Source organism: Apaloderma vittatum, unplaced genomic scaffold (assembly GCF_000703405.1).
Source record: "Apaloderma vittatum isolate BGI_N311 unplaced genomic scaffold, ASM70340v1 scaffold2865, whole genome shotgun sequence".
Classification (NCBI taxonomy): domain Eukaryota; kingdom Metazoa; phylum Chordata; class Aves; order Trogoniformes; family Trogonidae; genus Apaloderma; species Apaloderma vittatum.
The window spans coordinates 1-69174 of NW_009717473.1; the positions used below are offsets into that span (position 1 = coordinate 1).

Sequence of the window (69174 nt, forward strand, 5' to 3'; positions counted from 1 at the left end):
TGTCCCTCTCTCCTGAGTGGGACGTGACAAAAACACGGGGCTTTCATCAACTGCTTTGGTAATAACTTCAGCAGAAACAAGATCAGAACTTTTAAGATTGTTACACATTGTTAGGCCTTACATTGCTTTGGTTTGTTTTACAAAGATACTACAGAAAAAGCATGCAAAAAAATACCTGTTGTATGTGAAAATCTCCCTAGTTCATTGATAAAGCCAAGACTTCTCACAGGGCCACAGCACTAAACAGTTCTGTCCTTAACCCTAGGCTTAACTCAGTGGCATTTTACAGGTCTTCTATGACACTGTTAACTAGCTTAATTCAGAAGCTGAAAGTAATCACTTAACACATCAACAATGGAATGATATATCAATGAAAGATGTACTATAATTTTCTTGTGTATTTGGTGCACAAGGGAACGGGAAAAACTGCACCTGTCTCTGCATACCATTTTTTTCACAAAAGCCTGCAAATGGGTTTGTAGCAGGTCTGTCCTCTTGCATGCCTGATAGCTTATAGACTTAGCTGCCTGACCAAGGAATTTGGATCCAGATCCTTCAGTGCAGAAAATACCAGATTTACAATGTTTCTGACAACTTTTACTTCTGAAGTTTCAATTTGGCTGCTAGACTTGAATTACCACAACATCCATGTAGCATTACTATAAATTCTGATTATCTATTTCTTTAGGTTTGTTTGGCTGTGTTTTTCCCCCCTCTCCCTATAAATATACATGGGTCAGGATCCTGCAAGAGCTCAGAGGACTTAATGTCCAGCTGTTCTTCCATATGTTCTCTAGACCAACACCTGCTGCAGAGATACTACCAAGACCCCATGGTTGGCAAGCTGCTCTAATTCTACTCAGCTTGTAGGTTGAAAGGTCATTCCTTTAATGTAGTCAGTTTGTGGCTCCCACATTAAAGAGAGGGAGTTGCTATCACAGCTGGAGCTCTATTTTATCAAATCCAGTGACAGTAAAGCTAGATGCCCTCCACTTTCATAATTGCTTTAACTGTCTAGTACATCTTAGAAAAATAACTTCTAGGGCCTGATGAGAGGACGAGCCAACCTCTACACGAACAAGAGAACCTTCTAACTCAAAGCTCTGACATTACTCGAGGACCCTAAAGAACTGGCTGAAGTCATGGTCTGAGGACAAGATTAATTTCCTCTTCTTTTCATTTCAGAGATACTATGAAAAGAGAATTGAAGATAAAGAGGCTTTTTTTTTTTTTACTCTCTAACTCCCACTATAGAGGAGCCCGTAAGATCAAAACAAGATGAAGAACAGGCAGAAAAGGCTGTTGTAAGGGACTGCTAAACAGGTGTCTGAAACAGTGTGGGCCTTTTTTGAACCTAAATGGGCCAGAGCCACCTGCCTGGCACCAGTCCGTGTTGGTGCGGGGCTGACTCAGCACTTTCCTGAGCCCGCTGTGGGGGTGGGCAGGCTCAGGGCTGTGGCTGCATGAACGAAGAAGTCGAGCTGGGAGAGGGAGAGGTGACCCCCCTCAGAAGCCCCCACCAACCCGCAGACCCATTCCCGGTAATTTTCCACAAGGGGTAAACAAGGCGGTGGCGGGGGCACTTGGCAGGTCAGAAGGCGATCACCGCGGGCAGTTTGGGCGCTCGCCGCCCGCCACAAGCAGATGGCTGCGTGTGCCCTGAGCATCGCGGGGTCCAAGGGTGCTGAGCTTGCTTTTCCTATCGCTTTCCTCTTTCTAGCTCCAACAAAAGCAAGGCTGTTTCCTTTGTTTCCACTAATGGTTCTTTACTGTGAGAGGCATTAATAAGTGGGCAACTGAAATACATCGGTGTTAGTTCTTTACTGCCTGGTAAATAAAAACAGAGTTAGGAGCCTCGGTGTTGATTCACCTTAATCCTGGCCTGGGAATCAGGGAACCTGAGTCATCGTCCCGAAAGCTCGGGACGTAACAGCTGTATGTGAAGAAAGCAAGTGCTATGAAAAGAATCCAACAGGATCTTAAACAAAACTTATTATAAACATTGATGACTCTAACTAACTAAATACAATGTCACTACTACACTGCAGCCCTTCAGCACTAAATTCCACACACAAATCAGGGTGTGAAAATTGCTTCAAGGGACACAGCAGTACATCATCCAATTTTACTAAAAATTGGCACATCTTATTAAAAACCTTACCAGGTTATACTTTCTTGACATGATGGGGAAACAAGTCTTTGTTTCTGGCTGGAGTTTGTACACACTTAAGTAATCAGTGAGGAATCCCAGAAGGAAAAATATTTTAGATGCCTACTGAATTAGACAAAACAAAAGAGAAACTGGGTAAGGCATACACAATTAATAGGTGTAGATTTATGGAACAGCATAGACCAGAACTGCCAAATACTCCTCACGGCAGAGAAGTGTTCTACACTCACTGACTGGGCATAAGACGAGAAAATGGGAAAGCAAGCTCTATGTTTCTATTGTCCCATCTTACCTATTTCCAAAACTAGAGAAAAGGCAGTCTTCTCCAACATGGGAGTCATGACACTCCAGCCTGTCTGAACCCAGCTGCAGTTTCATGGAGGTCAGTCTGCACCTTCATTAACTCTACATGATTTGAACTCTGTGGCAGCTCTGAATAGATCCAAGAGTCCTGACACTGGATTGACACATGCAGAGGTACCACAGAAAGAATAAGGTCACTTGATAAACCAAGGGCAATCTAGAAGACTACCCAGCAACTACACAACTCACCTACTAGGGCACAAAAAAACCCTCCATCTACAAGTCATTCACTTTCAAACACATAGTTTATTTAGGGAGAAGAGAATTAGACCTTTGTTCATAAATGCATTTACAGCACATTTTACAAACTTTAATTACACTATCTTTTAGTGACAGTACCAGCAAATTAATTTTCCTGATTTCAATGTTAAAATTGCAACAATAACTTTTTCCTTTTATAATAATTCTAAGGGAGAATCCTCTCTGTTCATATGCGCAGTTTGAACAGCTGTATATGATGTAAAATTAAAACATTTAGGGGAAGTTCCAGCACCTTAAGTTTAACCCTCATTTCTGTCTCAATGACAGATACAAGACTACGTTGATTTTATGAACCAGTTAAATGATTTGTATTCAGAGCAACATTAAAAATCCCCATGACAAAGGATACTTGAACAAAAATACCCTGCTTGTGACACATCCTTTACAAGTAATGTGTTTTCATTTTTCACATGTTGCATCTCATTTATTTTATTCAGGCACACATAGTTAAACCTACAAGATAAGGTAAGCTTCCAATACCTTTGAAATAATAAATCATTTCTTACAGATGTTTTCACCCACTGCAAGGCTGCTGCTCGTTAATCAAACATTATCAGTATGTATCACTGCCCAGTGCTAAACAGGAAAGGCACCTCATTTTGAGTTTTGACCTTTATTCACTGGTTAGTCCCTGACCTTTATGCTACCACATGCTTATTAGAAATATGAAAACCCCTACTGCATGGCAGATCACACTACAAGGAGTTTTAGAAGGAGAGTTATACAATAAGAGACATATTTTTCTTCAAGAACTGAAGGAAACAAAGTCAAGCTGCTCTTCAAATTGGCAACACAAATGCAATCATGTTGTCTTCAAAGCTCTTTTTCAACATGTAAGTAAAATGTAACCATGTAAGCAAACTATTTCTAGTCTAGATCTTTTCCTATCTGAGATGTTCAAATGAATATATATTAGGCACTATGCAAGATATGCTTCATTTTTGATAAATTATTAAAATTTCATTTCAGAAAACAGTACATAGGATACAATACATCTTCAACTGCATAATCCTATGGGGGAAAATTTAAAGAAAATGGTACAATGTGAGTAAGAATTTATTTGATAAAAAAATTCAGCTTCATTGTGATCACTGAGAAATTGCTGGATTCATGCCAATAATGCAGAATACAATTTGTGTTATTTAATTTGCGATTTTGGTCATCACACATCTTTTTCAAAATACTAGAATAGAAATGAAATTTGGGGAAGCAGCACAAAAATTGCAAGTGGTTAGGAATGAAGATTCCTCTAGCTCCAAGAAACAGTCTGAATGCTTGCCAGCAAGACCAGTCTAGCTTCTCCACAGCATTGTTACTGTAGTGGGCACTTCGATAGCGCTTCTAGTGCTAAGCTTCACTATTCCCATGTGACAGCACAGAAGAATGAAGTTAGACAGGAGGCCAGTAGCCATAGCCCAAGTCTCAGTCTCAGCAGGGTATCACACCATGCTGCTTCCCTCCAGTGATCTGCTGTTGTGTGTGATTTATATTTTTGTTATTAATCAAGTGAAAAATTAAAGGCAATAAACGTGGCTTCCAGTTAAAAACACGTATCATCTCCTGCCACAGCTGCAATTCACTCAACTCTCCTCTAACTAAACATTTTGTTTGCATATTCTATGGCTTTCTGAATGAACGCTGAATGCCACACTTGTATCTATGATTATTCACTCTGCAAGGCTGATGAAACACATTCCATTCTTGCAAGCATGGCAGGTCTACAGAAGTGACTGAGCTACAATGTGCATTTTCTCTGCTTCAATACAATAAAGGGCACATTCAGCACATGCAGAGGACCGTATTTGCATTTGAAAAATAAAGAACAAACTTGCCAATGTCATACGTGTATTAAGACTCTTATGTCCCCACGATTCGAAAAGTACTAAGATTTCAAAACTTTCTTTACTGAATTTTATTGGGTTTTCCAGAAAAAAAGCTGTGCACAAAGAAGGCATGAATTGTAACAATTCCGGGTGATTTCTTTCGATTCTATCTACTGAGGGAAGGAAATCACATTTTTTAATGCAAATTAACTCCAAGTTTTATTATCAAGCAGCTACTAAAGCAAACAAAACAGGTAAGAACTTTATCCCAGTGATTAGTACAGAGACCACAAACAAGCACCTTTACACTTGCTACATAGAGTGGCCACTGTGACCATCTCCCCCAACTCGGCAAATTTCTTTCTGCTAGGAACAGGTCAGAACTCAAACTTGGAACGTAAGCAGACAAACCAGCAACTTTTAAAGCCCATAATCTGTGACAACTTCAGGATCTCTGGCAGTCTGGAACTGCAGCTAACCTCACTATCCCCTGACATAGCATGACATGTCCTGAGCCCCTGTGCTGGAGCTGCAGAGGGGGCTGCAGTTACCCCTTGGGCTCCAGCACAGAAGAGCTCTGCCAGCCCACCGCAGCCTTCCTGACCTTTGCATGGAGCACGTGAGGGACCTCACCCAGGGGAGGATAAAATATTTAAAGCTACCTAAAATCTATTCAGAATAGGCATCGCCACGATGCTTCACATTTTGGGCTTCCCCTTTTTCCTTAGCCACCAAGAACTTTTCTTCTACAGCACAGTTGCAGAATATCAAACTTGGGAGCTACAGGCAACATAAAAATGTAAACAGCCACTGTTTGGTCACCCAAGTATGTAAAAACTTCTCGAGAGCATTTTTTTGTTGTTTTGAAGCAACCCTTGTGTAACATTAAAGGCTAAGAAATATCCCAGATAAAAATGTAGCCATTGTTTTTCAACTATGAAAGATTTGTATTGGACCATACTAGCAGCATCAAGCCTGTGTTCCCCAGTGAACTGAAAAGCAACCACGTCTACGTCACTTGTACACTGAAATAACAAACTGTGGTATTTAAAATCTCTACCTGCGAAGCAATGTACTACCTTTAAAATTAGAGTAACTGTTTCTTTAAGAAGATGTTTCATTTTCATTTTAAAAATCCAGTGTATTGGAGAAAAAGCTATAAATACTGTACCACTGAAAAATGATCTTTGATAATGGCTAGTGATATCATCTGAATTTAATAACAACTAGGTACTGAAATTTCCCTATCTACTAAACTGGTAGAATCTATTTAAAAATACACATCACATTCAAATAAGCAACCATCTATTATCATTAGTCACAAACCAACAATACAGTATTTCTGACAAAAAAAAATGAAAGCTGCAGTGCCTTATACCATTTACCATTACATCAATTAATAACAAACAATACCTTGACAATTCTTAGAGACATAGTAATACACCACAAGTTTCTAATTGGTAAATAACTAGTAATTTCAATGCAATGGCAGTATTAACATTAAAGATGAACTAGCTGAAACATGTTGATATTTAAATGCTCATTATTCTTTTGTTTTTCTTCCGATAAAACTAATCACTAAAGATCATTAGAGGGAATGTCAAACCATCAAACTAGCTGCTGAATGCATTTTCACTTTCTCTAACAGTTCATGTTCAGCTTACTACATTTTTAGCTCAAATGAATGAACAATAGCCAAAGGATCTCCTGTGAAAAAAAACACTGTCAAGGACAATGTTTGGAAAATATTTTCCTTTGTTATGTAAACGTGTAATTTGTATTAGCATTATCTGAAAACTGCATACTTAGTATGCTTATTTCGATCTTTTAATCTTGTAAACATTGTTTTATAAAGACAATTTATAGTAAATTTAGCATTAATACACTGAAATCAGTAACAGTAGAAACAGTGAATCTTAATTACTCTATATACTCCACATCTTGTGACATCAACGAGAAAACACCAAATTTTGAATATGGTTCAGTACCACAAAATGCATACAGAAGACCATCTATGTGATTTTATGCACAAAGAATGTCAAATTTGATTTCAAGTCTATAGGACACACCAATATGCAGGGCAGTGGATGTGTCTTCCCTGGAAACTATCGTATGAGGTAAAAAAAGGACAAATACTACTGGAATAGGAAAGCTTTTCTTTTAAGATTTTGAGCCCGAAGAAAGGGGTGAGGGATTCTCTTTGGCACAGATCACAAGCAAAGAAATCTCAGCTCTCAGAAGGCACTTGGACTGTGACTCCCACCCAGACAAACAGAATCACTAGTGGTCTTGGCCCAAGTTATACAAAGGACCAAATCTGGCCTCAAGTACACCCAAGTGTCAGGATTTTCCCCTGAAATGAGGTAACTGCCCTTCATTTTACTAAACTGTTCCTAGATCAACAAAGGCCTGACTGCAGAGCAGTGACAGAAAAGGGAAGCAGATGACTGAGAAGCACGAGATGACCATGGGGTCAGATGGGAAGCCTTGAGCCCTGCCCACGCCCAGCAGTGGCTTCCTAGGGACCGCCCTCCTGAAGCAGAAAGTGGCAGAGCAAGAATGTTTCCTAAAGCAATCTCTAGAAGTTCTCCAACAAGTATTACAAATCCACCACACAAATGCAGGTTTTGCCTTAACTTGTCAATTCAATAAGCAGATATACCCCTTGCCAAGTGGGAATACAAATTAAAAAGTTATGTGTAGGAGCCATAAATGTGTACTGGAAGACTGCTTAAAATGTTATTCATTAACACAGAAATGTGCTCACCAATAATTGGCAGTAACCGAGTGAGATTTTTCGAAACTTGCTAATTCTGCATGCTCTTTAAAAATAAAAATAAAAAATAAATGCAACAAGCTTAGGTTTTGAATCAGTCTTTTATCCTTCATAACCAAGACAAAGGAAAGTAAGGAATTTCTAAGCCCATTGTTTAAATGTTGTATTATATCAGTCCTATAGTATTAGGTAGAACAACATTTCAAAAAGTGTCTGATGGCATTAGATAGATATTGGACCACATAGACTCTCCTTACAAGAAAAGAAAGCTCAAGTAAAGTAAATGGATATGCACCAAATTACCAGCTGTATTTTAGATGGTTGTTCATTTTGTGTCTGGATATTAATGTAGAAGTAAAAAGATGGCAGCATAATTAATGCTGGTACATCTAAAAGACAAAAGTAACTGACTCAGAGAGAACTTTCAGAAACAACAGGTAAGCAAGCAATGCTTTTGTTGAAGTGTAAAGCACTGAAGTGTATAACATCAGAACACAAAAATGCAATCTAACATCACCATTTTGTTCAATATTTTCTTATGTACTTTTCAAACAAAGTGCTTACAAATTAATAAACTCCTCAAAAGCGCTAAATACTGTTAGATTAATTAATCTGCCAAGTTTTCAAAAAATTACCTAGTCTTAAAACAACATGAATCAAATTGATTTTGCCATTATATTTAGATGAGCATTTCTTCAGGAAAACTGTCCAGCATCGTGGAAAGAGATAGGAGAGTGTTTTGTAAAACGTGCGGTAGAGATTGTTATGCTAAGTAGTTTTTTGGTAAGAAAGATAAGTAAATAAGAGCATGAAAATCTGTGTAATTTGCAAGTGAATAACTTAAGGATGCCCAAGGGCAGATTATTAGTATTTTTTGAAAGTGTCCTAAGACTATTAATAATAAATAAGCTGTTTCATGCATCTGAGGCCTGAAAGCTTTCAGCTGCCTGCTGCTTCTGATATGTACTAGGAATGTTCCACCAATATCCAGAGCAGTACTGAGGACTACAGAACTGGAAGAACAGCTTACTACAAATGTCAATAGTAGAAAAAGATGTCTTAAGCATGAAAATTCTTGGATGTATGCACATTGTTAGTCTCCAGAAAAGATGCTGCACTGGGAATAAAAGCAAGTTCAAACATCTGCTATAAGCATGTCAGAACAGGTTCTTTCACAGATTTCCTTTTCTAATATAACTATATTCCTTTTGAGTTTTAATAACAAAATAATTTTAGATTAAAGAGTAGTAGAAGATTAAAATAACACGAATACTGAGGATTAATGAGTTTTGTATCAGAATCTACTTATGATAAAATTTCTTTGTAATACTCTTCACTTAAGACACAAAAAAACCTAAGAAATGTGGTGTTATACAAGAGGACATTTATTCTCCAAGCTTTGAGCCATGAACCAAGGCTCTCCAGGAGGCAGCCTATAAAAGAGTCCTATATTTGACTGCACAGACTTGTGTAGACCTTTTTGCTCAGGACTTCATGTGAAGCAACTGCTGTTCAATGTGCGGTTATGATTCTGTTCTGTATTAAAATGCAGATCCATCTATCACTGACCTTCTCATAGGTCTTTATTAAAACATATATTTATATTTTAATTGAATTTTAAAATTATTCAGGTTACTGTAAGGCAATTGTGAAATATTTCAAATTGGCTTCATCCGAATCCTGCCACTGCTCTTCCTCATTGTTGCTCAGACTGTTCAAAGTACATTCTCTGACTTCATGACTCATCTTGATGACTTTACTCTCATTCTATCTAATAGCAAAGTCCCACAGTTCTTTACAGCTAAGCTGGTTCGAATATTTCGGCTTGTCACATTAAAATGTAATTCAAAGCGTTTTACCTGGCTCTCCAGCCTGTTTTAAATTTTACTGCATGAGGACACTGAAATCTGAAAGGCCACTGTTGCCACCACTTAAAATCGTGGATGAAAAGCACCATCTTTGCAGGATTCTGAGACAGTGTCAACCCTTGTCTGCAATGTTAATAAAACCAATGCAGAAACTAAGCTAGGCACACATTTATTTAGAGTATCTAGCTGATGATGTTCCCAACATCATTCTTTCCTGCACTACCTTCCAACACATTATTTTTCTCCCCTGCTTGCTGTGTTTTATCTGGTGTTTAGGCTCCAGCTTCCTTGCAGCAAAACCTGTATCATCTATAAAGTGTCAAAATACTTATGAAATTTCAAAATAATAGAAAACAACAACAGAAAACCTCCAAAAATAAAGCCAATGATTCTGAGAGCCTAAGGCTGCACAATGCTTGTACCACAGTTCCATCCTTAACCCAGATGCATTACATTTTACATGACTTGCTACATGACCGCTGAGCCAAAGAGGTCTTCGCAAAGAGGCCTGAAAGCATAATTTTAGGGAGTATCTTAAATGTCAAGAAAGAGAAAACAATTCTGAAAAACAACCAACCAACAGATAAATCCTGGATATGTTTTCCAGTGACTCTGCCTATAAACTTTTCCCTCTGGAGGTGATAAGTGAAACAGCAAGAAATAAAACTCAGAAATATGAGGCAAAACAAAACCAGAGAAGAAAACAAATAAAAATCTGTTCACAACCTGAAATGAGAATTATTTTGAATATGAAATATTTCCTCCATAAATTTATGTGCTGGCCATGGGCCTACGGGCCCCATATGCAGATTTCATGTCCTCCAAATTTAGTTTATGAATCAGGAGTACGAGGCACAATTTTTTCGTATAGCACAAGCAAAATGAACATCTGTTCACTTTTGCCACGTAGGTTTATATCTGGGTGGGTGGGTGTGAACAGAGCTCTTGATGTGTAATATTCTTCCCATCTGCACACCAGGTGGCACTGCATAGTTAATCAGAAGATAATAACAGGCATGAGGAGATTACTTACTTTTTGGGGAAGAGACAGTAAATCAATCTCAGAGGGCTTTTTAAGAAACAAGGTACATCAATGCTTGGACTTTTAATTTCTTTTTTTTTTTTTGGTGTGTAATTTCATTCCAATCAATGGAATCATCTGATTATATTATTGTTTGAATGCTATGTTAATTAACTATGAATGACTGCAATTATCACAAAGGTTCTTTCCCCAAGGGATTTCCTTTTTTTTTTTAATGTACAGTTTTAACACTTGCAAGCAGGATATACTATTTAGGATACAACAGTCTGCTTAGATTTCCTCTGCATGCTCATCTAACCAACTGTTTTGCAGTATTTAACAGAACCTCTGAATACCTTAATACAATAAAACTGACTTTACAGCAGTTCAACATCACAAGATGGAGGAAGAAACAAAAAGGTTCATTAGTAGCTGCGCGTGCCCTGTAATGAAGAGTGGACTGAAAAGCTAGTTAGTGCTGCAAGTTTAAGCCTACTCAGGTTGAAGTATCAAAACAATTTCTGAGAATGAGGGCTTAAGATTTTAAAAAATATTTTACCAAGTAAAACAAGCTTTGATTATATACTTTTACCTGATCTTTATATAAAGAGAACATAACTGTTATACAAAATCTCTACGTTTCAATAAAATGTTATAAAATAAGGACAGAGGTTTGTGTAAAAGTCTGCAGAAAATACATTTATGGTGATAGCTTTTCTATATATTTGTCTGAATGTCACACAAAACATGTCCCTGAATACTTTAAAGGTTTAGGTCATTCATTTTCATTCAATTAAATAGTTGTTGTTCTGTATTTTCCCTTTCAAAAAGCATATACAATGCTTTAAGTCTTAAAAGACTGAACCACAGGGTCCTGTTTGCCAAAGAGTGTAGCTGAACTTCAAGAAGGATGAGTAATAAAAGCCCAGTGTTTCTGCATTTGTCGATAGTCAAGCAAGACATACACAGACAATTTTTGTAAAAATTATAAATATTCTACTCTGAAAATCAGCCAAGAGACACAGTAACACAAAGCGTTCAGACTTCTCTGTTCTCCATAAGATACCCTTTGCTGTCTCTGAGGACCATGTGCTCTCTCCTCTAGCCCCTCACCCCACCATTGATTTCTCCTTTTGCTCTCAGCATGCCAATTCTCTATTGCCCAGGAGTCTCTATGGTGTTTACAGAAGGTAGCAACTGAGGCAAGATCTTTATTTTTTTTTTTAACAGCAATATTTTCAAATGGATTTTTCACCTCAATCACAAACTCTTCATGAACTTTTCTTACGAAAAAGCAGAACTGATTCTAGGTCAGGTTCATTGAGTGTAATCTATCAAATTTGGAAAAGTATTTTTTTCCTATGCACAGTTTGGGAGGTTAGTTTTCAAACTTTGAAGGTTTAATTGGGAGATCTAATTCCTATTCATTAGTGTTTGTGCATAACAAAATAAAAACAAAAGATTTGTAATCGGAAGATAGATTCTTAAAATTATAATTTTAAGAACTATAATTATACACCTCTAATTCTTAATTAGCATTATAACTGTCCATTGAAATGAGACTCTATATGCTTAGAAATTGCACCAAACTAAATTACAATGAAAAAATTAAAAACTATAGTAGAGACTCCCAGAATGTATTTAATAGGTTTTTCCTTTTTGGCTGCTGCCTTTTAGTCCTGTGAAAAAAATTTCATGTGTGCTATTGTCTATCATTTCTTTTGAGGTAAGAAACTGAGATTCATGGTCTACCTCTTAATATCTATGTTAGCTGCAATATGAAATCAGGACGACTGGAGAAAAACAAAAGTTTTTCTCTTGTCGATATCATACACTGGTCTCAAGTCTACCTCTTGGGTCCCTGTAAGCAAAACACAAGGTAGGTCTGCTGCCAGATGTTGCAAAACATACATCTTGGTAGAGAGGAAACCGAGAGGACATGAGAGTAAATGATAGATAAGGAAGAGGTACTTCACATGCTGATCCTAGAAATTAACAGAAGTACAGCATGAAGAACTAGCTGGATGAAACACAGCTGAGATAAGGCAAAAAAATAGGAGACTGAAGGAAATAACTGACTAAGGGAGAAAAGGTAACAACAGGCAATCCTGTGACTGAAACTCACCTGCCACTACGGTGATGTTCTGCTATCAGAGATGCTATCAAGTAAGACAGTGCAAATTAAATAGTATGGAAGTAAGGTGTGACTCAAATTGAGATTCCAGAAGTTGCCAAAAATTGGGACACATTCTGGCCATCTCTTTGTCTACGGGTTTAATATGAGGTGTTTTTCTGAGCCTTAGGCAGTGACTTAAATGCACCAGACCTACTGGCTAGAGAGAGTCTTTCTTCTTAAGATAAATCATCAGAGTTTCAATGCCTCAGTTATCAAAGACTTAAAGTAAAGCATTTTTTAAATTTATTTTAGAATAAGGCTGTTAATCTGTATCCCTTTGTGAACTTCTTTGAAATTCTTTACCCTTCAGTGCTGAAACAAAGCAAATACATTGACTAGAGCCCACTTCAAATACCTTTCCAAACTACTCTCACAAATAGCCTTTGCAATTAATTTTTCTTCAATACCATGGCTTCCTAGAAGTGAACAAACCTCACTCCCCTATGCTTTACCTTCCATAGACCCAGTGTAGGAGTGTACTAACACGACATTCCCACAGAGCAATAGATTTTTCCTGGTGTGAATCACACATGCACTCTTGTACAATCCTGATGGATAAACTCTTGAGTTCCATTTCATTTGCAAAACTAAAGGTGTGCTCTTCAAAAATGACATTGTTAAGAAAAGATCCTCTCATAAGTGTATTCCCTCATCTCATCAGGCATTACATTTTATTTTACAAACCCATTCATCTTTCCTTTTTTTCCACTAATAGGAAAAACTGAAAACTACCATGCAAAACATAACCGCAAAAAATAAGTCTTCTACTTCATTGAAGTGGTGTTCTCTAATTATTTTTACTACCATGATTTGGGGTAATGTTCAAATGTGATGTTTGATTGAATGTGTTTGTTCAGTAGGCAAAGAACACAAGAAGAAATACAGTACAGACTCATTATGGAAAAACAGCTGTTGTAGAGAGTTTGTAAATGTTCTATCACATTAACAGAGCTAACCCTAGAAATCTGTAACCCCTTGGTTTGTCCACCATCTTCTCACTACCAGTGTGCAAGGCCGCATTACCATCCAGTGTCCTACACAGTACTGTAAAAGAGATGACAGGCAGACATGAGATTAGAGAGGGACCAATTTCATCACGAATGCAAGGTAGCTTCCAGTAACAAAATTTGCAGGAACACATAATCCTTCATTAGCATTTATACCCTCTGCTTCCTAATACAATCAGTGAACACATGGTTTACAGGAGAATTATGCTTCAAATACCTTGTTTATTAAAATTCTGTCTGTGTCCCTTTGCCTAGCATCTGTATTGCATAATGCTGCCTATTTATATTTCTAACCAAAAATACTTTGTATTAGGATAACTTTATTAGGGTCAGAAAATAAACTCACATACATAAAACAAACATTCCAATCCTACTTGTAAAGCTCAGTGGTCATTTTTTAATAACTTTTAACTGAACTGTTATTTTAAATTTCTAAGTCAGAAATGCAAAGGAATCATGCTGATATTCCAAAAATGACTGATTATCTTTTCCTAAATGCTAGACTTCCAGAAAGCAAATGTTAATTTATGAATTGATCTCTCACTAGTGAGATTTCACAAAGTAGACGTAGATGAAAACAATAAAGATGAGGAGTTGGACCATTGCCTACATCAAAACATGACATATCAGAATTCCTATACGTGGGAATTCCTGTTCCTATAACGATGTGAGGTTTTAGGATTATATAAAACACAATGTCCTGTATTACAATCACATGACAGAGTAGACCTGCAAAGCTTATTATACTGCATAACCAGATGGTAAACAACAGTTGTTGCTGCACCAAGAATTACATCTCTGTAATCAATAATAGGAAGGAAGAACAGTTGGACAACTTGTTTCCTATTATGTTCACTTAGGCAACGTCTAGATCAATAAAGAGCATTAAGCCTCATACCAACTGCAGACGATGCCTGCTCAACATGCCTATCATATGGTAGCGATAGGTCCAGCTGTACTTCAAAATACTTGTAAATGGATAACAATTCTAATTTAACATTAAAAAGAAGCAATGATTCAAATAGCAGGCAGGTGCAGGACTTCTTTAGCATATGAAAGAAGACAGACCTATGATGCCAGTTTTAGTATAAGTCAAAGTCAGCTTATTTTGTTAACCCATCCCATAATTACATTTCACTACAGCCCATCTGAAGGATGTTACATGTTTTATATGGAGGAAAGGAAAAAAGCAACCAAGCATGGTATCGCTGGCTTACATGTAGATGTGGTAATTATGTGGGTATAGTAAGCTGTCTGCAAAAACTGAGAACTGAACTTGTGTTATCGCTCTAAGCCAATATGGCAATTAATTACGAGGAAGTTTTTAGTTCATCCATTTTTTAACTATTTAAACAAACAATAAACCAACACATGCAGCTGCACTCTCATCTTATTTAAAAATCTATCATATAAATGTGAAAATTTTAACACTTAACTGTCTTAAGACAGCTGGTTTTAGCATTTTCCTCCCATTCCATACTTTCATAATGCATCCAGCTGAAGCTGTCTCACATCATGCTATTAACACAGATGTAAATCTCAGTTTATTTTTTAGACAGTCATTCAGTTTCAAGATGACAAAACACAGGACAGTGAACTTTTCTTACCTATTCCAATAAAGATGACTTTGTAGCCATCTTCTTTCAAGGTACGGAGCGTCATTCCATCCATTGCAAGGCCTTTATTAAAAATTATCTGAAAGAATTAGAGATTATTTGCTTTTAATGTGATAATGTGAAAATAATTTCTATTGTGTTCTGAATAGAGACATCTCACAGGATCTTTTAGTGAACAAAGCAAATATCGTTTCCCCCCACATCAGACTTAAAAGGCCAGACTGGCTCTGATTGAAGCAAGTGGTCCAAACTAGATAAGGGTAAAAAGCACCTGCAGATCATCCTTATATGTGGGCCACCACACTCAAGCTTGGTTTTTGCTGCAAGATAAAAGAGTTAAGGCAAGCTAAACAGACAAAAAAAAGCCTGTCTGTGGAACACAACACTGAAGTAAAGCTGAAAATAACAGTTTTCCACTGTGAGTAAATTGCTGTATTCAGTGCTGACTATAAAAGGTTGTATTCCCATGTGAAAAACAGAATGTAAGAAACATGATGTGGAAGCAAGAACCTCCTTTAGGGAGTATGTGCTAAAAAGATCACCCAGTACACCAACCAAAAAACAAGCAGTTTAGGCTATTGCAGAAACATTAGTGAAAGTATGAGCCTCTTACAGAGCAATAAAAAAATGACATGACACTATTCTCTATGAACAGGGGTTCTGAACAGGTAACCAAGCAATGCTTTCCCACACAGTATCAGGCACTTGGTAGGCCTCCAAGTGTGCAGAATGCAACGCCAGTCCCGAAGGAAGGGTGGTGTTGCCTTGTGTCGCACTCTCAAAGCTCACGGCCTGAAGCCTGCGCTGAGGCCGCTGGCTAGAACACCTTTACGCCAAAATCCCTCAGTGAAGCCAATGGTGTTTTTGTGGATTCAGAAGCTCTGCCTGTAAAGACTGTGCCAGAAATGGCAATAAGTCTGAAGAGCGTTCTGTGTAAATTACACCATGCCCAACTAACTTGCAGTGAAGCAGGGCGTTCTGTGTTGTAAGCTAACAAAGGTTTTCAAACTTATGAATTGGATCAGTTTTGATGTAATTAATTCTAATTTAGACAAGTTACAATGCCCACAGTGAAGCAACTGGCATTCATTTATTGAAATAAGTCACAGTAATAAAAATGCATCTATAATCTATACTTGTTTCAGTTCAACTCCTATTCCAGAAGCAAAAGCTGAAAAAATTTTATAGACTAACGTTCCACCAGCATCCTGCTTTGAGCTGCCACTCTACAGGTTGAGCAACAATAGCTGTTACAAAAGTGAGACAGGGAAGAGTATTTGCTGCGTGTTCAGCAAACCAACTATAGCAGTCTCCTGTGTTAGAGGTCATACAACTGAAGATACACACACCTTTTACTCATCTCTCCTGACCCCAAGGCTTTTGAGCACATAAAGCGTGAGTGATTCTTCTTCTGATATTTTGTATTTCTTGACATGGGTATGTGTGTTTTTATCTCAGTACTTTAGACGCTCTGAACTTGAAAGTTTTCCCTGGTTTTTTTATATCACTTGTGTATTCACTTTACAAAATGCCATGCTCTGTTGTGTAACCACTAGGCTTTGTGATCTTAACTGTCTAGTCTTTGTTACTGTATATCTTGTTTCTTATTTAATCTACCTATATTCCATCACATATACTCTTCCTAGTGGTAAAAAAGAAAGCATATGTAAAATACAGTGTACAATACTTATAACTTTTTTTGTCTTTAGAGATTCAGTATGAATTTTATCACAGGTAGAAGAGCCATGTACTGTTGTAATCCTTTCTAGAATACATACTACATCCTCACAGGCAACAAAATACATTCCATAAATTGTCATTACATTTTTTTATCCTATTGTGTACATATGTTATGAAAATCTAATGAAGGAATTTAAATGGCAATATTATTTTATGTGGGGATCATAATACTCCTAGGGCCTAGCTCTGTAATCCTTATTCAGCTGACTAATTCTTACTAATTTCAGTAGAATTACTTGAATAAACAAGACTACTGAGCATTTACACAATACAGCACCTTCCACCACAGATTTGAAATGCTTTAAGTAAACACCAGGAAATATTTCCAGCTTATAGAGGTATAAAGCTAAGGTGCTTAGTTAACCAGCTTGCCAAAGGGTCAATTGCAAACCAACAGCAGAGCTTGGAAGCAAATTTACATTGAGATTCTCTGCTGCACTTCAAAACAGCTGAGAACTTACAGGTCAGGATGACATGGTGGCTCTATCAGGCCATCCTGGAGACTTTGCCATAACAGGGAGCTCCAGGGAGCTGAGTTTTGCAGATGGTTCCAAGGAGCTTATGCCCAGCAATTTTGTCTAAAATGTTCAAATGCTCTGTTTTCAGTGCCTTTCCCAACTTTTCAAGGGTTGCAAATGGATCTTTAAAGTAGAAACATAGACTCGTAGCATTTAAAGCCTTATCTTACATCTTAGCAGCGTTTTCATAAAACCTGGGCACGGTGAGGTTCTCATTTGGGACTCATGACAACAGTTTACTGCTTTTATGATATGAACCAAGATGAAAGATTCCAAGAAGAATTTCTTGCTTCACTGAATGCTTTACTACCATGTTAAGAGTATATTATCCCTTCTGGTACACAAAAATTTGACGCAGTGATGCATTCTATGTTTGTAACTTGTATTAAAATGTGCAGCCTTTGTAAATACTATCTAAATCTTCAGCTCAAGCCCTAAATTAACAATAAAGCAATGTTCCCATTATCTATAAACAATACACATCTGTTTAACAGAATAATGCTAAACTACTACTTTCCAAGAAGTTGAATTACTGTTATTTTTTATAACGGATGATCATGTTATAAAATTAATCTGGATGCAAGACTGTATGATAAACCCTTAAGAAAAAAACTCAGGGAGAGGGAACAAAAGGAGAAGTATCAAACATGAATGCTTTAAGTAGCGCCAAACTTGCATGAAAAAAACCTCGATTTAAAAAAATCAAATCATTCCAATAGCTACACTGAACCCCTAAAGCAATTTAGGAATTTGTTTCTTACAGACAATTAATCACATGCAGGCATGCCAGATGAGAACTATTGATTGCCCTTTTCCAAACTAGTGGCATTCAGACAGGAGACAGACAAATGCTCTGAGCAAGAGGAAGCATCTTCCTGCCTCTGTCTAGCATAGCTTTTAATCGTTCTTTACTAATGTGCATGACATTTTGCTGTTAATCTTTGGCAGAGTTCTTTTTCTCTTTTCTTCGAGCTATACATAGGCAGGATATATTTTTCATTACCTTCACTCCAAGATCCTTCATAAGCTCAGCTTCAAAATTCACTACATCATACGGCAATCGGAACTGAGGGATTTCAGACGTACTAAAATAAATAAAAACTGTTGTGAAATATTTCCAGCTATAAGGAATAAATTGTTATTTTTATTTGTTAAAAACTCAATACTCATAACACACTTAATTTTGACAAATGTGAATGGAAGTATGATGAAGCTTGACTGCTGGCTTTTTTAAATCGTTAGAGTAATGAAAAAGCATTATGCAACCAATGCTAAAAATATGTGCCAGGAAGGCAGCACCTTGAGGCCATTCCTGACCATGTTTGTAGGTAGCCATTAGACATAGGTTAAGCTTGAGTCCAAAAAGAGCTTCTGTTCCAGTTTTTTTCTTCTCCAGAATATGCAACACTAAACAAACTTAAGACAGCCATTTAAGAGAAGATCTAACCATTCATTAAGATAGCCAATAAGAAAGAATCAAATATCTCACAATTATTTTTAAGTATTGCATTTGCTATTTTGACTAATAGTATTTAAATTTGTACCTTCCTCCAATTCTACTTCATAATTTTTTTATGATCTTTCAGGATGGACAAAGTTAGCAATTTTCTATCAGCTCTTGGTCTCAAGTCTCCTTTTCGACTTAATGTTTATCAGCTGGCAATCTTCCTCCGGGGGAAGATTAGGAATGACATCTTCAAGTTCCCAGAATCACAGATCTCCTATACGTGAAAAATCCAGCAACAGCATTGAATCTCAGTTTATAGCTACTGGTGTAGGTCTTTATCACCAATGAAATGACATTTACTTATGCCAGTTCAAAGTGTCTGTTGTAAAACACCTTACAGGTAAACACACTGAAGTTCTATTTTAGGTACTTTTATTCAATGAAGATGAAAAAAACCACCCTGAATATGCTGAAAAGTGAGACTCTCCACAGATATTTCTAAGCTTCAACAGCCAAATCTGTTTTCAAATTAATGGATCTATAATTTCCATAACTAAGCACTGGCACAAGAGACTCACTGTGGCTTTATTTTATGTATTGTTAGTGATCACACCATCTTTAACATCTACCTATTTATTTATTTTAGGTTGCATCAACTTTATATTGATAAGAAACCGCTGTTCCTCCTTATTTCTAATACTGCCCTTTTTTCACCTTTCCTGACCAGTGTGCAATGAAAAGGGTTCTAAAAATCAGATATGATGAACATGTCACGATACTAGAACTTTTCACAGGTCATGCTAAGCAAGAAAGTGTCTGAGGCAGAGACTAATGTTTCAATATAATTCTACAACAGAGATTCAATAAAGAAATCTAATAAAAAAAGAGAAAGCTCAATTTTCCAAGCTACCTACATATTTGCTGAAGGACTGTCATTTCCATAACATGCTCCCAGAGCAGCATTGGCCACATTATGTCACTGTCAGAATTTGAAACAATTTTTGCTCTTATTAAACCTTTTATTTACAGCTTTGTGGTATGCAGTATACCCACATATACATTTATGTGCAAATACACACAGTTCTGTTGGCAAACTTGCATCCACATTCACCATGAAAATAAGCATTTTATGAAAGTCAACTGGCACCTCAATAATCCTGATACAATTTTTTTCAGCCATGAAGAGACAGAGGGGGAGAAAGAAATGGGCAGAAGTGCAGGAGGTTTGCAGTGGAAGGGAAAGGTGTTCCACAAGCTCAGCACTTCCTCAAACCTGATCTAAGTTAGAGGTGCTTTGACAAGTGCTTGATGTTTCTCAGTGACCTCAAATTACTATTGCTCAAGGGACACCCTTTGGCCTAGTGACAGAAATAATTTACTATGTTGTAAACCAGTGGCATAGCTAGGAGCCCAGGCAGTGAAGCTTGTTCACAGTCTCTAAGCAAGAGCATGATCTGCTCACGACTACTCTACTATTAAGCATAAATTTTACACAACTGTGAAATGCAGGAAAACCTGCCTGTGAATGTGAAGAATTCAGACATACTGAGACAACCACAGGCTTATGCTATGCTTATATATCACACCACAGAAATCACACTCACTAGACACCTTTCTATTGTCACAATTTTACTAAAGTTAGCTATGATGTAGCATGTGTGTGAATGAATATCCTAGCTAAAAACATTATAAAAAAGGCAGAGCAAACTAAAAAAGGGCACAAGGATTGCCATTCCAAAGAGCTGATTCCAAACACAAAATTAATTTGGTCTTGTTAGCCATTTGCAACAGTTTTTGAAGCCTTGAAAACACACCCATCGATAACCTAAACTTGTTAAAAGATGTACTGCAAAGACTTAGAAATGCAATAATGGATGATTGCTGCCACAGGCCAGCCTCCCTTGTGTTACAAGATTAAAATAAGGACAAAAGGAATTGATGCCTTTAAAACAACTGCGAAACTTTTTACAATGAATGTAAGGAAAATTTGACCTTTGTTGCTCTGTGTTCTTTAAGACTCAAACAAAAGAAATAGATTTTAAAATGCACTGCTCGACCATTAAGGATACTAACAGAACAGGCAAAACCTAGTGTAATGCTTTTTTGCATTAGAACAAACAACAGACTAAGCTTTATTTTAAATTCAACTTAGAACATGAAGAACAGATGCAACTTCAGATCACATTGCTTCAAACATACCTGCACACAGTGAGCAGCATTATACTGTAACACTGCAAGTACCTGCAGAAAGTACTCCTATTATACTGCTGAGTCCAACCTGAGTCTAAGCCACCACTAAGTAAAACTGCATTGTTAGAAACATCTAGTTACTTCTTCCTACTTTACAGCAACAAAACCTATCTTAAATCTGGTATTTATGAAACCATGTGCTACTCAACAGGCAAACAGGTATTTCATATGCCAAATTTCCAATCCTCTGTGGCAACCAGTTCAAGTAAAACAGCTCCACAGATAAACGCCTAGGTATTAACACCTTGATAATTACGTAGAATACTTCTGAACTTCACTGGAAGAAAAATGCAAGTAATCATTTCAACTTCTCCAGCATTGATTCTCTATCTTCCAGAGCACTGAATAACTATTTGACATTATGACACTATGGATCAAATTTATTAGCAGTGTCAACTCTATTGATTTCAGTGATGCTGCAATAAGAAATGCAAGCACACAACCCTTCTTTCTCTGTTTCCTTCCATTTTTTTTAATAAATATTTTAGTGTGAGTACATATTCAAGATGAAAAATTTAATTTTGATTTTGAATGGGTTGGTATCCATGAGTCAGTTTCTGAAGTATTTTATCTTTTATATATTAGGGATTCCACAAAATTAAAGACAGCCATTGTTACAGTGGTAACAATCTTCTACTGCAGAGGACAGGACAACATGCAAACATCAGCCAAGTGTTTAGCATACAGGAAAACTGCAAAGACACCTTCCTATGTGTATCTGCAATTTGTTAAACATTAAGAATTGTAGCATTTCACTGTTATGGTATGGTTTACTAAAGCTGCAAGTCCAGCAGTGACAGATTTATTCACTGTCATCTTTATTTGTATAAGGTAGTTCATAAAACCATTATAAATTTAAAATCGGCCATGAAATTATTATCTAAGACATTTTAAACATCTACTAATTCCTTCGCTATGTAGGGCTACAAGTATTTCATCTTGTTCTAAAAGTTTTGGCTAAGGAAAAATGGTTCCTGACAGTTTTCTGATGTGTTAATTTGATAACAATTGCACTCTGGAATTTTAGAAATCATACAAAGAGAATATAGCAGACAGCCACCAGATTTTCAGTTAAAGCTTGCCTGGAACTGTAACTATTTTAATTTGAATGATGAATTACTTAAATAAAGTTTTTCAGATCTAGTATTTTCTACTCTCTTCTTTTGGTAAAGGTTTGTGTAAAAACTATGCGTGCACAATACTTTTTGCTATGCTTTCTACAATCATTGGAAACAGTGCTTTGTTGTTACTGTTTTTTACCTTAAGCCACCAACGTACTCCTGCTTTTCAAATATGGTGATATTTGAATAGCCCAATCGAGCCAAAAAGGAAGCACAACTTAAACTTGCAGGTCCTGCACCAAGAAGAGCTATTTTCACCTGGTAGGCTTCAGGCATATCTTCTGGGGGAGGTAACGAAGGGTTTCTGATCTGAGGAATACTCATAGCTTTGAACACCTGAAAAGCAATACATTCAACAGGTTACATACTTTACATTCCTTCCTTGATTTTTATTATGAGCAATGTGATAGAATATCATAGCATTGGTGCATTATTGCAGACCACTTCGTAACATTATAGGGATTCCCAAATGACCTGATGTGTGCATATGTGAAGGATGTTGTAGTTGCAAGAGGGTTTGGTCCTTCTATGGTTCGTTTTATCTTAAATATGTCTGAAGTCAGATCTTTCACTACTTTAAATTTTACAGAGAAGATGGAACCAGACTACCAGTGACAGACTAGTAATACAAAGTCAGTTAGACAGCAAAGAATCTCTGTAACACCAAAAATTTCCTCCAAAAAATTTTTAGCTTATTCTTACTTCTAGAAAAGTATTTTTGCAAATAACACAAAGGATTGTAATGCAAGTGAAGAGGCTTTGCTTCTTCAAAAGACTTCTTGTGTGATCCTGGAAAACAGACTTAAGGCTTGAGTTTTTAGAGGTGGTAGGCAACCAACCTCAGGTGATTTTGAAACTTTTTTAAAGGAACTGTCCTTAGTCTTCAGCACTATATTTTCAAAGGTAACCCATGCTTTAGATGCCTTCTCTTAGATAATTCTAATAGGTCTTATTTCATGTAAATTGCTCATCTATTTCACGTTTCTCTATTTTTAAATCACGTGTCCAAAACCTGTAGGTGTACCTAAAAAACTGTTCTCCTTATACCTCAGTCCTTCACTTGCAAAACGGTGATGATCTGATCCCTTTCGTCTTGACGATTAGAAATACTTTGGGACAGTCTCTGACCACTATTATATATTTATACAGAACCCAGCATAACAGGCTCCTGATCTAGTTGCAATGTCTCACAAATTATTTCAGATTTTTATTAAATCAGTTCTTTGCTCAGGCAAACAGGTAAGAGACTAAGGCACAAATATTCTACATTCACTGAGCTAGACTTCAGAGTTCTCTGCAGTTACATACATTGCAAGGGAAGGAATGGAGTCTCTTTTGTATAACCTACAAAAGCAAAAAGAATAGACTCTTAGCACTTGCAGACTACTACAGATTAGGAACAGGGAAGATCATAGTTACATTTTATTTTAGGCATTAGGGAAAAATATTTAACACAATGAGTCTAACTCTTTGACAGCAGAAGCGCATTATTATACCAAAAGGTTACAAGAGTGCATTGCATTTGGATTCTCAGTCATATCAAAAAAACTTCAAGGCTGCACTTCAAAAACTACCAGAAGACAACATTATTCCCCACCTATTTCAAAGCAGAACTGCATTCCATAAGTACTAAATGGTCCTCTAAAAAACCATACATTCTCATTTGCCTTAATATAATTTTTAAGATATTTAACAAGTTTACCAACAGTTTTACTCTCCTTAGAACACAAGAAACAAAGGTTTTTCAAGTTAAACTTTGGCAATTCCACTCATGAATAGAATTTTTTCATTTATATTTTGAATCAATGTTCATTTTCTTCATGTGCACTTGAGCATTCATGCTAGGTAAACTAATGATTAGTTCCTTCCTCCACTAAAATTTCTGTGTCAAATTCCCCCGGTCTTTGTACATTGACATAGCATTCTAACCAACTGCAAGGAGCAAGAGACAGATAATTGTTTTAGAAAAGAGAATCATTTAGACCTGACAATTCATCCAATATGGGAAGGTTTAATGTAGTTATTAATGGATTTCACAGGCTGAAAAGCTTACATTGTACTGTGAAACTAGACTGTGAAAACCAAAATGCAATAGGATATTTCTGAAATGTCTGTTTTGTTACATTCATACAGAAATGGCTTAAATTATACCAAATTTCCATGTTTTAGAAGTCTATTCAGTAATACGAATTATAACTTGAATATTTAATGTGTATATTGAACACTATGCATATGCTTAATGAATTTATCACTAAATTCACTTTATTGTTAACATAATTTTATATTTATTATTGAATAGTCATACCCATCAACTAAAGGTTGTACTGAAGTGCTGCACCACAGAAGTGCAGTAAAAAGCTTCAGAAACTAAGCACTCATGCAGGAAATCCTAGTAGTTCAGGCTGAATGGTCAACTTTAATTCTGCCTATTTCCAAATAGGGTGAAACTGTCTTTATGCAGCACAGCCAGCTTGTGTGGCAATATCTTGCCATCTGGAATTCAGCGGCAGTTTTGCATATTAAGGCTGGCAGGGTAACTGTGTGAAAATAGCAAAATGCTTCAATGCATTTCAAAAGATTCTCACTCACCTCACAGTGAAGTTTCCCTACACTGTAATTCACCTAATTAAATATCACTGAATTCCTCCGTACAAATTCTTTAGTGTGCAGAGATGACTACCCTACAAGTGTTCAATGCCACATTACACACAACTGTCCTCTCTCTGCTGTTAATCTGCTCAAACTGTGGTCAGGATGCAAGTCAAGTTTAATACTATTGCCTTTCTTATAAATCTTCCTTTTAGAAAGATTATTTCATTTGTGTTTGGATGGAGTTTTTCTTTTGTTTTGCAGTGCTTTTTAACCAAGTCTCATTCAGAAAATTGAGACCAAATAATGAATATTAAAGCTGAATGTCTCAGTGGAAAGACTCAGCCATCATCCCCATATCTGCCTTTCCTTCTGGCTCTCTCATACACAAACAAAAGAGATTGGATAGATTATTAATAGACATTAATAAAGCTGGCCACTTATTCTTTTTATCAAATACTATGCAATCATCATTACTTCAACACATACAGTCTACTCAAATGAAACCCACACAGATTCTGCCCACTTCTTATGCCTCAAGGCTGGTTACCTCAGTCAGCTGAGCATGGCGCTAATAATGCCAGGGTTGTGGGCTCGATTTCCATTTGGTTCCCATGTGTTGCCTGATCTAGTCGAGAGGTGGCGTCCCTGGCGGCAGGGAGGCTGGATTAAATGGATCTCTAAGGTCCCTTCCAGCCTAGGCCATTCTACGATTCTATGTCACAGTTAAGTCTATTAGGGTGAAGTTTACACAAAAAGATTACGAAGACTTCCCCTCAAGTGAGATACAATTTCATCAACACAAAACAGCCAACCTGTTCTACCAGAGCTCCACCAACTGAAAATAAAATAAATAAAATAAAATAAAATAAAAATCTTAATTCAGACATTTATAACCTATTACAGTTTCCCTACGTGCATTACTTCAACACGTAAAGGTGCGAGTGCACTTGCTCAATGATCTCTCCAGTATGAAATCTGGGGGTTTGTTCTCCTCTCCCTTGTAAATCAAACATCCTTCCACTGCAGCAGGGTTGGTTTCTGTTCCAGAACATTCAGTATACTCAGCAAAGACTATAATTCCAGGCACTGTATGCAAACACAAGTTTGTATCAAGGTTTCACAATATTTTCCACTTAAGCAAACTACAGTGATTTTGATTACTGAGTATCTGATTCAAGTTTAATTTTCCTGGAAAGTTTTAGCCAAATCATTTTAGCTGTTTTTCAGAATGCAGACAGGGAAAAGCTTATCGTTCTCCTCATGTAATAAAATTCTTGTTCTTTTCTTCACTTTGTGACTCTAGTATTAGCCTGTTTCGATAAAAAGATGTGACATTTGACAGAGAGTGGCAGGTGACTTAGAGAAATGCATTTTGTTAAGCTGATGAAAATCATTTTATGGCATAGTAAGCATGATTTAAATGAGTCTAAAACATTTAAAACCATTAGAGTTGGTTAGAAATGTTACTCAAAATTGTTATCTCAATTTTTATACAAATTAGAATAAAGTAGCTCCAGTCACTTTTGAGTTTTCTGATCAGAATTTTTCTAAGAGGCAAATACTGTAGATACCCTTCTCCATCTACCTGAAGAAGTCAAATATGGTCAGACAGTTTAATTCACCTTTTTAAAAAATTATCTTTTGACTACAACAAAGAGTGTCTTAAATAAAACAGGAAATAGATTGAGTGTTTAACATCAATGTTAAAATGTTAAAAACCCTTTGCCTAATCTTATGAAACAAGATAGGCTGCTAAAAAGTATATTTAGTAGTCTCCAAGACATACACAGAAGCTCACATTTCTTAGGTAAAAGGTGTACCTCTTTAATCTATCATCTCCATCGCAAAACCTTCATCAACAGAATGCTGAAAATCAAAAAATGGGGAAAAAGGAAGGAGTGGGAAAATTCAACCTTTAGTAACATGTTTTGACTGCATAACTAAATCCTTTATATCCTTGAGGCATAATGCTTGCCTCCATATTTAAAAGGCTATAGAAATAAGTTTATCAGGTTTGCCATTAAACATCCTTCACTAAGATGACAAGATACTAAACAGCTACTGACACAGACATTAGCATATAGCTGCTATTTATTTTGCTGTGAAACGTATCAGTACATTCTGAATTGTTTAGATTTTGCTAGTGCACAGAAAGAAAAAAACAGGCAATAAAATCAGTAACATTTAGGAATTGATTGTATTAGTTTCACACTTTCCCACTGGTTTCCATGGATATTTATCTGTAGGCTGGTTTACATTAATATGTGATAGTTGAATATTTAAAGAAGAAAATTCTGCATAGATTTTAATAAAAATGAAGCACATTGCATACTCAGTAACCTTCTTGAAATTGTCAAATTACATGATCACGCAATTAATTTCATTTAATTGCAGTGGATAGCACAGGATGTACAGGAAGCGTTTTTTCCACAAATGTGAGATAGTTATGAAACTTGTGAAGGGAGAATCAACAAGTTAACAGCTGAAGTTGTAACACTGCAAACTTTTATACAAGTAGGTGAGCATTGACAAAACTAGCATCTAAAGCATCTCATTAAAGACTTTTAAAACTTGTCTAACAACTATCTGTTAGTATTAGCTCAGTCCCAAGAAACCCCACGGACTTAGGACATGGCAGAGTCCATGCCTCAACATTTTATGAATCCTACCACTAAAAAGGACATAACATTAATGTAAATGCCTTAAAAAAACAAAGGATGATATAGCATGTAAAACATGCTATAGAGAAGTTTAGATAACTTGCCCAAATATCAGAAAGTCTTTCAGCTTGGCCTGAGAAATCAGAAATCCTCAAATTCTTTCCCTGAACTACTGCAGAAGACTGCACCACCCCCTTCAAACTCCCTAAAACTTGTAACTGATTATTATAGATTTCAACACGACTTAAAAGAGAAAATATCATAAAGGTACATTAAAATTAGTACTGACAAATATGAGTTTTTCTTTCTGTTTGTCCTGTTGTCTTAGTGCCCCAGGACAATCCTCCTCTGCTGTTGCAGGACACGCATCCATGCTGGTGACAGCAAGGGGCTCCAGCAGCCATCCCAAGGCTGTCCAACTGCAAGAGCTGCAGCTCCATGAGAACCACCTGTTCCCTCCACCTATGTTAAGACTGATCAGAGCTGTCAATATGCAACTAAAAGAGAGACCCTGAGCTTGAGGATGCAGCTCAGTCCTCCGTGGCAATCCCTCTGGGCAGCCATGGTGGGCTTCCTTGCCTGTGGTGGGTCAGGGGAGAAGAGAGGACCCTCAGAGAGGCCACCTGCCACACCATGCGCTCTGCTGAGACACCCTTTGGTTAGCAGCAGGTAAGCTCATACAGGGCATCCTTCAGGAAAAAAACATACCACGTTTCCTTTTCCAATTTCTTTCTGCTGCAACAGCAGCCAGAATCTATCTCCAGAGAGGAACAAATCACCAGAACTGAAGCTGGCACAAGAGTCACAGCACTAAATGATCTGGTATTTAAATCTAGTATGCAGTGATTAAAATAATACATATTCTATTTAGCTTGTGCTGCTCCATTCGGAATGGGTAACTAGAAACACAAGAGAATCTTTAGGTTCAGTAATGTCTATCCAGAAATGCAAGGTTTTGAGGGCTTCTTCCTAATACTAAAACCAATAACAAAACAGAGCACGTTTCCTTTTTTTATGGAAGCTTACAAACTTGTACTTGTGTAACCAGTAATTTCAGTGTATTTTGTGGGACTGACAGTCATATAGCTTATGCATGTATGTATTGTCGCTGCAATCTCAGTGCATTTTCTCTCAACTTGTGTCCCAAAACCAGAGAGGTTTCCTGATTCTAAAGCACTTGGGCAAAGGAGACAGATAAAGACATTAATATAATTTTGACCTGTGCAGTAGCAGGTGTAACCTGCACTTGACACTCATCATTTATAATAGTGAGCTTGTACTCCATGTTATTCTCTAGATGCAACAGTTACCGTGGTAACTGCATCCCAGTATACACATCTCAAATACAAATGGACATTTCCTTTTTTTTCCAATATTTAATTGTCAAAAATCACACTTTTTAAGACTGCATTACAATATACTTGGTGAATGAGCTGAACAGTTACAAAACTATACGAAAGAGGAGAAGGAAAATGCAGGAGGCATGAGGTGCCATGTTTTTCTTCCACTGTATGCAAGACAAATATTTCACAATTAGGGAGTTTTATCTGCAGTCTGAACAGATGATCAGTCATTGTTCAGAAGCACAAAGGGGCATACGTCATACTCCTATATTTTCCATTTTAAACCCACAAAAAAAATACTGCAATTTTATCTTTTATCTCGGCTAGCAGTTGTGCCTTTTTATTACTGTTCGCTCTCGTAATATATCAAGTGTATGATCCTCAGACTACTTTCAAGGAAAAAAAAAAGTCTAAAACTGGCTTTATGCTCAATAGAGTTTTCAGTAAATAAGCCCCTGTGGGACAAACTATTACATTGTGCATGAGAATTACCATGCAGCTCTCATTAAGAGTAACACATGTTGCACGTCTAAATTAGACAATTTGCTAAGTTACTTGTATAGGTAAAGCTGTGAAGACACTTCGCTTGCAGTATTTGAGCCAATTTTTGTATGAGCAGTAGTATCTTATGATTTTATTCAGTATTTTAATCTATATTTTTATGATTGTTACTTAGAAGCACTCATACCATTATTTTTTTCAACTTTAAATACTATCACAGTAAAATTTAACTAAATGAAAGCTAAAAGTATTAATTACAAAAGTGACTGCCTATTAGTAATAATTACGAATACTACAATACATACAAATTCTTCGTTAAACAGCAGTAAATCAAAAGGTATTAACAATTAATTTTAACATTTTGAGATCCTATAAAAATATTAAGGATAATAAAATGTACTGAAATATTATCCCATTTGCATAATAAATAGAACTGTATAACAATTTTAGTTTGTTGGAACTCTTGACACTAATGCCACTTTAAATAAACTTGAAACATTAGGAGCAAAGCCATCAGAGCTACTCATCCTCTCTGCAGGTTTTGTATCAATCACTGTGCTAGCACTGAGCTTTTTTAATAGATTTCTAAATATTTTTGAAGAAAAATTGCAGATATTTAGCATTATCTATCAAGCCATAATTCCTCTCTATTAATCATAGCATTAGGGCTAAAAGGAGACATAAGCTGAGCTATAACAGCTACTACCTGCATTTTGTTCCTAAGCAGCAATATTTTACCATTGTATTTATCATCTATTTCACAACTGTTTATTTAACTTTTTCTTTTTTTTTTGTCTGCTTTGAAACTTTGAAACGTTTTTACATACAAAGATTAAAGACCATTAGGACAAAAAGCTAATAAAATTGCCTCTTGACTGATAAAATCCAACTACTGAATACACATGTAGAACAAATATACTCTCTAGTCTCATTTTGTAAATAAGAACTTTGGTCCAAACTGTATTAATTCTTATGTTTGTGTGTTCAAATCTCAAGAAAATCGAAGTGGATCGCTACTTAAATGACAAGTAAGAGAAGGTTCAGCAACAGCAAGCAGGCAAGTTTAGCCTGTGCTCCAGAAGCTTTACAAGTCTCCTGAAAGAGAAGAAAGGAGGGATACAAACAGACAAAAGTGGAAGAACTGCAGCAGGTAGCAACGTTTGCTCAGTGAATCGTGACCCACAGCCATTGAGAAAGGCTTGTGAAGTCTATGAATGACAGCAGAGGAAAAAAAATTTGCCTTACAGACACATCATCTAGACTGATTCACCTTTCTATTTTGGTCCTATAAAGTTTTGTTTAAAGGTTACTGGAATTTCACCATTTGTAAATATGATCAGCCAGGTGGTTCAAGATACAGAAGAGGTACATGATCATTGAAGACTGTACAGAAATGTGCAATCTTAACACATGTATACGCCTTTTTTATATGGCCACAACTTCCTCCCTTTTATAGAGGCCAAAATTGCAATTTTTACCCAAAGGCACTTCAGACAAATCAGATGAGGTGCCAGGTGAGAGACCGTGAGTTTGCTAGAAATTCTCCATGCCTTCAAAGGAAGTTAATGAATGAGAAATAGCCTCTATCTTTCTTCACATGAAAACTGGACCCTGAAAGCATACAGTCACAAATAATGCACATGTACCTCAACAGAAACCTTTGAGAAGACTTCCTAATATCAAGCGACAAGTAAAACTTTTCAGTAGCTAAAATACACACATACCTTTAGGACATAATAAAGGTGCATCTGTATCTATGTAGATAGATACACACAGGCATATATTTCAGATCAACTTGAAATTACTTATTTACTTAGTTTTGGCAGAACAGGACAGTAGAAAGTCTAAACCATCTGGAATCTTCCCTTTGCCCAAAAGCCAGTATAAATGCATATAAATTTTGTTATAGGATCTATCCTATATCTGGAATAGTTCTACATCTCCTTAACATGCAGTTAGAGAGGCAGGTGCATTGATCTTTTTCCCTGTGCAGCCTACTTCAGTAACATTATAATTTCACCTGTCTTAGATAAATCTTACATTATAAAACATATCTAAACTACTAGTGTTTCTAAAAAAAAACCCGATGTTCACAAATACTGCTCTTTATGTTCTTATAATATATTGCATTATGAAAACATTTTTAAGCTTCTGAATGTTCTCTACGCGAAAAAAAAGATAATTATTTCAACTTCCTATGGCTTTATTTTATTAGTACCAACTTTTTAAAAACAAATCATTAACAATGGCATCCATTTAGACAATACTTATTGGTACATATAAAGAATTTAAGGCATTTGCAAGTCCTACTTACCTCAGTAGCAAACTGCTGCAGTCCACCAATATTAATTGGTCCCTCCTCGGTGGCATACAAATTGCAGCCACCAACACAGAGATCTGATGTTGGACACACCATGCCACATGTAAGTCCAAGTGGATTGTCAGAAAGAATCATTTTGGCAGCTCCATAGTAGTTCTAAAAGAAAAAGGAAAAAGATATTAAAAATTAAAAAGAAAAAAAAAGTCTCATACCAAGGAAGAAAATGTCAAGAATTCAAGAGACAATACAAAATACTTTTTCTTTAACTGGCTAGTAAAATAATACATAATTATAAATATATTAAATAACATTGACATTATTTAAGTGTACCATCAAGTTATACAGCATTACATCAAAGACTTTGGCAAGAAAGTCGTCATCAAAATTGTTGATTAAGCAAAGATAAAACTTTTCTTTTTAGCTTGCAAAATAGGTAAAAGCATCTTTGGTCTGAGGTGGTTGTAGGACTTTTAGTGGCTTAACAAATCTACATTCGAAAACTACTGTGCCTGCATTATGTACCTGTAAATACTTTTTCCATTTCTAGGTCAATTGGGCAGTAGTTGAGTTGTAATTCTTGTCAGAGGTCTGAGCAGAAAGTGCCAGTTAGATGATCAGCTCTTTACGACACAGGGAATGAAAAGATTATTTTACACATCTGTGCACATCATCTGTGACTGTCCTTCACATCAGATTGTCCCAGACACAAGATGAGGTTTCCTATGTAGCTACCTGTAGAAACTGCACTACTGAACTATTTTGTGAACTCTTTTATTCCTCAGCCACATATTGATCAGCGCAAACATTTATTTTCCTGTTTCCCTAAATAGGAACCAGGGAACTCATTTGAGAAGTTATGTACAATTCACAACTTCACAGATTCTCAATATTCACTGCACATCTTGAGAAAAGGAACAGTTTCCCAGTATGTGAAAGCTAGCCAGATTTCTTTCCATAATAAAAATCTAAGAAATGGACATTAGCAAGCTCCCAGTGCCTGGTGCCGTGAGAAAACAACCCTTACTTTTTTTTTTTTCAGACTGGATAATTATCTTAAAGAAGGAGCATCAGGGGAAATGTCAGGAGTTAACTAAGTCTCATTTAGAGGGTGTGAACTACAGATAGGAGTTCTGCATTTACATCAATGAAATTATGGTGAAATTAAAGCAAATCATTTACATCCCATCTTTTTTATATATTCAATTTATAAATTTACTTACTTGTAGCCCCTAGTTTCTTCTTCATAGAATCACAGAATGGCCTAGGCTGGAAGGGACCTTAGAGATCATATTAATCCAGCCTCCCTGCCACCAGGGATGCCACCTCTCACTAGATCAGGCAACACATGGGGACCAAACGGTAATTGAACCCGCGACCTTGGCATTGTAAGTGCCACGCTCAACTGACTGAGCTAACCAGCCCACTATTTTACCATTCCTCCCATCCACTCTAAAAGCCTCACCAAGGCAAGTCCATGAAGATGGGCTAATGCTAGAGTTTCCATTAAGGGCCAGAAGACAATACAGTACCCTGTAGAACTAGCAAATGGCTGAGGTTCCCCAAAACTTCTTCAATAAGAAATTAACACTGGGATTTCATTATAGCTTTCTCTAAACTAGCAATAACAGAGAGATTAAAAAACAATAGGCCTCCTTCCTCTTCCACCACCTCTTCGATGTTCTAAACTTCAATATTCATCATCAACAGGAAACTCTTTTTTGTAACAAATATCTTTTCCTCTCCGTCCCAGGACAGCAGACGCAAAACAGCCAGAAGATGTAGCATTCAAACAATGTGAAGTACTTGGTCGCAGCAGACCACATCCATCTGTCAAGTAGGCTAATGCACACAGCAGCGCTTATTCAAAGTCAATGCTATGCCACACAGAGCAAGAATCCAGCTATGAATAAAAGGAGCAGTGCCAAGCAGTGTCTGACAATATAACCGACAATGGGTAACAAGATTTTGGTTTAGGAGGTTCAAATTCACTAAAGGCATATGAAAAGACTGAGTATAAAATTCTTACAGTGAGATCAGATGCTACAGACACAGCTAGAGACTCACAAGAGAATGTCAATGTTTAAGAGATGTATTTGTAAACATAACTGGACCTTTTGCTTATAGATGCTGGTCTACTGAACAGCACGAGCCCCTGTCCACCACCTGGAAACACCAACCAGCTACCTGGTTGTATTTTCACAGAATTTTCTTAAACACTATTAAAATCTATGAAATTCTAATCCTGGCTGAACAGGTAATCCCTTTACACAATATTCTGGGAGAAATTGCAACCATTTTGTCTGTGGTGACCGTAAGGCAGTTTACCATCCCCTATTCTCATTTGTTCCAGTGTAAAGGAGTGCTAGTTAAATGGAAATTGTATGTATTAGCAAATATATTTGCTCCTCCAGATGAACGATACTGTTTTGATATGGCAGAGACTGTTAGAGCTGCCAAAAACAGCCAGTAGAAACATCGTAAACTCAGTTCAGCAGCAAAACACAGAAGTCTATATCAGAGATGATTATACTTTATTGAAGATGTCCCTGGCATGTAACCATGCAGACAGTAGGGTGACACAGTCAATGCAGGAGACCCACAACTTTCTGAAGCAGCACCCAGAGGCCAGCCTAGATCCCCTATAGCATCTTAAGGGGCACTAGATGTCTGTTCCCCAGGCAATTACATCTAGCCACTCCTTCTTTCTACTCTGAAGGAATAGTTAAAACCCCTTTCTCGCTAACTCAAAGACAAAATGTTTTTCAAAGAATTTTTGTTCAGTTTGATATTTCACTACCTATCAGAGTTACATTTTCCCTTCCTGTGTTGTCCAGAATTATTATTTTTATTATCTTCAATTCTGATTCAATGGAAACAATCATAACAATGTGCATTTCTATTTAAGTAAATTCATTAAGGATTTTCTACGTTTTTAGACTTTGCAATTAAAATCAATATACAAAGCTAGTTTTTCTGCCTAGAATGTAAAGCTGTTAAATATTGCTTTTTAAAATTAATTTTATTATATATCAGTAAAGTATATTCTCACACTTGAGCTGTGCCACTACAGGCAGCGTCAACACAGCTGGCACATTTTACTTGTTTTGCTGAAATCAAACTTTGAATACAGCTATGCTATAGATAGACAGGGTATGTTAAAGCAGCAAGTGACTCCAGAGATCATGGCTTATTGATGGTATATCTAGGGAAATCTGTCTCAGGCCATCATGTCAGACTTCGGTAAGGATACAGCCGTGTGCTGCTGCCATGACCCTGCGCAGTAGCTTAAGAGTAAACCCACTGCGACCTTCCTGATAGCCAGAGCACAGATCAGCAAGCAGACAGGGCTGTGGGCAGGCCCTCAGGAGCCCCGCTCTGAGGTGATTCATCTCATTGTCCTTCCATTCTATGAAATCATTTACCCTGCCTTTACTGTGCTGATTTATTATCTGATGTATCAAACATGATTAGAAAAACGTCTTCCAATATTTGATGAAAACTAGCACAGAAATACATACAGCCTAGTAAGCTACACTAAGTGGTGTTACGCAAACTGTGTTTTAAAACTGCAAACCGCTGTGTTACTACAGCAATAAATAAGTCTATGAACAGTGGTATATGTAGAGTATCTTAAATACTTAGTTACATGAACACATGTTTAACTTTTTAAGCTGAAAATACATATTAAAGATCATTACATTTACCAGTGACATTAAAGCTAGAATATTCGTAGAACATTCATATTTTATAAAAAAAAAATTGAGTGCTTTTACACAAAAAACAGGATTCAGCAGGCTGCACTCAAAATAGGAATGAGATGCAGACCTGGCAGGCTGGTAACTACACACCACATGTTGTACATGAGTAAGGATCAGAATTAAAGGGAGACTAGCTTCATTAAATGACAAAGTTACTTCAGGGCATGGAATGATGCAAGCTACCTTAAGAGTCTGGAGTAATTTTTCTAGGTGCTGAAATAGTAAGATGACTCAGTTGGCTAGTTTCTTACAGACGTCACAGAGGAAGCAGGTCTAAAACTAGAATGCTTCTGAATTTTTTAATGAGATAAATGTCTGCTCATGCCTTTGTTCATAGAATCTTTTTTGCTGTGCACTTCCATAGAAATAAATTAATCTAACTGGATAGGATGTTTTGTGGTTTCCTACATCAAAATGTCAATAAATACTACATTGCTAACACAGGGAACAAAAACAAGTCTTAAACAGACATCAATAATCAGTGGAAACCAGGCAGAGGAGGATCTCCACATGTATCATTTGGAAGCATTATATAATTTGCATGCAAATGAGACTGTTTTTTACTTGAAAAAAAACCCTATTAAAACACATAGGATCAATACTGAGAGACTAGAACAAATTGCATTTACTATAAGGAAATGCTTATAGCATCTTTTCTTTCAGTTCAAGAGCTTTTTATATAAATTCATTATGCATCTGGGTGTTTTGATGTCACAGTTTTCTCAAAAAACAATAAAGAGTATTCATTATTACGCTTTGTGTAATAAAAATGAATACATTGACTTCACCAGGATTTTGGGACGGAGTGAATACTTTACAAGAAAGGAGGAAAACAATGGTATTTTCCTTTTCATCTGGGTTTAGTTTAAAAAAGCGAGACAGTAGAAAATAGTGGGAAATATCAACTCCTTCCATCCTACTTCATGTTCTGCAATGGCTTTAAAATTTACTCAAGATGTATTGCATTCAAATATTTTAACATACCGAAAAGACACTATTTAAAGTATATTGTTATATAAGTAGCATTTTTCACACTGACACACACCAGTTCAAATATAACAAGAAACGCCCCCAGTCTGTCAGCCCCCCCAAATAGCTTCCGAAGAAGAATGAACAAAACATAACAGCAACTTACCAAATCATACATATTCTATATTATAATGCTGATGATTTTTAATCAATCCAGAAATCTTTCACATCATTTGACTTGTGTCATCATAACAGGACTGTAATTTCACACAGTGTCACTATCTTTTTATGAAAAAGGACGGAAGAAATATCTTGTACTGTCATTTTGTCCTTTGTAGTCTAGAATGTGAGAGATTCCTTAATTGACATAGTGTCATCGCAAAAGTCTATTCTACATAATTACACTATGGCAACTGAAACCAGCTGTCAGCCATTCCATTACACTAAGTACAAACAGACATCTCAAGAAAAGTCACTGTTTCAAGTGCATCAATTTAACACCATTACTACTTTTTCTTTTAAATGTTTTTTTTTATTTAGTGACCTGAAATATACAAAGATTAACAGAGAAAGCTGAATAAAACAGCACTTTCAAAAAACTGAGGCCTCAAAGTACTACTTAAAGATTAATTGTGATGCATATCTGTATATAATTATTACCAATCATCTAGCAGCTTTCTGACTTCCACAATCCTTCATTGTATTAACAGTATCCCACTTACAGTATTTTACATATGTACTGTGACTCATGATTTCCTACAATCTTTGCAATGGCATATACATGTCCTTTGTTAATTTACTCAGAGTTCCTCTGGCACAGAAAAAACATCATTCTGTTATTCTCACCTGTCATAATCCTGTGTCTCTCACCATCTTTTCCTCTTTACAATCTTTTCTTCATTTCATTTTCTCTTGAAGATCCCACAGGTTTTTGTCTCTTGCCTTCCTTTGTCTACCCACTTTTCCTTGTTTCTCATTTCCAGTATATTACCACAAACACTTTTTCCTGTACTCCCTTAATCTCCCAAACTTCAGATTCACCCTTGCCCCTTGGTATCCACTTCCATCTTCCAGTTTTCTCCCCCTCCCACTTCTCCCTTGAAAAAATAAATTTCTCTCTTGAAACAAACACAGACATTTCTTTTAGTTTCATTTAAACCTAAACAGTCTTCTGAAATCCTAAAACTTACTCCTGTGTTTCTCAACTTTCTCTGTAGTGTTCTTGACATTCATTTCTCTGCCCCACTCTTCCCTACCAGTATTCTGTACTATCCAGGAAAAACCTTTTTCCCAGAGGGCAGCCTGGCTTTCTGTGTTTTGGGCTTTGGATTTTTTTGTTTTGTTTTCTGGTGGGTTTGCTTGATTTGTTTTATTTTGGGTTATTTTCAATGCTGGCCACCAGAAGGCTTACATACACCTATAAAGTCTGTTAGAAAAGAGTTGACATGTCAGCTCAAACCTTTTTATTATTAAGGGATATGGGAGAAGATGGTCTTTCTAAATAAGAAGAAAACTGTTGACTCAGTGTCAGGAATCACTGTAATACTGCAAGATTCGAGATAAAAACGAGAGTGTTAGTAACAGAGGGCTGCAGTGACAAACTGTGATTTTTCAGTACTGATAACACAGAAGATACTTCTGCACCCCCAATTTCTCATTATAGACTCAGACTACAAAGGCTGAGTCACGCACTCCCTACACCTGTGCCATGTAACACAACTTAATATCCCCAAGCCTAAACTGCACCAACAGTTGTTTTCCAACACGACTACTCAACTGTAAAGGTGTCTGATAACAAAAAGCTCCAAGACTGTCTCACTGAACAGTACAAAGGTAGGGCATTTGAGTAGCTGTTGCTTTCTACTGTGCAGCTTCCTCTGCCACACACTTCTGCTCAACATGAGGAAAGCTGGACAGGCTGCCAGCACTCAGGCTGAGAGTTGCTCCTGGGAAGCTGTAGGATTTTCTGCTGCTGTACAATATTTGCTTGTGCCAGCCCTAAAGGATGACAGGTGCTGGAGCTCCATTTTACCAGGTCCTTTTTGCTTTGATATTACAGCACAGGGAATGGAGAACATAAAATCCTGAAATCACTGCTGGTACTCGTTCTGGGATGGGGGGAGTAAAGTTTTCTCTTGCAGCAGCTGAATACGTTTTTTCTTAGTGTTTTTTCTTTATAAACAAAGAACTAAGATGGTAGTTGTGCATTATAAAACAAAGAATGCACACTTTGCAATGTGAAGGCTGCATTTAAAGAGAGGACAGATGGAAGTCAGAACACTTGTTTGCCATCTTCTGACGTTTAGAAACAAAAGTAGTAATGTGTGCATGGTGAATTTGAAGTCTGGTCTCCGAGAGACACAATTGCAAACGGTCTGTATGAACGGAGAAACACTGACTGGGAAGACACAATAGAATAGATTGTACCTTTATAAAGTGGAGTTGTAATCCAGTTTGTATGGAAAAAGAGAATGGAAGTTGCGGCCTAAACTCTAGTGAGTCACAGCAGCTAACACAATACAGCGTAAGTGACATCCTTTTTCTCAAAGAGGCTCAAGGCTCATTGAGTCTGGCAATTCAATTACCCTCTTAACCCAGAAACAGCCTCTCCTCCCCGTCCCTCTCCTACTCCTGAGCTCAGGTCTAATGGCAGAACAGCCAGAGCAGCTACATTGTACATAGCCTGTAAATATCTAAAAAGCCTCAGGCTTAAGAGAGCAAGAATCCCTGACCTTTTATGATCGCTATAGCAGTTTTCCAACAAAACAAACTACATACAATAGAGCTCATAAATACCTGACGAAGTAACTCATTTTCAGTACACTGCTGTCTAAATACTCCATATTAATAATGAATCATGTTTAAATAAATACCTGTGTGCAAGACTGCTTACACAGGGATGAGGACAAGGAGTTTATGGAACCAAAGCTCCCCTAAACAAGTAGAAGAGTAACATGCTGAAGCATCTTTCAGTGATGAAGAAAGACTGAGAAGCAGGGCAGGGATTTCAATAAGCCTAGAAACTGAACCTGAGTTTCCTGGATTTATTGACCTCAAGTACTTGAATGTTCTGTGCTGCACCTATTTATTTTGTCTGGAAGCTACTAGATGTATTTACAAGTTTCTGAATTATAAAAGAAAAGCTTATTTAGAGGGTGAAAACAGCATCATTGTAAAGTAATATTTTTATGATAATAATACAAAAATATTCAGGAGCAGATTGCTGAATGGTATCCAAATGATAAGTTAGAAGTTTTAGTGTGGTTTTCAAAAGCACACTGTTCTCGTTTTCTACCTGCTTTAAAAGCATATGGTACACGAATCAACACAGCAACAGAACAAGACGGGGGAGGACACTGCTGGAGCAGCCCTGGCAGTAGGCTCTCACACACACTCTGCCAGGGTCATGACTTCAGGGGAATCATTTCAACTCTTGGTGCCTCTCTCAACTTCCACCTTAATCTATTGCTTGCTTGGCACAAAGTAAGGAGTTTCAAAGTGCAGTAGCACATGTCTACACCTAGAAAAAAAAAATCCGAATAAAGGAAACCAGAAGAATTTACTGTTACTTTTTCTGAAAAAGAGGTTTTGTGATAACAGAAATATTTTTTAGCAAAGGCACCAGAAACTAATTCATCAAAAGGAAATTTCAGCCTAGCAGAGTGCAGCCATCAAGTCAAGGTTGGGCTCTCTCTACGCCCTGTTTATCTCCTGGAGAAGTTGCTTGGTACATGAGTTACAGGAGGCACAGCAATTGACACAGAGGCCACACACATGCAGGACTTCTAGCCTTGTTTCTCAGCCCATGACTTCAGCTATTTGTTAAGCTTTTCAGCTTGGGTTATTCCTCACTTCTAGTTTTGGGGATTTGTTTCTTTGTTTTGGTTTTCTATTTGTTTTTAAAGTCAGCATTAGAGCAGTTGCAAAGAAATGCTTCCACAACTGTGCTATACTAGATTTCTTCCAACAGGGTAAGGAGAGAAAGCAAAAGGTAAGACTATATGTACACTCTCACACTTGGAACTGGATTTCACAGAAGCAGCACCAATATTACACATGCAGTGTCCTGTTCTAACACCACAGCTAGTAGAAACCGGCTAACTGACTTTTTAAAACTACCTCTGTGAGAATGTTGCCTGCTGTCTATGCAATTATCAGGCATAAACATGAGGTGAAAGCAGTTACAAAAATGTTGAATACCTTTTATAAAAACTAGTTTTAGATGGATACAGAAGGTATTGATAAATAGGGGTAACTAATCCTTAATAAGAAAAGACCGTCCTAGTAAAATACTTGCATAAAATTTGCTTTAGGTTTCCTAAACAAACTACAACATGGTGATGAGACAGGAACCGGCAGCTTCATTGCTGCCTTGTACCTTCTCCATTCAGTTTGGCTGCTTCACAATGCCTGCAAGAGGTAATAAGCAGCAATATGTCACGTGCTATACTGTGGTTGCAAACAGATGCCCACGTTCATGAAAATAAATGCTGCGGCAACAGGGTACAGACCATATAAGAAAACTGCCGATACGCAGATGCTGGGCATAATGCCAGTCACTGTAAACCACATCGACACATAGTTATGTTGTAATTGATACATGTATCTTAATACCTCCTCCTACCCTAATGCTTCTTGTTAAGGTACAGAATTAACCCATGTCTTCTCCGCACAACACACAATGTGGCTGAAAAAACACGGCAGTGCTGCTGCTGCCCATATCACTCCACCTTTACCTGGGTTGGCCCGTCCAGCTGCATCTAACAGTGAGACATGGCAGAGCATAAAATGCAGCCAGCAAATCTTTGCAGCACCCCCAGTAGATTATGAGCCTAGCTGGGCGCATGCAGACAAATTACACAGCAGCTAATGTTTCCACAGATGGGAAGTGAGTTTTTAAAGGTAGGGGGCAATCAATACCCAGTCGTCTTTAGGCTATCCCAGGCAGCCTAATTAATCTTGTCGTATCAACTTTGCAGTCATCTTTATTTATTTCTGCTTCTGACTGTTAGAAGTCATTTGTAAACCACAAATCAGAATAATGCTTTTAAGAGTTCCTTATGATTATAGTATAATAGCCTATTAAGAAAGGAGAAGGCACAGTACCTCCAAAGAGAGGGTTCAATTTATTTCTGTATTTTATTACTCTGACTACATTTGCATTAATCAGAACCTCTTACTATATATAAATTACAAGAAAATATTCCTTGAGATGACTACCTAAATGCCAAATTTCTGCCAAAAGCAAATTTAAATTATAATCACTTCTTTAAAAATAAACAAACAAACCCAAAGCTTTAATGAAAGAAAAGGTTTGTAACTGTAAGACTTCAGCAGCAAAGTTAAATAATTATTGTAACATATACCATTATATATGAAAACCCTCAAAACAAGAAACTTTACAGAAAAAGTGACATGAAGAAATAGATCTGCACTAGACAGTATCTGTATGGGAGTAGAACAGCAGCAAAAATAATTAAAAATTAGCTGACCATTGAACTTTAAAGCATCCACTCTAAACACTGGGGCATTTTTTAAGACTTTATAAAGATAAATCTTGAAATGCAATCTCAGCAAGAGAATTGCAAGCAACTGCTGTTATCTGCTTCCACATAGCACAAGTCTGATTTTACCTTGTTTGCAATACTTGTGATGAATGACTTGATGTCCAGATTAGTTGGACAACTCTTCTGACAGGGGGCATCTGCACACTTTAAACATCTACAGAAATAAAAGAAAATGTGTCAGAGATGTGGAATACAAATGCTGCCAATAGAATAAAAATTTCAAGCATGGTAGAAGATAAATCACAAAGGAATAATATAAAGCATTTCCATATAATTTCTGTTGCATGAGAATTATTGACTTGCATTCAAAACTGATACGTCACTGTAGTGGTTTGATCCTGTCTGGCAGCCAGGTGCCTACCCCCCAGCTGCTCATCACTCCCGCTTCTCGGCTAGACAGGGGAGAAAATATAACAAAGAGCACATGGTTTGAGATAAAGACAGGGAGATCACCTGCAGCTACCATCTCAGGCAAAACAGACTCGATTTTGGGGAAATTAGTTAAATTTTTTAACTACAAAAATCAGAGATGAGTAACGAGAAATAAAATTAGATCTTAAAATACCACCTTCCCCCTACCCTTCCCTTCTTCCCAGGCTTAACATCAATCCAAATTTATCCACCTCCTCCCCCAAGCAGCACAGGGGGACAGGGAATTGGAGTTGCGGTCAGTTCATCCGATGTTGTCTCAACCGCTCCTTCTTCCTCTGGGGGAGGACTCCTTACTCTTCCCCTGGGCCACTGTGGGGTCCCTCTCATGGGAGATGATCTTCACATACCTTCTCCAACTTGAGTCCTCTCACAAGAGACAGTTCTTGGCAAACTGCTGCAATGCGAGTCCTCTCCATGAGGTGCAGTCCTTCAGGGGAAACTGCTCCAGCGTGAGTCCCCTGCAGTGTCACAAAAGTCCCACCAGCCAACCTCCTGAGAAGCATAGGCTTCTCTCTTTCCATGGGCTACAGGCTCTGGCAGCAACCTGCTCCAGCACGGGCTTCCACAAGGCCAGAGGTCCCTTCAGGCATGCACCATCGCCAGCGCGTTTTCCTCCACAGGCTACAGGTGGACATCTACACCCCGTCACCTCCATGGACTGCAGGGACAGCCTGCCTCACCATGGTCTTCACCAGGATCCAGGGGACTCTCTGCTCCAGCACCCGGAGCACATCTTTCTCCTCCTTCTTCACTGATCTTGGTGTCTTCACATATTCTCACTGCACTCTCTCTCTTTTTGCCAGTTGTGGCACAATTCTCTTTTTCCCCACTTCTCAAATATATTTTCACAGAGGCGTTCCTATCCTATCATTACTGGTGGGCTCAGCTTTGGCCAGCGGTGGGTCCATCTTTGGAGCTGGCTGGCATTCGCTCTATCAGGCCAAGGGGAAGCTTCAAGCAGCTTCTTGCAGAAGCCACCACTACAGCCCCCCCACCACTGAAATCTGGCCAGGCAAACCCAACAGTCACGTTCTGTTGACTCCACTTTACAAAGTAAGGTAGTAGGGTGTGGTTACAAATAAATGGACTACACATGTCTAAGTATTAGGATATAATACCTAATTTCATAGAAGTAATTTTTTCCCCAGAATCCAAGTTTATTAAACTTCTGACCATTTCATTTTTCTATTTGAAAAACATCTGTTCTGTATATCTGAATTTATTAACAAAGTTCTGAATGTGCCACTGTGGATTAAAATCTGGATATCAGACAATCACACATACTAAAGCAACATTATTTCCACAGAGGATGGAATTACTTTGTACTGTATGCGCCAAAGAATAAGAATGGCTGATAAATTTTCAAGTCACTCCTCTATGAGTTTCCTGTGATATGCCTGAAAAGAATTGAGTAGTCTTATGCATACTCCCAACTCAAATCCGTAAGACTCCCTTTTTGTCAGCCCTAGTGACAAAACCTAACTGTATATTAAAACATACTAAGTAGCAAAGATTTATTGTCTGCTCCTGCATAGTCATCCACAAGGATGTACCCTTCTCATTGCTTACACGAGACCCATCTAAGGACTACGTTCTCAGTGAAGTCTATGCAGTTTGCAGTAAGCAAATTTAACAACAACAACAACAAAAGGTAAAAGCTGAAGAAGTAAAATGGTCCTCTACTAAACACAAAAGTATTTTTACACGCTTTTGGTTTTGCATATCAATTATTATCATAGGTGAAATGCCACACTACTAATTATGTCAGAATTCATTAATTATTCCAGATGCTCTTTCAATATTGTTTTACTAAACACAGAATTTATATAAATTGTAGTTTCAACAATCAGTGGGAAATGCAATAAAATTTGCTTTTTACATATTATCTGAACATAACTACTTACATAAGTTCTAGACGTCTACCTTAATTATTGTTACTTAGGGACAGGTAACAACAATTTCAAATTCAGTGGCACCAAATATTTTCTAAGACAGAAAAGCTGCAAGAGGCCTATGGATTAGACACACAAAGAAACAACGGGCACATTAAAATGACTGAAATGCCTGAAATACTTGCAGTGAAACACTGGCCCAACTTTGTCAACCACACACATTACTTTTTGGGTGTTTTGTTGTTGGGGGGTTTTTGTGTGTATTTTTTTTTTCAATTAAGGATGGAATAAGAGAAAAGGCAAATCCAGTTAAGTAGAAGATTAATTAGTCTTTCATCTTCCTATTCATTACCATCTAGCTGGGTACTGCAGACACTATGGCACCAGCAAAATGTGAAGGCACATGTGGCAGCAGCTGTTCAGATTTTCTCACAGAACTAGGTATGGGGAAAAGGTCCCAGAGGAAATATTTAGAAGAAAACAGGTCTCACAGGGTGCAAAAGCTGGTAAATCTGATAAAGTCAAATCCAGGTTCAAGACTAGTGGGTTACTAGTTTGACTAGTCAGGGTGTCAGAGGGCTCTGGCAGGTTTAACTGTGGCAGCTGGATATACCTCTGCCCAGCGCTACCCACTGACAGGCACGTGTTATAAATGCCTTAACAAGTAAAGGCAGGCCAGCAGGGACCTCAAAGGGTTGATGTGGCCAGAGCAGTGAGTCAAGAGATGCTCTTAGCATTCCAAGCAGATTGAAAGACAGCAAAGTTTTAGTACTAGAAGCCAGAAAAAAAGAGAGACAAAACAAGCCACTACAAGGGCTCGGATGATCATTTTGCCTGCGTGGGCAGTAATGAAATAACAGAAGTGGAAAATCGTGTGTTTAAAAAAAGGCAACAATTCCATTATGACATTTTGCTTTTCACTTTGCTGAATGTGGTTTCCCTTAAAATACAACAGTCCTGTCTCCAAGACCAAAAGAATTGCACTTAACATAAAATGCAATTCCATGAATTACATACGGAACAATCTCATGTCAAAATGGACTAGAATGGCACCTAAGCACGTAAGCAGGGTACAGACTACCCATTGTGGCTAGCAAGCATCTTTACCAAATTATTTCTCTTCTGATTTTTGAGCTGGTTCACAGATAACAGCTGTTGAAAATGTCACAGCTATTGGGGGGGCAGGTAACACAAACTTCCATGTGAGCTTCGGGGAGGGTGCCATGAACATGCCAGCCCAGACTTTCTCCTATAATAACACCAGAGCACTCTGCAGACTAAAGTGCACCAGACTGCCATTAATCCCACTTATCACCCTGACAGCTCAGTAATTACACTCCTGCTATAGCTAGGTACTGTAAGGTACTGTAGTCCTAATAAAACATCAAGCACTGTGCAGAATGCATGCTGGTGAGGTGTTTTATTAAACTTGGGGAGTTGATCATCAACTGACATTACTGTTGACCTATTTTTCTATCTGACAATAAATTATCTTTGACCATACCTTAATGGATATTACAGAGTACATTTAGAGTACCAAGGAGCAAAGGTATTGCATTCTGGTGAGCCACGCAAAAAGTGCAAATAAAATAGTAGAATCACCCACCAGAACGTTATTATATAAATTGCTGCGACTGATTGATCCTTTCAAAAATCACAAGCTAAATACCCTGCTTAAAGGAATACACCAACAATTACCATGAGCTTCAATACTACATGCACGTCCTCATATGAAGAAATATAACTCACTTATTTCCTTTTTCTGTAACTGTTCTTCCACACCATGAATTCTCATCTTTCATTTTATGAAGTTATTCCATTACTATGGCTTCAGTTCAAAATAATGTGAACAGTAAATTTAGATCAAATTTCTCTAATTCACCTGCTAGTTTCTACCAAATTTAAATAAACTGCTACATGCCCGCTCCTAAAAAAAATATTAAAATAATTAAACAGTCATGGCTATATGTGGTCATATTATTCTGAATTGCATAAAAGTACAGAGCATTAGACAAAGCCAAACCTATGCTAACCTCAGAGTATATACCTCAGCACTTCCTAGTAAAAATGTAAGAAAAATCTTTTCAACGGATCAAGAAACACCTTATTATCAATTTTGCCCTTATTTGTTCATGGTACAACAGTTCCTTTAGAAATATATAGGCTATATTGAAGCTTAAAAAATGCCATACTCATTTAATATGCATATTGATTTCCATGTAAAAGGCAACACTATAGTCTTTGCACTACTAAACTCCAACTTGAGGATCTCAAAAGGAGTATATTTTCCATTTTGGAAGCACTTAGCCATTGGTTCAACTTAGTCTCATTGTGAAATGGTAAATTAAGTTGGATGGAAACCCCCTACAAAATCTATGCAAGTATAGCATATTTATATAAATATTTATGCAAATATTATCATTTGGCATAGTTTTATATAGCATAGTTTTATATACCCGTAACTATATAATCACAGAAATTCCTGTTTCCCACACATATAAGCTCAAAATTCACGTCTCTAACCAAGCAATGTTAAATTATAAATATATATCTCCACTGAACTTAAAATCTTCAACGTCTTATTTTTATATGTTGCAACACTAAAGTTATTTATTAAGGTGAGCATGCTTGTAAATCAGGCATAGACTATTGCATGCAAAGGATACTTATGCAGTAGTCCAAAATTATCAACTATCAGGTTCATAACTATCAGTTCTGTCAGTGCAAAATAAGCATTGAAAATTGCATGTACATACACAAATCCATTCAACTGACCTCTAGCAGAACTGTTGCAAATAAAAAACAAGACTCCATAAAAAAAAAAAAAACACCAAAGCCACACAACACAGAAAGCAGTAGATTACAAACATCTGAAGACAATAAAAGGAAAAGGCATTTCAAAAGCAGTGAGCTTTTTTTTTTTCAATGTAATAAAGAAGAAAAATAGAATAGACAAACAGAAGTTGCAAAGTTCTGGAACACACACTACCCATTGAGAAAAAAGGATGCAAGAAATCATGAGGTATATGAATGCATAAAAAGGAACAGAAAGCAAACGAGGAAAAGAAAGGATTAAAAAGTCACAAATTTCTGTACAAAAATCTTTCCCCTGGGAAAAAAAATACCAGAAACTAGTTCTCTAGTATTGAAAAAGAAGAAAGGAAGAACAGAAAAACAGAAGCAACAGCCAAGACTAATTTTCAATTAAATTTTTCATTATTTAATTGGTGAAATATTACCCAGTATTTTGAAGTTAAAATATCAGACCAACAGATTTCTAGGTCTAGATCTAGACCAGCTCTTAACACATTTTTTGCTTCTAAACCTAAAACCGCAGCAAACGATTGTCTGTCTAACTGGCAATAATGATACCTGAAGTGCATGCACGTGTATGCTGGTGGCGAAACAGATAATCTAGAGAAATATTCTACAATGGATAGCTGCTGATAATCTATCAAATTTTCATATATCACAAAACAAGCCAAATAACCTTTATTACGGTTATGGTTGGCAGAGGTTTAGAAGCAGATTAAATCCGAAACTATTTATGTAGGTTTCTGCAGGACATAAAAAAGGCTTTGAGCTCCACCATTTGTAGATGTTTCTAAAAATTTTACCCAATTCTCAGAGGAACAGCCCAGATACTCACAGAACAGGTTTACATAGGTCTTATAATGATGTTCTGATGAGGTCAATTAATTTTATGAGAATTGTACAGATGATACGGCCCAAGGAACTAGAGGCCAGTTAGCACAAGAAATCCGTTTCTGATATCAAGGCTCTTCTTGGTTCCAAGTTTCTTGCACCACTCTCTAAACCCTGAGCTGGGGATGGTAAGAGTGGAATAAGAAAGTCATGCATGTAAGGAAAAAGCAAATCTGTATTGTCAAAATAAATCTTTTATTCTGAAATTGAAAGCCCAACACCTTTGATGACAGAAATGAAGAGCATCGCATAAGTTTCTCTCTTGAGCTTCAATCTTTTAATCACGTATAGCTACTCTTGAATAACTCAGTCCTTCTTCTCCCCATTTGATCTTGCTATACTTAAACAGAGTCAAGGACAACCCTAAACAGAGATTTGGACATATATACATTCATCTAGTTGAAAATCCTCTACCACAACGGAAAGCCCTTGGTGAGAACTTACTGCTAGCAGCTGAATAAAAAAAAAATAAAAATATACTTGTTGCCATTATTTTTATTATAAAAACAACAAAACACCCAAAACTAACAATCAGACGCAGAGTCCTAAACCCTTTTGTCTTCTTGTTCATTGTGAAATGTACAATGGATGAAAGAGGAGAAAAAGATTATAAAGCAACAAGGAGATTTTGTTGCCACATTTAAATACCAAAACAATAACAGTTGATATAAGGTTTTGATGAGTACCAAAGACAAGTGACACTTAAAGGAATATTTGTCTTCATTCAAAGTCAAGAAGCGGAAAAGGGACTTTCACATGCAAGGCTGAGAACTCTGTTGTGTATGTGCACTGTAACAATGAAGATAAAGTAATCTTAAATTAGAATCAACTATGAATACATAATTTCAGACCATATGAAAACTACATCTAATCCCCAAGAAATGTCGCTGAACACAAAGGGCATCGGAAATTGTGTAAATGGCATTGAACACACACTATACAAACAAGTAGGTATAATACTCCTGGATATGTAATGCAAAGGAACCATTCATGTAAATTGGCAATACTAATTTATATCTGAAGAAAGAATTAAAGACTCCCACATCATCACTGCAGCCTCTTCAATCACCTGGGAGTCCCATGAGCCTTCTGCAGATCCACAGAAAATGGGATGACTTCTCTGTCAGTAAGTTAAGATGACCACAGAAAGCAATTTTTAAATAGTGACACTCTACAGGATTAGAGACAGCTATGACATTGCTGCTGGCAGCTACAGGAGGTATAAGGGAGGTGCTTTTTATTGAAAGGAAGAAATGCTCAGAGTTGAAAGTTAGTCTTCAGACACAAAAACCTCCTACCCTAGTGCAGAATAATGGCACTTACAGACAAGGTTATTTTCAGACACTTAAGAGGTAGTGAATCATATGGACATAGACTCCAAATCATTCCACTCATCAATGACTCATCTTTCTCTTTTCTTCTTTGGTTCTCTACACGACCATAATTCTTCTTTTCTCATCTACTTCTGAATCCCCCTTGAGCACAGGAACTCTCCCCTCCCCCTTGCATCTGCTTCGCTGTCTTCCTGGTTTCTGTAAGTTTTTTTTCCCTGTTCATCTGAAACATCCACTTGTCTGCCCTGCAACTTTTTATCATTCTTCAGTATAACTCCATTTTAATTGATAATGTTGATAATATAAAAAAAAAAAATTGTGAGTACATAGTGGCAGGCATTGGGACAATAGTAGTGTAGGACAGTGTGCACCAATCACTTTTTAGTCCGTTCACCATCCAGCCCTTCAGAACCTCCATTTCAGGTCCTTGCCTAGCAACATCTCTTCTGCATACTCAGGACTGCTATCTCAGCCTGTGATCAGACAGATACAAAAGGTGGACACCAGAAGAAAAGTAGACTGGTGGGATTTCCTCTTAAACACTTGCTAAATGGTAGGAACACAGCCAGGCAGAGCTCTGTAGGCAGCTGAGAGGTAACGCTCTGGAGCACTGCCCCATGGAGAGAAGCCTGCTCCGAGTCAGTTCATGGGAAAGTGTATTTTGCCTGCTCTTAAGTTCCTCTTGTCATTTTACTGGGAAACAGAATTTTTAACTCACCATATTGCAATATAGCCTCAAAAACTACTGCCTTTCACCCAATTCATTTTGTATAGCTTATATATCATTACTTTAATCATATTTCTCCAGTTTATAATGTTAGAGAATAAAACTGCTATATAAATTAGAGTTGATTGAAAACAGAAAAAGCAGTGTAGATTACAGAATATTGCAGCACAAAGTATGTGTATGTCAGCACATGCCAAATCAGAAATGCTGTAGCATCCTTTTGACATATCAGAAATCAAAACTTTCTTTTCATATGTATAATGTAAAGCATTTCAACCACCTTATGTTTTCTCATAGACTCCAATCTGTGAACAAGCAAATCAAATAAATGGCTTACATTTCTATTAGTAACTATGTTATATGCAGTTCATACCAAATCAATACCATTACTAAAAATATATTTATTTAAATATCACCAGTACTAGCACGTGTATGGAATACTTTTCACTAGCTCCTTTACTTCTGTGTAGACTACCTCTTCTCTGGAGTTTTATTAGGGCAATTTATTTACAGCATCTCTAAATCTATGCTTTGTTTTTACAATCCATTTGTTATATATCACTCTACAATATTCAGAGTTCTTCAAAATCAAAGTTATGATAATGTGTCACAAAAAAAAATATTGCTGCGGTGTAGGAATATAATGGTCTCAGATTGTATAAATGCATGAAGACCAGTGAGTGTCAGGACCCATTTGTTCTTCCTTCTTAGTGGTAGATCTTAAATGGGCTATGACAACCATACAGTTCCTGACAAGTATGTGCAGACTCCTGTACCACACAGCTCTTACATCAAACCTATCTACACACTTTTACCTGCAGCAATTATTCCACCTCAGTCTCTAGAACTTAACACAAAAAAATGAACCTCTGATTCTTCTTGCTCTTTTCCATTTATTGCATTCATTTCCAAGTGATAAAGGTTTCTTTCCAGTTTATCAGCATATTGTGTTTTGGAAAGAGCTATTAAAAATAATAGTCTTCTCTTTTTGCACCATCTATGTCCACAGTACATCAAATACTGCTTTGATTCTCGTTTTGACTCTACTGGTGTAGATCATGTAACGCAGTCAGAGAGGAAGCCAGACTTTAGCACTAGATAATACAGAGACAGCAGCTATGAGTCCCAGCAAGATCAGCCTGTTTTCCATCAACAGGAATTTGAAGTTAGTCTCAAGCAAGAGCTACCAGTTCAGTGCTGTCTGTCACAGAAAATTACCATGGGAAATAGTACCTAACATGCTTGGGAGACTCCCGGTCTTCTCCTCTTCTTTTCAGTTCTTTCTCATCCTCTATATCCTGGCACCTCCTTAATGAACTTTAGTTGGTCCCTGTATTGACATTCTACCCCAGAATAGGGCACTATTACTGTACCTCTTCAAAAAGGTTATATTTAAATTGCTACATTTTTGCAATTCCCATGAATAACAAGCTAAGTTTCAATTAGCTTTAAAAAGTCAGTACCTTGATCTGTCCACTGGCTTGAAAAGCTGACATGTGGTCTTGGGATTTGGGTGTGATTTTTTTTAAAATAAAATAAAAATATTAAGTCTCTTAATTTTGCATATCTCTTTCAAACCTTTTAAAAAATGTCTCTGTGGAAGACTCAGCTGTTTCAGCTCATTGTGAACACTTCCAGCTAAGGTTAAGAAGTTTAAAATAATCCTGTTAAGAGCTCTGTACAAAATTACAGAGTTGACATAGTGTTATATAATACATTGAATATTACCAGATGTGTTTAAACTGAAAAGTCCACAAAAGTGGTGCCTGAATTTCTATTTTGAAATACTGTGTTAGAATTAGAATTTAAGTTTAGGTACTGCAATTTGTTTTCACATCCTATATGTAATTCCATGGCCTTACTGCTCCTACCAAGTGCCTGGCTCTCTGTAAAATGATTTTTGTAAACTCCTTCCAGCAGGACTTATTATGTAACTCACCTAAATATTGTTGCTTTGCATGATGAAAGAAAAGGTATTTGGAAATCTGAGTCTTCAAATTTAGTTATTTAAAAATAAGAGTAAATAAAGTTGAACTTAGCAATGTGCAACGGTACAGGATACATTTTCAGAAGAAAAACTACTTATCTTGAGTTTAATTTCCAGCTTTATCTTTATACACACACCACTGGCCAAACACACGAATGCTTAGGGGAAAGCAGGTGCTGCAACTATTAAAAGTCTGTACTAAACAATCTGAGTCCCACCTTTAATTTGTACATCAGAAATCCATGATCAGGACAGCTATCCATTTTTCATACTTCATTCTCACAAAAATAAAATCAAACAAACAAACAAACCTGTGTGTTTTGCATAAATGATGTATTGGGTAGACTATTCCTCTCCTTTACTTTGGAACTGAAATAGCTTTTTTGTTGTTGTTAAAATATAAAAATTTTTAATATTACAGATTCACAGCAATATTAATTCTAAGCACTGTTCCCTTTTTTTGTTACATATTAAACATTATGAAATTGCTGTTTTCAAAACTATTAATCAATAATCAAAATTCATTAAACTGTCCAAAACCAATAAGTATAGTTAATGTTTTTATTACTGCCAACAACATACTTTTATTTAAACCCTAGACATTTTAGAGTTATCAAAAAAGCAGTTAAAAATCTATCTGCAAGTTCTCCGGGAATACTGATTACATTTCACACTGCATTTTAATTAATATTTTCTAAATACCATAGGAACACATTATAGTTTTTGTCTTACTTTGCCAAACTTAACAATGTCCCATGTTATTCCAGTAATGCAAAAGACGCAAAGAAACATTCGTCGATAAGACTCTGATATTACTTATTTAGAACTCGGACTGTGCTCTTTCAAGTCCTTGAAAGCAGCACTTTATCTGCCAAACCAAGCACTCGTGGCTCAGCCACACTTAGCCTTACAGAGTTTTTTAAATGGGTACATCTATGTTCACCACAATAGTGATCCCTTTCCCACAGGAGACAGCTGTTACATGATGTTCAATATCCTTTTAATCCTCTATAGACCTTAGACAGAAGGGTTGACAGAACTGACAGTTTTTATTATAGCTTGTCCTGTACACAATAATCTTCTTTCACCTGGACTACTCTCCCAGAAGTGTTACAGACTTCTTGACTTATATCGAGGATTTCTAGTCTTTTTAAGAGAGAAGAAATTATTTTTATGTAGTACGATTCTTATCCTGTGTAAATTACCTTTTCAAAATATGAAACACCTGTTGTCTGTTTATCTTAATGTCAATGAAGGCTCCTTTGTGTTTACTTCAGGAGAAATACACTTTACATATTCAGTCACAGACATTTTTTCTCCTGAAAATGCCTTCATCATCTATGCTCATCCTACAAATGGCACTCTGTACAATACACCGCTAACAAAACGAGCACACATCTACCATTGATTTTTACTAAAAACAATTAATACACTTAATAACATATATAAACAAACTATGATAAAGTGTAAAGTAACTAAAATGCATGAATTGAAAATTTAAGAAAATTATCTCAGTTAAAAACTACAAACTCAGAAGAAACCAGTTCCTCACCACAGCACCACAGAGACTCTCACAGTCAAGTCAATGGTGCTAATGCTCATCTGTCTTGCAATTCAAGTGTGCCAACAGTTCCACCACAACTAACACAAGCATGATTTAAACAAAGAACCCTTGTGGAGAAGTAGTCTTGGGAAAGGCAGTAGCAGCAGAATAAGCTAATGTTTCCCTTATTTTTAGGATCTGAGCACCAAAGAATTCTCTGTTTCTTTTTTTTTTTTTACCATCATCCTGACATTTGTCCAGAAAACTGATCAGATATTGATCTAGAATCCAATCACTTTCAAGGCTTCCCTGCTCCCCGCACACAACCCACTCCCTCCCAACCCCATGATGCTATTAGCAAGTGGTAGAGGTGTAGGGGAAAGAGAGGAAAGAGGGTAAAACACCAAGAAAGTTTGTGCAGGCTTTGCTGGTAGCGTCCTCTGACCATTTGACTCTACAAGGGGCAATGGTTTCAAATTGAAAGAGAGTAGATTTAGATTAACTGCTAGGAAAAAGTTCTTTACTGTAAGGGTGGTGAGGCACTGGAACAGGTTGCCCAGAGAAGTGGTAGAAGATCCCTCCTTAGAAGTGCTCAAGGCCATGCTGGGTGGGGCTTTGAGCACCCTGGTCTAGTGGATGGTATCCCTGTCCATGGCAGGGGTTTGGAACAAGATGATTTCTAAGGTCCCTTCCAATTCAAACCATTCTCTGATTCTATGACTCTACACTGACCATACTCTGGAAGTAGACAAAAGCATAAATTACCTCACTGAACACTGTGTTCAAATCAAACGTTTCAAAAGTTTCAGTCTCCCTCATTTTCAGACTTTTCAAAAAAAAACAAAAACAAAAAAAAAGCTTGGCTGCTATTACCGATTAGAATTCCAAAGAAAACCAAGAAGTTTGTCACTTTGCACTGTGAACCCAATAAAGATGCAGAAGATATTGATCCCAGTCAACTATCTTTTTCCAAATTTTAAAACTCATAGCCAAAGATCCTTAGCAAAGCTCAGTCCTGCCACAATGAACACTAGTTCATTATTAGGCTGCTTAACTGTGCTTTATTTCAACATATGTAGTCCCTCCCCAGTGGGACTCGGACCACTCATTTGCTTATACTGAAAGCCCTTAAGCATTTTGTTAAACCAATCCAACGTAAGTCTTCCAGAAGCGAGTTCCCAATACCCAGTAGGAACAGCTGTAGTGTCCTCACTCTTTTCCACATCTTAAAATCGATGCAGCTACACATTTGAGAACCATGTGCCACTACTCATGTCTTTTCACGCCAGTAGATGCTTTCAGGGAAAAGTGCAAAAATTCATCAGAGAATTCTAAGATTTAATATTTTCTCTAGAAATTGCATGTGTACTATGACTGTCTTCCATGTTCTTTTGCAAATAAAGAGGTTTGTCTAAGACACCATAATAAGAGACACTGTCACTTGTTAATATGCTCAGCCATCAAGACCTAGAGAAAAGGAAATACGCTTGCTATTTTTATCCTGATTTTCTAAACTGCATATAACATTTTTTTTATCCACAGGAAAATAATATAACCCTGGTTTTAATATATTAGCATCTTAAAGGTGGCATTTCCTTATATGCTTTGCTGTTGATGGAATTATTTGGCTTTGCTTTTCTACTGTAAATTTATTCAGAAAGTAGACATTCAAAAACAGTATCCCCTCAGCAAATGAAAAAAGCTTTACGACACAATAACAGATATCTTATAGGCAAACTACAGAGGTCAGCACAGAGCAAAGGGAAGGACTGTACAAACTACACTAAGAATCAATGTTGCATCTTAATATATTGAATTTAACCACGTAAGTAACATTTCAATAGTAGACAGTTGAAAATTCAGTCTTATTTGTTTACTAGAAGTAAATACACTAAGTCATGATGACTTAATGATTGTTATGTATGTGCAATGTCTAGATTTTGCTAAAATCAACTTCTCCATGAAGGATTTAACATCCACAGTATGATGATGTAAAATAAATGACATAGTCAAAAGTCACTCTCCAGCCTATTGACATTTGCATGAAATCAATATATAATTTAAATACAAAGTGCTCTCCTTTTATTTTTTTTAACCAAAACTTATGGAGTCAGTAGTGGTAATATGCAGACCCACTTTCCATCAGTCTGGGTGGTGACCAAATACATTTAGAAACTCACCCTCTTGATTGCAAGGCTGGCTCACAGAAACACCACAGTGCCTACTTCTGCCCTATCACAGTTTGACGCAGGCAGAGTAGAAAACCTCCTACACCCACACTACTTATTTGAGGATATCAGACAGCTGTTTAAAGTCTCATTAACCAGGACTACTGTAAAGTTAAGTGGACAGGAGGCTGGCCTAGGTGACCTAACAGGTTTACACTGTCTTTGCGATTTCTCCTAACATGTTGAATAATGGTCTTTAAAATGGCAAATTTTTGTCTGCTTGTGTATCTGTCGTTGAGATTTCTCACAGAGATAAGCAAACTTTAAAGCATCTAAGAGTTCATATATCTCTCCAGTTATTTAGGATTACAGGAGTAACAAAAGTATTTGTTTTCCTTATAAATTAAACCTCTAATTTTAGCACATTACAAGCCACTCCAAAACCAGGGTAAATAAAAGGACTCTGGTCAAAATAACAGTACCTAAAGGATCTAAAATATGGAAATGTTATACACAAGGATTTTCAAATACAAGCATCTGAATGGATATTTTAAAGGGTTTGATTTCTAAACACTATAGCATGGCCTTTTAAGTGGATGTACACTGGCAAAGAAAGCTCTATCTACAAGCTAAACCTAGAAAAGGCACTGGCTCGCTAATGTCAAGAAGACCTAGGTGGCAATCGGTTCACTGTTTGCAAAAATAGGACAAACATTCGTTGCTAAAAGGAAAGCACAAAAAATGTTACATTTCAGGTTTTATCCTTACAACCTAAGTAGAAAGAATTTTCACATCCACTTAAGAAGATTATATAAAAGACAAAGTATTTGTCACATATCCTTCCATACTGAAGCTAATGGCATAAGAATGAATACATTTTCTGGGATGGCTAAGCAGTTAAGTGCTGTCTGGCAAATATTAAAAGAAGTGTTTTTTTCAGAGAAATCCATCTTGGAGAAATTTCAGTATGAATAATAATAGAAAATCATTAATCTGTTGATTCACCATGGTATGATAGATCGCTTATTTGTGATTATGTGGCATTGCACTACTTTGTACATGCTCAGATTGTTAGACCTACACCAAATACAGCAATCCCAGGACTGTAAAAGTAGTGCAACTAAAAAAGCACGTTTTTTGCATTTCCCAAAGGCATTGCATTTTCAAAAACCTGCTGGAAGGATTTAAATATTCTCTTTTGGTAGATAGTTTCTCTTGCTACAAATGAGCAGATGTCTCCCTTTTGGCAATTCTTTTCTACGCAGTTATTTGAAAACAATTACAGAAAAATGCTAAAATTGATATATAAAAAATGTACTCCACAAAGACCCAAAAACTCCATTCCTCAGACAAGTCACACAGAGACATTTCAGAAAGCCTAGGAATCAGTACAAAGTGCTTCTCTTCCATCCTCCATTAATACCTCCTCTCTCTACACAAAAACACACACAGTACACATTAGCAATTTCCCAATTGTTCCTGAATCCCAGACACCGTGATTTTAGCGCTGTTCTTTTCTAACCCAGAAGCATTAGAGTTTGATGAATACATTACAGCAGCTTCACGCCTCAGGATTTACAGGATAGTATGACACAGCCTATGATATCAACACAATCACAAGTATAGCTTCCTTACCAGTGTCTTTCTGCCTTAACAGTGAGGGCTTATAATTGTTTTTTCTGCTCTAAACGAATGTTAAAAGAAGAGGATACCTGCAGATTCAGACAGCTTTTGTTAAAGCTCTTTGCAGTAAGAATCCTGAAGCTCTCTACCCATGTCCCTTTCACCAGTGCACAACCACTACTCTCCCCATCTTGAGCACAACTGCTGCTAATATCTTTCAGCATTCCCCTGGATCTCAGCTCTCATGAATGAAGCCAAGAGGAGAACCTCCTTGATGGTTACTACTGTCAGCTTGTTCCATTCCTGCATCCCTGCATCTGATCACAGCAGAATGCATTCCAATTTGGTGTTACTGGAGACTGGCAACAGTTTTGGCTGTGAATGATGCTGAGCTTTATCAGATTCCTTTTTTGGTCTAGACTTGCCTGATTAGCAATTTTAAAAGCAGTGAGAGCTTATCTGCATGAAGGTACCTTGACAATGGCTATGAAATTTGAAGCAGCAAAAGGAAAAATACTTTATGTTAGAATCCCACTCAAGCTCCTTTTCAGGCATATGCAAGGGCTGCATTGTCTGTGAGAGGGCTGGATGGTATTAAACATTGTTCAGTCAGGAAAGGTACCTAAAGATCCTAGAAACTATATGTATTTCATCTTCAGGTCTATGAGTTCTAACTAAAGTCATGTAGTTCAACAGATTGCCAATATAAATTCAATCTAACACTTGTGCATTAGTCCTGCCATTGATATGTGTTCAGTTGTGAAGCATGAAGCAGTGGAACAGAAGACAACAAATGAAAGTAAACGGTGTTCAGTCACATACAATTCAGTCAGTAAAATCTCGTTTTCTTTTGCAAGTCTAGCATAGCAGAAAGACAGAGTTATCTACTCCTTAATTTCCCATTTCACATAGGGCTTGAAACGTACTCGTCAAATTATTACTAGAAACACGCTCTTTGAAATAGCTTCTACTCATTTTTTTCTACACTCTGAAGAAATTTTTTGTATTGTAATCAGAAGATGGAATAATTTGCCATTCAATAGAGGTTTGCTCCTGTGTTAGACAGGACTGAAGAACAGTAAAAATTCTGTCTTTTCTTCATCCCTTCATTTCCTTATCCATGACTACCTTCTTCACCCCTTTCAAAGACCAGAAGCTTTTCAGAGAGAAGGGAGTTTGACAGCCGTCACTCAAAGTGAAAAATAAATAAATAAATAAACAAACAAACCATTACCCAAAATGCAAAAAAAGTATAAATAATCAAAATCAGTGTAAATAGGAGCAGAATTCCTGTCTGTACTTTTCAAAGATCTCTCCATAAATCCCTTTTGGTGCTTTACACATGCTAAAATCCAACAACCCAAGTTCTACTATTACATGTTTACAAAAAACCAACAACACAAAACTGCCCACAGTTTCAAATAAAAGCAATAGAAATACGCTCAATATATTAAATAACGTCCTCCATTTTTCAGCAAAGAGGAAGGAGTGACACTGCTCTGGCAAAACTCTCTACTGATAGCAGAGCATGATCTTTGCAAAATAATACTTGAATATGTTTATTAGCATGGTGCAAGATGATACAGCAGTATAAACAGTTAACACTGAACGACAAATGTCAAAACAGATTAAGTACATTATGTGATACATTATTCTTGGGTTTTATTGTGTTTGCTCACTTGCTAATTTACACAACTTGATAATTCATTAAAGGGTCTCCCTATCATTAGTGCAAATTAGTAATTTTCTAGCACATAATTAAAAATATGCATTAAATTTACACTTTACATTGCATGTTTGCTGCCTTTGTGAAGATAAAAAAATGTTACACGGTCAAATGAACTTCTAGGTTGATTACTTTGAACCTCAAAATAGCTATGTATAACCTCCTGACATATTTCTCAACGTCAGCCTGGTGAATATACCATACCATCACGAGCATTTTTCTGCTTAGCATGAAAATATAAAGTTGTTTTTTTTTCTGAATACCTCTTGATAGCACCAACTATTCATATACTTTAAATTAAATCCAGCATTTCTTTGCTGGATGAATCCTATTACTGCCACACCAGTAACATTATACCTGTCCTAATCCTTCTCTAACACACAGTTTTTCCATTGTATAAGCCTAAGTCATTGTGTAGAGGCAAGTCTCAAATAGATGTAGGTTTCATCAAAAAATTTAAACATCATATTTTTGTTTTAGATTCAGTCAAATAATCATTCAACTACCCCTCACAGTACTGCTTTGCAAGAGCAACACTAATGGCTCACCATCATCTTGGGAGGAATAAGGGTTATCGTTAATGCATCTATCTCATTATTACCAGAGTTCATGATATAAACATTAGAAATAATAATGAATAGTTCAAATAATTTTCATGTGCCAACAGAACAAACAAATCAGACATTTTTAGATGTTGTGATTTAATGTCCTCTTCCTATCTATTAAGACAAAAATTATTTTCAGCATTTTCCATATTCTCATAACATATGCAAAGTAAGGTGTGGAACGCAAACCATCTCAACCAAAAGAGTTGAGATCAGTTTAGTCGGCGTCCATGAATTATGTGTGACAAATGCCCTCAAGTACTCCACCTTTTTACATAGTCAGTTCATAATGGCTCATGCTAGTATCTACTAAATATTTTATTAATTTACTATGAATATAAAGTAGGACATTACCACCTTATTCTTGGAGAAATAAGAGATTAAATTACCGACACACTGTATCCTGGGGCAGAGACAAAGATAAGCAGGGGAAAAATGTGGACTAAGAAAAAGGGAAAGAAAAACAAAAACCAACAGTAGCAAGCACTAACTAACACAGACACTTATCCTGCCAGGTCCGATTTTTCAAGCCAAATCTATCCCAAGTGGCCAAGTATTTCAGAATGCTATGGAAGCTAATTCTGGGACCAGCTTTTAAAGCTCAGAGACTCACAGTTCTATTATAAATATACTTACATTAATTTGGTGATTTTTCAAAAATGCCACATTTCCACAATTTTTTTAGAGCAAATAGGTATTCCAGTCATATTCCAAAATGCAAATGTTTAATTTTACATTATATTTTAAGAAAGTGTACACTGTATTGTACTAAATCTCCATATTGGTATATCTTTGACAAACATTTCTGTAATATTGTTATAACACAGCTGGTCTGATTTTTTCTGTCTAGTTACAGACCAGCTATTCCATCAATAAAAACCTGCAGCATTTCTTTTATAGGCTCAGGACCTACCACAGCTTTAAAATGAGTGACACATCATTTGCCTCACTAACGAGCAAAAGTGCTAAGTGATACCTGAACCGAATATCATGACACAATGAGTTTTTCAGAAATACTACTTTGTAAACCATGATTTCTTGATAATGTAAAGTTTGTCTGCATTGTGAATTCAGGTATCAGTGTTCATCTTGAAAATTGTCAGCTACAGTTTTAAATGCACAAATGTAGTTCCTTAAATCTAGTCAAAGTGCCTTACACTTTAAGACATCTCCTCAGCAGCCCCAAGAATGCAGCAAACTGACTCTCAGTGTGCTGCCCAGCTCCCAGCATTGTTCAGACCTGCCATCCTTGGGGACGTGGACCAGGTGAAAGCAAAGTGTCAACACCTTTCACTCTAGATTTGGCAGTGGTATAGCTAGCTCAGTGTCCATAACCACATGTGGAAGAATTAGCTCTGCCCATTTCTTATTCTGCCAGTAAATTTAAGCTCAGCATAATGCTAGCACATCTACTATTTTGTTTGCCCACAGAGGCTGTGGAGTATCCATCCTTGGGGATACCCAAAACCTGACTGAACACAGCTCAGAGCAAGCTGATCTAGTCAACACTCTTCTGAGTAAGAGGACTGGACTAGGCAATCTCCCCATGTCCCTTCCAATCTCATTGAGCCTGTGATTCTACAAGAGATATCTAACCTGTCTATTCAAAGGTAATTTCTCCCTGCCCGCCCTCTGTAGAGCTTATTATCACAGACCCAGAGGTACACTACGCACAGCTTCCCTCTGCTAAACAGCCAACTCTGAACCCAGACAAGGTAAGTTCACACCTGCACAAAAGACTTGTTTATCCCTCTGCATTTACTTAGTCAGTTAGTCATTGTCAACATAGCACCTGAGCCTCTCTCACTCTGGTTTGCATTTCCCTCCCCATCAAAACTATGAGCAAAGAAATATTATTTCCATTTTGACAATGAAGGACTAAGGCACAGAAAACTTTAGCAGCTTTTAGCAGCCTACAATACAGAAACCACTTGCATCCAAGTCTCCAAGGCAATACCAGAACCACCGAGTTATCCTTTGTTCCCACATGCTCCACTGGACCATCAAGTAAGATGCTGTTGTCTTACTTAATTTAACAAAAACTTTCTGAAAAACGTTACTTAAAAGCAACCACAATCAAGAGCAGACCTGTCAATTTGCTATTCCAAGCAAAGAAAATCACGGTCCCAAGGAAGTTAATGAGAAGTCTGCCTTTAACTTCACTGTAGCCCAAGGTGAAATTATAGCAACACTTTTGCTATTTTTACTTATGCTTGTTCTGAAGAGTGTAGGTAATTTAAGAGGTACCTGGACTTCTGAATCATTGATCATCAGGAAGACTATTGAGAGTCAGATGAAGAATCCTTGTCACAAGTATTAACATGATAGCAAAAAAGAAAAGTTTCATTTTTAGACTGCTGTTAAGTTGGAGGCTGTTGATTAGACATTTTTAAAGGAAAAATAACCTGTAAACAGAACCAGTAAATTTAGAAGTCGTTAGGATTCAGAGTTCTTTGATGACATTTTCAAAATCTATATTGAGAAAATAATGCTTTAATAAATAATGTCAAGTTACATCAATTTTTGTTTCTCATATCCTATACTTGTGAATGAAGAGTGACTAGAGCACCAAGGTAATTGTATGGAGTGTAATACCTGCACAAGAAAAAATTGCATACAGTTATTAAAAAACCCCACAATATTTTAGCATGTCAAAAGAAATGGTTGCTTTGTAGTACAAAATCCTGTAGTATGACATATACCATTTTTCAGATTCTGCTAGATATAGATGTAGTCTCAACAGTAAATATCAGAATTATGCCAGATATTTTTTTTCCCATTTAGGATGACAGGGCTGTAACTTGTGAGACATTTCAAGTCTCTAAATATTACACTTTTCTATACCTCAGACAAGTCTTATGAACACGACTATTACAATTCTCGGATTATTTTTGATGACATGCAAATTGCTTTGAGTATTTAAATTATTACATATTTAGTGGTTTTTTTTCACAAAACTAAGCAGTCATATTTGCACAGTTTTTCAGACAAAGAAAAATGCAGGAAGCATGTTTGAAATTACAGGATAGGGAAGATTAGATATCTTTACATTGTTCATAATATTCAGTTCACTTGACATTGTTCTCCACTGCACCAAACTACAGCAGTAATCACTGCAATAAACAGTATGCTCTTACACTACTGAGAAATCCTACAGATTAATTTTTAAAGTGTCTTTCCCTCAATGATTTTCCTATCAATTTGATCTCTTGGTTCTAGATATCAAAATAGCAAACATTCAGGGAATATCTAGTAGGTTTTGTGTTAGTTTAATTAAAAAAATAAGGTGTAATTCAGCATGTATACATACTTCATCATAACATTAAATAATCATTTTATTTTACATCTAAGTTCCTGGGTTTTAAAAAAAAGGAATACTGTAGATAAAACAGACTACATTCAAAACACACTGAACAAAACATAGTTATTTTTTCACTGTGATTATCACATGGAATAACATAACTTAACCCACTCAAATATGTTACTAAACATATCAGAAAGAGCATTAACATGAAGAGCTCTCCTTTTTTACTTAAATATGAATCCAAACAGAATATTCACGGATATTTATTAAAGAGTAACACAAAGAAATTATTTTCCATATGTATGCAACATTTTGAAGACATGGTCAGCACAGTAGACTCTCACTTCTCTCTGAATTTAATGTTAGGTAACTTTCTTACTCATTTCACAACACTTTATTATAACTTAATACACTGCTATCTTTGGTATTCACTACGCTGTAATAAAATAAATAAGGATCCCTCATGTTGATAAAATATGATATGTCTGAAGACAGCAAGTATGTGCACATTTGTTTACAAGAGGATGCACAAATCAAATGTTTTATTTGTATTTGGGCTGGCACAAATCACTTGCTAACAAAAGCATTAGTGCTATCCTGAGGCTGCACTCTGCAAATAAACAACTTCAGAAAGAAACTATCCTGGAAGAAACCTCCACTTACACCTGTCGTATAAAGCATCCATCTGTCTGACGCACACTTACAGAATGAAAGTGAAATTCAAGTGTGACCGTGGTATCTAATAATTCTATTTAATATCTCTGAAGGTATTCAATAAAAGGGGAGCTTGTGAGAAGGAACTAAAACACTTCTATCTAACCAGATTTTAAAATTCTTTCAAAACACTTCATTTCAGCAAATTCAGAATACTTTGATCTCTAAATTAGGCCACCTGTGGTATAAAGAGAGACTCAAGGACAACAGACCTCAGAGTTTCCCTGGTTTTGGCTAGCAGGTTTGGCAGAGCCCACACTGCCAAAGAGCAACTAGAAAGCAGTATACTCCAGAGATTAACTGCTCGTGCCTCTAACAATCAGCCCCTTCTGAAGGCTGCTTTTAAGTGCTGAAGACAATTTTAGAAAGTACTTCCAGCCCACAGACAGCCGAACTAGATGAGGGGCAGATTTTGTAACTTGCTGCACCAAGTGAGCTGCAAAGCATGTATTTTAACAAAATTCTGCACAAAGACAAGATAAACTCTCCAAGAATGTCCCTGTGAGGAGTAGTGTGAGGCTTCTATAGTTGGGAAACTTCGAATTAGAAGCCATTATATAGAGTATATTACATATTACTGTGACAGCGATACAAAAAATACATTGTGAATAAAGGTAGATTCTTCTCTGCAAGCACTGGAAATACTGCAGTATTCATGAATATCAACAAAGCACACACGCTACAATAATACATAATAATACATAATATTCAGAACAGACGATTGTGTAAGGAAAAATTAGTTTTTGATACATTCAGAGGTATCTTTAAGATACCCATCTGTGGCTGGTTTCCTTCCTCTTTGTTCCAATAATAGTACATAGGCTAGTCACCATAAGACACACTCTGTGTATAGGGGACTACTTTTACTGAAGCAAATGCAGGTACAGACTGACCATTTCCTGAACTGAAACTCATTTAGCTATGTTCCATACCACTGTTTCTAGGCTTTACAAGTTTCCTTATATTTTTTTCACCAATACCTTTGTCAACTGCCATAAATTTGATTATTTTTTTTTTTAATTCATGTGGATTTTAAATGTGATATCACTACATAGCTTCACTATTTCAACATTCTTGCTATTTCTTTCTCCTTTATTTTTATGGCAATTGACTGATGCCCTCCTACATTTTAGCTGAAAAATACATGTTTGAACAGGATTATGTGAAAGATAGTTTTAGTTTTCGAACGATAGACAACATTTTTTCAATAATGTAATTTCTAGGCACTAAGCAGGTTTTTTTCTTAAAATAGAAGTATTGCATTTACAATATTATGCCAAAAAGAAAAAGCTTACACCTTATATTAATCTCTAAAAAATTTAACTCAAACTTGTTAGTGTAACTTGGGGGAAGAAAGGCACATGAATGTAAACATTTGTCACTGAAAACTAAACTTGAGTTTGGAAACTGAATATTTGTCTTTTCAGCTATAAAACAACAAGTCATCAATTAAGACTGAGGCTGTTTATTTGTGAGTCCAAAAGAAATGCAAGAGGCTACGTTTTCTGAACTTTTTGTTATTTTCCTTTCGTCAGGTGCGGCAACACTATCACAAAATCCTAGGTTAGTTAAAATCAACCAACTAACCAACCAACCAACCAAGCCTCAAGCAAACAAAAAAAAAAGCCCCAAATAAGCAAACAAAATAAAACTCCAACCAACCACATGAGAAACCAACAACACACAAAAAAAAACCCAACCCTAAAATAACCCTAAATAATACATGTGTTTCTTAATACCTTAAGTTTACCTTTTCTTTCCATTTCCTTGCACCTTTTACGATACCAATCCTAATGTAAACAAAATAATGAACACAGTAGGAAGTTCTTGCCAGCTTTCCCCTGCTCCAGGAAAAGTCTGGGAACACAGAGGATGCTTACACGCTGCCCTGAAGGTCACCAGATCCAAGCCATGGCAGACTCAGGAATAATTCAAGACTTCAGTTGAACTAAGGCAGTGCTGTACTACCACATTAGGAAGAGAAGCATCACCCTAAGAGCTAGTTATAAATCACTGCTGCTTTTACACCTCTCTTTAAAATAGATACATGCACATCTTAAATACTGTCCAAAATCAGGCAAATGCGTATTTGGAATGCTTTCTAAGTCGCATGCAGTCACATCCTGCATGAGTCTCTCCTTCTAATAAGCTTGCAGGAGACCAATACAGTTACTCTCCCTTACACAACTGTATCTTGCACAACTCCCATCCATCCAGCAAGTTACAACCTACAGGTCTGTTTACTCTATGCAGTATTAAATATGTACGTAGATTTTAAAGTGAATGTTTTAGTTACTGAATTTATATCTAATTCTAGCGTGTAATAGTTTCATTCTAATCCTTTTTGTTTTCAAATTACGACTACATTCAATAATATGACTATATAATAAATTCAACTAATTAGAGGAATTACTTTGACAACTACTAAAGAATGTTTTTCATTTAATATGTCTAATAAATGTAGAAATATTCCACATAAAATTTTCTATGCTCCTAACAGTAAAACTTCCTTTAAAAATGAGAGGGAGGAGTAAGAGGGAAGAAGCTATCTATGACATGAAATGTCATTTGCACAGGCACAAGTAGGTTAGGTTAATTACTGTTAAGGTGCTAGACTATCCAAGTCTTAATCAATAGAGCCCTACTCCGGTGCAGATGTTGACATCTGTAAAAGTTAGTGCCATTTTACCTCCTCCAGGCATTGTAACACCTGGAGAAGCCACAGGGAAGGCAACATAGATTCTTCCTGAAATTAGTGCAGCAGCTGTCAACTCAGGAGGAGGTATATACCCACTTGCACCAGACAGCAGCACTGTACAAACCTGCACTTTCTCTTCCTAAACACTGTCTATAAGCAACACTGAGAAATCTGTAATGAGTACACAACTTACCATATGACAAAAATAGATGAACATTCACTGGACAGATGTACTTAGAGCTTTTAATTTTGTCACACAGGTATAGACCATGATTTGGGAATTTTTTAATTAATATGGCAGATACACCATTAACGAAGAAATACACGGTTTATGGCTACATGACAACTTCTGTCTAATGGTGCAATACGTTTGATTCAAATACCCGGATTTTAACAGGGATATTCTTTAAAACCACAATGAAAAAGTAGTTCTATTATCTTCTTTGTGAGTCTACAAACTCTAAATGAAAAATTATGCACTACTAAGAAAACATTAGTACTAGAATCCAGTAAACATACACTGAATAGTACAGAAAATTGCTTGCATCTCTCCAGTCCAACCTTGGAATAAAGGATCAACAGTTCATCCTATCTGAAAGTACATCCCAGTAGTGAGTTGAACATGACAAAACATAAAGCATGTTACAGAATTGTAAACAGAGCAGTATTAGTACAGACAAAGCACTGAAGCCCTTCCAATGTGATGGCCATACATGCGATCTCACAATCACAAAAAAGAACAAACAAAAGCTTAAAATTGGGAATTTCCTACAACAGTATAATAATAATAATCATGTTAAATTTCCATTCAATTTGTCAGCACAGAAATAAAACCTAATACTGATAAAACTACACTGTGGTGGCAGAAAGGAAAAAAATGCAAAGCAGTATCATCACTCTTTGGCTTTCATTTCCTTTTTAGGCAGTTATTCAAGTAAGTCCCTTCCAAAGGCCTTGCACCCAAGTACGGGTTCATGAGACAAATAACTTCATGTGCTTTGTACCCAGGAATATCTGGAGAAAAAAAAATAAATTAGGAGAAGTGTTTGTTTCCCTTAACTTAATGATACCAGAATGCTACGAAATAAAAATAAGAAGAGTGCAAGGCTGGTAACTGCAATATGTATCCCAGATCCACTTCAATAACAAAACAGCCTATCATGTCTCATAATATTTAAAGAGTATTCTCATTGCATACCAGTGTAGCAAGAACAGAATCTTCCTTGTTCTTACAATAAACTATTGTCAGCCTATTCCCATCTCTACAGAAAATACTCCAAGCATTTCCATTGTGTTACAGGAACTAACCTGAACTTGAAAGCTAAGAGGTGTAGCACTAATGCCATGTACTGACATAATCCAGAACTTTTTTTATACTCTTATAATATTTCAGACAACTGTTTCAACAGAAATCTGACCCTGTAGGCATTAGGGTTTTGAAAACATTTTCTAGTGGGTGGGAGCAATTTCTCAGATGTAGAGCACACTTATGAAATTTATTCTTCAGAGATCAACTTCTAGTCTGGAACTCAGTCTATGAAACCAACAGATAAAACTGACAATTGTCAAACTATAGTCAATCACCCATTGATCTCAATGGTATAGTATGCAAAACTCAAAAGAGATAATAGACATTACATATTAAAGAATTTACAGATTATTATGATCATTTTTCAGTGATATATTATACCGCAGCTCACTTCAGGGGGAAATACACACCTCTTCCTTTCTGAACAGTTCTTTACTGTGCCGTAATTACTTTTCACTCATTTCTCTGTGTTGCCTTAGTATTTCTGAACATCTCTGCTACAGCTCTCACTTGTTACTGCAGACTCCAATTTTAGCCTCTGTCAGTACATCCACTGAAATGATGGCTTATTAAACAAATAAATACACCACACATTCTAGAAACTAGCAAGGCACATACCCAATAGTCATCAACAGACCTTAGACAGAGTCATTCCAATGATGTCAGAGTGGAAGCAGTATACACATCTCCCAGCCATTCTTTCAGCTGCTTGCAATGCACATCTCCAGCAGCACATAAAACAGAGATGACATTGGGACAGTCGTATCATAAAATATATCTCTCCTGTGGTCAAAGGCCAAGTACTGTACCCATAGGAATTACTTTGAAGACTTAATGCTAATACTGAAATTATTATGTAAAAAAGATGTTAAAAGATGTGTGTATTCAAAACTCAGAGAACACAAAACTACATCTCATTTTTACTTTGAAGAATATAAAATAAGTTACTTAGCTGGAGTTATTGATCTGGTCTTATTTGAAGACCTTGAATCAAACTCATAAATGAAGAAAAGTGAGAACTCAACTATGTCCAAGCCAGGGAAACTCCCCAATGTTTCTGAAGGACATGCAATTACTAATGTAGCCCTCTGCTTCTCCTCTCCCATTTGCTTACCCTTGTGAAAATCAGAGGCTTTGGTATGTAAAACAGAAGAGATGGGAATGAGTACGTGAAAAATACATGTGAATAGACTCTGAAGGAAATTGAAGTCCAAACTGATTCCAGCTATCCAAGATGATGTCCCTTTGTGCTGTATCTAATTCATCTTGACACAAACATGACTAGAACAGAATCATAAAATGGTAACACTTACCTTGAGAATTGCAATATGCCTAATGGCATGGCCACCAGAATCCAATATCTTTCCTGAAATCACACAAGCAATTTGAATTACAGGCTTAGGCTTACCTACCATCTTGAAGATACCGCAAAAAGATTTGCTCCTTTCAATGTTCCAAAACATAAGAGGGATTTTAGAATATTCTAACGTCTAAATCTTACACCTACCAGTATAAACACTCACTCACAGAATCACAGAAT

General features: G+C 36.7%; 1 protein-coding gene across 1 annotated transcript; it reads right to left on the bottom strand.

Moving 5' to 3' along the window:
* Nucleotides 1-15072: 15072 nt before the first annotated feature.
* LOC104274303 (dihydropyrimidine dehydrogenase [NADP(+)]-like) lies at nt 15073-42021 on the bottom strand (the record flags this gene model as incomplete). Its single annotated transcript, XM_009869898.1, has 5 exons — nt 15073-15160; nt 18343-18460; nt 22297-22493; nt 31568-31729; nt 41934-42021. Coding segments are annotated over 5 exons (653 nt in total), but the record flags the coding sequence as incomplete, so codon positions are not given.
* Nucleotides 42022-69174: the final 27153 nt, after the last annotated feature.